The sequence below is a fragment of the Hippopotamus amphibius genome, chromosome 2, assembly GCF_030028045.1.
Source record: "Hippopotamus amphibius kiboko isolate mHipAmp2 chromosome 2, mHipAmp2.hap2, whole genome shotgun sequence".
Classification (NCBI taxonomy): domain Eukaryota; kingdom Metazoa; phylum Chordata; class Mammalia; order Artiodactyla; family Hippopotamidae; genus Hippopotamus; species Hippopotamus amphibius.
In genome coordinates this window covers 42,697,342-42,769,430 of record NC_080187.1, presented here as the reverse complement: position 1 = coordinate 42,769,430, position 72,089 = coordinate 42,697,342, and positions in this window count along the sequence as shown.

Below are 72,089 nucleotides of genomic sequence, written 5' to 3'. Positions count from 1 at the left end.
ATGTGGTGTGTGTGCTGAGTTTCAAGCTTTGTGGTGTCAGAAAAGCATGCATTTCCGTCAAGCATCAGAAGACCCAGCCTCAAAAACTGCCTCTTCTCTCCTTCAGGTTTACACTGAGTCAGGCGAGGAACCTCTTTGAGCTTCAGTTTCTTCGTCTGTAAATGGGGATCATATTACATATGAAAGTGCTTTGTAACCTGCCAAGTGCTGCAGAGATACAAGGAGTTACTGTCTTCTGCTCTGTGCTGGAAATTGAGGTATTGCTTCCTTCTGGGTCTCCATGTCAAAGTGTGTAGGTTCACCTGGCTCTGCTTCTGCTGTCCTCCTGCTTGTCTAACTGCTCTGCTGTGTTTCCTTGACATCTGATTTTGGCATGACCCTGGCTCTGGGTGGACACCTCCCTACTGCTGTGTTTGGCTTCCGTGTGTGCCCTGAGCCCCAGTGTTCCGCCTGCTTTCCCTCTAGTGTTTTTGGCCTCCATCTCATGTTTTCTCATTCCGACCACTGCCCTGACTCTTCCCCTTCTCTCAGGGGTCTGTAGTTCCACCTGACAAAGTGTTTCAAGAGGTCGTTATAAATGGGATTCACAATGCACTTAATCTTTCATCCAAGAGCAGCCTGATTTTGTATGTGTAGAGGTTAGGAAGCCAGATTTTTGTCTTCCAGATGGGATTCTATAAGTTTTAAGTAAGCATTCTTGGATTGGAAAGGACATATAATAATTAAAAGCTCAATAGTAGCCTAAAACTAAAGTAGCTTAGCAAAACCCAGACTTTGGAAATGGGCCAGCAAGGAAAGAGAGTGAAAAAGCAAAAGCCTCTTAAAGGTTTCATGTTACTGTGTGTGCTTATGGTTAATTTTTATTTTGATTTAATCTTAGAGCCACATAAATTTCATTATGACTTGTGGCAATAGAATAATACCATTAGAAAAATTAAGAAGAATATTAGAATTTCAGAATGAACCCGAAAAAGTGTGGTAGGGATAAATAGAAATACGAGTGAGCCAGGAAAAGAAAGCTAAAAAGAGGAGCTAGAAACTATTAATAAATAAATGATAAAAGCAAAATCATATGGCAGGTAGACTTCTGGGCAATTACTAAAGTAGGGATTACGTGTATGATTTCAACTGAGGAGAAAAAAATGACATAAAATTAGACTCATATATAGGTATGCACATGACAGCTCTGGTCACAGATCAGCTCATCCTTTGTGTGGTTTTGCTACAGGTCCACCCAAACCTTCGAAAAATCTAAGCGTCCACGTGGAGGCCCATATACTGTAGGTCTACATAAAGAATTCTAAAGTTTTACATCAGACTCACAAATTGATAAATAAAATATTTTTCTATCCTTGTATCTTTCTTCTACCTTGGCACACATATTTTCATAACACCCTGGAAGACCAGCTTCGAATTGAGAATTCTTGGACTTGTGTGCAGAATATAGCCCTGTGGGGAGAAGCAGCCCTGTACACCCCAGCCCTTCCTTGCTCCCTGCTTGCCTTGTCCTGCTCTGCAAGGGGCTTTGCACACACATGTGTGAACAGTCCATCCTGCATGCAAGCTCTATCTGCATCCAGCCCTCTTCCACAGCTTGGGCCTAAGGATGTGCCTGTTGGCTTTGTCTCAAGACAGATGAGGGAAAGTCCAGAGCAGTTGGAGATTATTCGAGCAGGAGGTACTGGAGTCATAGCCTTGAAGGGGGTGGGGCAAAGGCTCGGGGTGGGTATGTGCCCCCGACCATAGGAGGCATTCAAGAGTGGGCTCTCGAATGTGAGTCCCAGGGCAGGGGCCTTTGTTGTGCTGTAAGTGCTGGACTCCAAGTGCGAGAACTTAAAATGTCTTCTTTTCTTTTTATTACAACTTCCAGAAGATCTACAGGAGATTTTGGCCCCACCCCCCACCCCCCCAGGCCAGGGTGGCTAAAGTCCCAAATGGGGACATAGGAGACAGAATTCCATCACTGGCTCAGAGAATGCATCAACTGGCTTTTCTACCTGTGCTTTCCTCATTGGTGAAATGGGAATAGGTCCCTCTCCCAGGGACATTTAAAAAAGATAAATACTGAGTTTCGAGACTCTGAGGCGTATACCCTGAGGGAATAACACGAACGTCTTTCCTCCACTCGCAGAAAGTCGAGTTCCAGGACTGCCTGCCTTTGGATCTAGGAATTCCACAGGTCTCCCAGCGGGAAACCCAGTTACTCTTTAGAGTCAGGATGCTGGCGCCAACTGTCACGTTCTTCCTCCCATGACTTCAGTACTGAGGGCTTATTTTTCCCCTGTGCACTTTCACTCTGTCTGTTTTTCCGCTCAGGTGCGCCCCAGCCGGCCAGGTGGCTCTGCACTGAGGATGCAGAGAGTGCTGCCAGCTGCCTGGCTTCTCTTAAGTGCAAAGGCGTGGGCAAGTGGGGCTCCAGAAACAGGCTGGGAACATCTGACTCGGGCCCTAGCAATCATCTCTGCTTAATGGCAGAGAAGAGTGCGTCCCTTCCTTGGGAGGAAGGAAGAAAATCACAGGTGTGAAAGTGATGAGAGGAGAAAATGATCGGGTTCATTTGGGAGGCTGAGCCAAGTTTTCCTCCCTTCCTGATTTGATCCTCCTGAGTTTATCCCTTCCCTGCAAATACGTACCTTGAGGCAATTAAAAATGCTGAGCTCTCCAGTGCTATCACACTGATTCGGTCTTTATAGGAGGAAATTAGTTCTGAGACAACAGTCAACAGCCTGTCCTTTGAGGTGGCTCGGGGAATACAAACCTCACAAGCATTTAGAACCTTTCTGCTGACTAACTGCCTTTGAGTGGAAGGCTTTGCCCACGACCATTGTCTTTGCTTTCTGAAAATGCCAAAAATAATTGGGACCATGACAGGATTAACTGTGGAGTCAAAGTCACCCCTTTCACTGGAGGTGGAAATACAAATGAATGCCTTAAAGTGCTAACATTTTCGCCTCTTAAGGGTTACGTTTAAAGAGCATCTTTCAAATAACTGTGTAATTCCCTCAAATCACTAAAACAAAAGGTAAACCGAAACAGGCCCACAGTTACCAAGAGGGGACAATTTTCCCCTCAGCTGAGGCACTATTTGCCGAATTGCAGCCCAGGAGTGACTTTTATAGCCAAGTTATAAATGGCTACAAATCAGGAGGTTTTGATGGAAATGCAGACTGACTTTTAGCTGTATTGATGCTTGTGAATGCTACTGTGAAAAACACATCCTCCTTCCGCCATGCGACTCCCCAAGCTCTTTAATTCTTGTAAATAATGTGCTTGCATGGAATCTCGCACTGAAGTTGGTCAGTGAAGCAGCCAGGGGGATATGACTAAGGAATAAAAATTCCCATTCTGGGTCAGGAAACATGGCTGTGGGTTTGATTTCTGATCAGTCAAGTGGTGCACGCACGCACAAGCACACACACGCACACACACATCCCTTTTAATGACACAATTATCTCTGATCAAAAGTGAAATGATTAACTTCCTCCCCTTCCTCTGATCCCCCAGCTAAGGATAACTGAGAGCAGGAATGAGTCTCTCCCTGGCCTCTGTGCTTGTGCATCTTCTTGGCAAAATGTCTTGATGTGGAAAACAGCAGCGCCCTTCAGCCCCCCGAGTGAGTTTTTTCGTTTCACAGTATCAGCTATGAGATGAGAGACATTCAGTGTTGATAAATGTTCTGGCACCAGGTTGTGGTACAGACTCAGAAATTTTGTCTCTTAGTCAACTATTTGATTGCTGTGAATTAAGCAGGATATTCACCGTTACCTCTGAGGGACATAATTCTAGCCTCCCACATGTGTAACCAAGGTCTCTTCCTTTGGAGAACTCGTAAAAAATTGAGGCTTTTGTCATTGCTTTCAATCGCAGATTGCCCTCAAATCTTAGTCCACACACATTTATCACTCTTCACCCCTCCCCCGATAAAGCATCTGTTCCAATCTATTAAGTTCTTTGCACATCAGAACCACCCAAAAGAGGTCAAATAATATAGTTTGGCACATTTTCTACTTTGTCACTTACCATCGAGATTTTGTAGATAGAAAAAAAGTTGACAACTGCCCTTGAAAACATGAGAATATGGAGATTTTTTGCCTTGACAGGTTTCTTTTTTTCCCCCTTTTTAGTCTCACAAATCAGGCAGTCTCTGTATTCTATGAAATGTAAAGTTTAGTTGGATGACTTTTCATAAACTTCATTTTTAACACATTTTCCTCCTCTTTGTATTTCTATAATATATGCAAAATGCCAGGCTCCTCAGAAGAACTTTACAGGTCATTTTCCTGCCATAATAGTCGAATCAGCAGCAAATGCACTTCATGGTTTAAATGCAGTGGCAGAAGTAGTCTGACAGCAGAAATATGTACTGGATAGTAACTTCCACAAAAGCCTTGAGATTTTCGCATGAGTAGAGATTATGGCTTTGGAAATGACTTTTTTTTTTTTTTTTTTGATCATCAGCTCTGTAACTGGACGAAGAACATTTATTGGTTCTGTACTGTCAAGTGCCCTTGACCTAGTGACATTATTGATTTTCCACCATTGTCTTTATATGTATTGGTCCAAAAGGACAGAACCACAATAGCTGCCTCCCCTGACAATTAATTTTGATCTGCTCGATGTGATGAGCCTTACAGATGCCCTTGAAAGAATGACTTCCAGGTCAGTGCGTGCACGTGGGTGTGCACCTTCACGTCGTATTTTTTCAAACCAAAAGTGAGGTTACCTGGTCTGATGAAAGATTTTTCTTCTTATTGGTGAGTCTCCTGATAGTAAAAGAGTTGCACTAAATAATAGAATTATTTTTAGTTATTAACATAGAGATATCTTTATTGAAAAGGATGAAATTAAATGAAATTGCAATGGTTGTGCAAAATTTGAAACACATATTGTCTTATTGGTAGCGAAATGAACAATTAAACCCCCCCCCCCCGCTCAATATTGAAAACTTCCATGTTGTTTTTAGAAAATAAATTACCAAAATATAAATACAATATAAATTTCCTCACATAGTTATATATATATTTTTTTTTTAAAGATTAGTACATAAAGAGCCTACTAGATGAGTGTCTTAGTTCAGGCTTTATAATAGAATACCATAGACTGGGTAGCTTAAATGACAGGGATTTATTTCTCACAATTCTGGAGGCTAGAAAGTTCGAGATCAGGGTGCCAGCATGGTTGAATTCTGATGAGGGAACCTCTTCCTGATTAACAGATGGTAGTCTTGCTCTATCCTCACATGGCAAAGAGAGAGGTCCCCAGGGGGTGTCCCCTCTGGCTTCTTTCTCTTCTTCTAAGGGTAGAAGAGAGCCCTCTTCCCATTCATGAGGGCTCCAACCTCATGATCTAATTATCTCCCAAAGATTCACCTCCACATACCATCACATTGGCATTATTGGGGATTAGGGCTGCAACATAATTTCTGGGGCAGGGATGGGTGGGCATAGATATTCAATCCATAATAATGAGTAAAAAGATTCCCATTATTGAATCTCCTTGGAAGAATGTGAAAGATTTGGGCTAACAAAACTTAATTTAGTAAGCCCCTACTTCATTGACCTTGCATTGTTATTTGTTGTTTTTAACTGCCATTATTTAACAGGCAGAATAAAAATAGTAATTGTCTATTATTGGATGAAATACCCATTTCATCTCAGGGGATAAATGAAGATTAATTACTGTAAGTTTTTTGTGTTTCTTGGATCAAAGCAACATATCAACAAGCATGCATTTTCTAGTGTGCAATTTCCTTGTTATAATTAATGTGTTTTGGTTGTTTTGCTATGCTTAATGGTAGTATTTGAATCATTCTGAAAGGTCTCCTTCTAAATACAAAGAGCATAATAAGTACCTGTGAAATTTTACTATTCGTGTCAGTCAAAATAAGGAACCAATTGCCATTTTAGGTTTTGAATCTTCCATCAGTGCGACTTTAATTTTTCTTTCTGTTCTTCTTTTCCTTGCTCTCTTTCTGTCTTATCTTGAACAAATGTAAAAATATAGAAAAGCTTAGAGAACAATAACATGCATTTTGTATCAGGTTGTATTGCTGTGTAACACCCCGCTCAAAATTTGGTTGCTTACAACATTTATCGTTATTTCTCAGGAGTGCAGGGGTTGTATGGAAAGCTCATGCATGGGTGGTGTTAAAAGATAAACTGAGGCACATTAAAATTTTTAAGAATTTATTTTAGCAAAAATTGATTCAAATTGGGCAGCATCCAATCTAGCAGATAGAAAGGGGCTCTGAGATGCTGAACAAAATGAAAAACCTTAGTAGCAGAAGAGAGAAGGAAATAGTTCTACTAGACAAAAAAGCAGATTGGTTATATAAAGTTAGTTTTTTTAAAGAGATGGCAGGGGTCAATCAGGCCACTTACCTAGCTAGTGCTGATCAGGCAATTTCTGATTGACTGGTTTACTATTCCATTTCTGGGAGAACTGAAGCTGTAATTAAGTCTTGGTTTGATGACATGGGGCTTAGCATAAGCAACTCTATTTGGGGTCTGTTGTCCTGTTTTTCACAGTGGTCAGCTGGTTTATCCTCTTGGTTGGGGGGCAGGGGTTGACTGGTCTATGATGGCCATGGCCACAGGGCTGGGCTGACTCAACTATGCTCCACGTGGCCTGTCGTCCTTCAATAAGCTAGTTCAGGGTTGTTCTCGTTGTGAACGCAGGTGTCTGAAAGAAAGAAAGCAGAGGTGTGCAAGATCCCCTAAAACGTAGTCTCAAAACTGGCATATCAATAGACCCATTGTTTTCTGACCAAACCAAGTCACAGGGCCAGCCCAGTTCAAGGAGTGCAGAAACAGATTCTGCCTCTTAATGGGAGAGGCTATGAAGTGGTATTTTAAAAGGTGTGGATATAGGGAGGTCTTTAATTAGGGCTATCAATGCAATTAACCAACCATATGCATTATTCCAGACCTCCTAAGACTGATACTTATTAACATATATTAAAATTCTTAATTCTCATTTAAAATATTAATAAGATATTAAAGATAAATGTGAAAAAATTTTGGGTCATTTTGCCATCCCATTCATTTCCCTCACTGGGGCAATCACTGTCATGAATTTGGTGTGTGCCTAGTTCATCTTTAAAAATGTTAACACTTTTGTGTGTGCACATACACAAAACACACACATATACCTCCCCCCCACACATATACTGGTGGTTTAAAAATGTATGCAAATTTTTGACATTTATCAAGATGTAATGTTTCATAGTCCTTACATTTGAATAAAGGCTGTCTGTAGTAGCTCACTGCTTGACAATTAGAATAGAGTGGAAGGGACACTGCATGACTTCCAAGTTAAGGTCATCAAAGAGGATACAGTTTCTATCTGGCTTTCTCCCTAATGAGACATACACCTTGACAGCTCTAAGCTGATGGGTAAGAAGTTTAGCCAAAGAATAATGGCTCCCCAAATATGCCCATATCTTTATCCCCAGAATTTGTGAAGGTTACCATATATGGCAAAAGAGATTTGGCAGATGTGATTAATTAAGGATCATGAGCTAGGGGAGATTAAATCTGGGTGGGCCCCGTGTTATCACAATGGTTCTCATACGGAGAGGCAGCAGAAGTCAAAGGAGGAAGGAGGAGGTGTGATGATGAAAACAAGAGGTTGGAGTAATGTGAGGAGGTGTCATGAGCCAAGAAGTGTCAGTGGCCTTCACAAGCTAGAAAAGGCAAGGAAATAGATTCTCCCCCAGAGGTTCCAGAAGGAATCATCCCTGCCATCACCGTAAGTGAAGCACATTGTGACTTGTGACCTGTGCAGACTCCTGAACTACAGAACTCTAAGATAATAAGTTTGTGTTGTTTAAGCCAAAAAAATAAAAAACAAACAAAAAAGAATATGAGCTGAAGCCACCAGGCTGAGCTGGAGAGCCCACATCAAGAGACCACACAGGGGTAGAGAGAGGTCCCCAAGGAGCCCCAGTTCTTTCAGCCCCCAGGTAGCAGGCAGCTGAGTGATGGAGTCATCAGACGATTAGCGCCTCCAGCCTTTGAGCCACCTCAGCTGATGCTGAGTGGAGCAGAATGGATGTCCCCATCACGGCCTGCCCAGCTTGCACCTGGTGAGCTGTAGCCCTCAGCTCGGGCTGTCATAATGAAATACCACAGGCTGGGTGGCTTAAGCAACAGACATTAATTTTCTCACAGTTCTGGAGGCTGGAAGCCCAAGATCAGGGTGCCAGCGTGGTCAGGTTCTGGTCAGAGATCTCTCTCTGGCTTGCAGGTGGCCTCCTTCTCGCTGTGTGTTCACTTGGTGGAGAGAGCCCGTAAGCTCCCTGGAATCCTCCTATCAGACTAGGATCCTACCCTTATGGCCTCATTTGACCTGATTTGTTAAAAGAGCTCTTTATGTACTCTGAGCGTGAAAATATTTTCAAACTTTTATCGATAGCTAACACAAGTGATTAAATAGAAAACCATACTCGGTAGTTATTAAATGATAGGTTTATTCCCTTCAAAATAGTTATTCATCTGGGATGGCTCCTCATGTAGAGTTTTGTTTAAGACTCTAAGACATGTATTAGAAAGCAGACGTGACTTAATCTTGCTTTAAATGTTTATAAATACAATACACAAAGGAAGGACAGCTAGTCAAAGAGCCAAAAAGTATACTGATGTATTCTGAGCATTAACATTTTCCTGTTATATGTTGTGAAATCATCTCCAGATATTTGCCTTGTCCTCTCGCTTGGTTTAGATGTCATTATCAGGATTTCCAGAATTTGACTTAATCTTATACGTATATGTAGATACATATACGTATATGATGTGTATTTCATACATAAAAACAATTTCATAAAATTTTCTCTTATGTGTTGTGACTTTTGTGTTCTCTTTAAGAAATCCTTTCCTGGTATATAATATTCTTGATATATATTTCTGATAAAATATCTTAAATGGAGGAATGGCAGAGTATCCTTGATATTTTTAGAGCTACATTTTCAATGAACTCATCATTTCCACTTATTAATAGAACAGATCGGATTATCAGTTTCTTATGTTTTCTTGAGGTTGATAGGTCAGTGTAGACATTTATGAAATGTGAGACAAATAACTGGAAAAAGGAACTGAAGCTTTCAAAACTCTCAATTGTATTTGTAGGGAATAATGTCACCCCTGGCAGGTGGCTTCAATCAGTGAAAGAGTTTTATCATAGTAGCGGTCCTTGACGTGGCATGAAGTTAAAAGTTTTTTTGTCCTGAAATGTCTTTTGGGTCTGTGTGTTATATAGGATATACCAGGCCATTGATCTTAATTTTACCATCATTACTGATTGTATACTTTATTAGTTGGTAGCTGTAAGAAACTTGAAGGTGGTGTGTGAAAAAATTTAGGAGAAGATAGTATTTTTATGGGGATGAGAGGAATGAATGTGAAACTGGTAAACAAAGAACATATCGCTCTACCTTGACCCATGAGGTTAACTTCACCATTCATCTAAGATCTTGGTGGTATATATGTTTCATGCAAGGTGCGTTCTAGGTTAATGCAAATATGTGTGTTGTGGAAACCATGTACACAGACTTTCCTGCACAGAAAGCGTGCACCATCCATGTAATTTGGTCATGCAAATGCAGTATAGTTACCATATTACCTATCTTTTCCCTGCCTTTTAGTAGAAACTAATGAATGGGTTCCTTATAGCCAGGGAGAGGAATGATAGGGAAAAAAAGTAATATTGCCCCACTTATTTTTTTCATCTGCTATTGTTGCCATGCCTTATGTGAGGGCACATTGCTTAAGGCCACAGACATGATAACCCTGGGGCAAGATGGGTGAGAGGGAGATACTGTCTTTAGGCTGTGGCTTCATCTTGTCTTAGGAGAGCCTGATGCAGTTGACGGCAGGCATGCTGTTCTCCTGTCAGGGCTTTTCAGAATCTATAGATGCCTCAGGGCCCCAAGCTGTGTGCATGCTTGTCTGTCTATCACAAAACATGAAGCTTCTTCTGGGGTTGCCTTTGTGGGGTTTTGGAAGGCACAGTAGAATGCAAATGCAAAGACCAAACTTTCCATTAATCAGTTTTGTTTTTTTTATACTGTGATCACACTGTGCAAATATCTCTGTCTCAAGGAAACAATTACTGAATCACGTCATCATTACCACATTACTTACTGTCTTCTTCCTTAGAATATGATTTTCTCAGAGAGATTTTTGTCTTACTACTTTTCTGTCCCATGGCACAGGATGGGGGGCAGGGAGCACTTAGAGAAGCATCTGTTGAAGAAAGTAACATACCTTCTCGGGCTCTTTGTGCCCTGAAGAATTGGGGACTTGGAATCCATTAGCTGTAAATCCTTCTGTGATTCCATAACACCTGTGTAACTGCAATCAGGTTTAAAGTGGCTAAGCTGCCAGCTTCTGCTCATTTACAAATGCCAAGGGGATGCCCATCTCATGTGATAAGAGAAGACATAGCAAGAATATGGTATCTGCACACTGAGGGAGATTTTGAGAGGTATTGATGGGATTGTATTAGAAGGTAGCTTCTGTCTGACTGCAGTACACATGTTGTGCCCAGTGGTGGAAAAAGCTGCCCCGCGTAATGAGACAGGAATAGCAAGTATTTTATAGTGTGTGTACTGAAGAACAGGCAATCCATTGAATTTCCATATTATGCACAACTGTGTATTAGCAAGTTACAAACATTAGTGGCTCAACCATAGTACCAAAGCAGATAACAGTCTACACTTAAATCCTAAACTTTTGATAATTGAAGACCAATACTGATAATTTCCCCAGCAATGGGTATAACCCCTAATACAAGGAGGCCATTATTCCAGTGCAGGGTACTGGGCATAGATGATACTGAACCTGGATGATGTTTCTAGGTGTTCTGGATCTCATTAGAACTGCCTAACAAGGTTTTCTAATTTTCTGGTTGAAAGGGATTGATGTGAACATCAGACCTAAACTTACTTATTTGTATTGTGCACACACACACACAAGCACAAACTTCAGTACATATCTGTGCTGTTTTAGACTATTGTGAGCTCACTTCAGATGGGCTCACTTGAAAATTGAAGTCAAGATTCTGGTGTTCAAAGGATAGAGAGCCCAGAAATAAACCCACCTATGGTCAGTTAATCTTTGACAAAGGAGGCAAGAATATACAATGGAGAAAATATAGTCTCTTCAGCAAGTGGTGTTGGGAAAGCTGGACAGAGCATGTAAATCAATGAAGTTAGAACACACCCTCGCACCATACATAGAAATAAACTCAAAGTGGCTTAAGGACAAATATAAGACATGATACCATAAAACTAAAGGAGAACATAGGCAAAACGTTCTTTGATGTAAATCGTATCAATGTTTTCTTAGGTCAGTCTCCCAGGGCAATAGAAAGAAAAGCAAAAATCAACAGATGGGACCTAATCAAACTTATAAGCTTTTGCACAGCAAAGGAAACCATAAACAAAACAAAAAGACAACCTATGGAATGGGAGAAAAAAGATCTGACCAACTAGGGCTCAATTTCCAAAATACACAAATGCTCACACAACTCAATAACAAAAAAACAAACAACCCAATCGAAAAAGGGCAGAAGACCTAAATAGGCATTTCTCTAAAGAAGACATACAGATGACCAATAGGCACATGAAAAGATGCACAACATCACTAATTGTTAGAGAAATGCAAATCAAAACTACAAGAGGTATCACCCCACGCCAGTCAGAATGGCCATCATTAAAAAGTCTACAAATTACCACTGATGGAGAGGGTGTGGAGAAAATGGAACCCTCCGACACTGTTGGGAAAGTAAATTGATGCAGATACTACGGAAAACAGTGTGGAGGTTCTTCAAAAAACTAAAAATAGAGTTTCCATATGATTCACTTCTGGGCATATATCTGGAGAAAAGCATAATTCAAAAAGATACATGTGCCTCTATGTTCATAGCAGCACTATTTGCAATCCCTAAGACATGGAAGCAACTTAAATGTCCATCGACTGAAGAATGGATAAAAAGATGTGGTATATATGTACACACATACCACAGAATATTACTCAGCCATAAAAAGAATGAAATAATGTCATTTGCAGCAACATAGATGGACCTAGAGATTATCATACTAAGTGAAATAAGCCAGAAAGAGAAAGACACATACCCTATGATATCACTTATATGTAGAATATAAAATATGATACAAATGAACTTATTTACAAGACAAAAATAGACTCACAGTCATAGAAAACAAACTTATTCCCCTATACCAAAGGGGAATAGGGGTTGGGGGGAAGTAATTTAGGAGTTTGGGATTAACAGATACAAACTACTATATATAAAATAAACAACAAGGTCCTATTGTGTAGCACAGAGAACTGCATTCAATATCCTGTAATATACCACAATGGAAAAGAACGTGAAAAAAAAGATTCTGGTATTCAAGAGCATTCCTGTCTGTACCGCACGTTTCACTTGGTTACTCAGTTTTCTATAGAGGAAATGTACATGGGGTTTCAGGTATTCCAATAAATGCAATAAAAATGAGAGTTTTAGTAGGAGGCTGAAATGAAAAACACTTAGAAATGAGGGGAAAAATAAGATTACCATTGGAGAAAAGTGCAATATATGATCAGTCGCCAGTGACATTAGAACTGTGAAGAGGTGCAACCTAATTTGAAAGCTGGTGCAAAGAGAATGGATATATTTCATGAATCACAGGTGCAAAATGAAAGTTTGTAATAGTTCTAGTGAGGATATTCATATAGCTGGTTCTGAGTCTTGAGTTTACATTATGATGAATATAACCCAAATGCTGATCTTCAGAAAGAGTGACATCATTTTTGAACAAATTTTTGCTAGTCCTGAGCAATGAAGTATATTTTTAAATGTCTGCTTTCTTTTTCCTTTTATTTGAATGATAGAAAAATTGAAATTGTTACAATGCATTTCCATTTTTGGAGAAATGTGCAAGATTTTACCTTAATTTACTTAACCTAAGAGTCAATCCAAACTGTCTCCGTGAAAAACTCGCCATTGCCTCTTGACCTGGAGCAAACCAGAGTCATAACCAGATTTTTTTTGCAGACCCAGCTGTTGTAATTCCTAGAAATCTCCAGGAGGTGTCTCTTATCAGTAGTTTTGGTTGTGGAGGGGGCTCCAATCACTTCTATTTCATTTCAGTTTAGTAATGGTCATCATGAGAAATTTGCCCGCTGTGTAGTGCAGACAGTCAAAGTCCATTTAATGTATTTCTAAAATGGATCAGTTGATCTTAATTTAAACCCCAACTTTTCAGGTAACAAGTTTCTAATAGTGATTGTTGCATGCATGGGTATGTAGTAAATACAATATTAAATTCAACAATTGAACTGATTTCTTTCAAAGTCTACCAAAATCACAATGAAAAACAAAAATTTCTTAAAGTAGAAGTTGGCAGTCCGGTCATGAAATGAACCTTTCCTCCATTAGGCTGGCAATCGTGAGAGACATTTCCTAGAGATCCAGTCTAGAGGTTTCATCATGTATGAGGTTAGTGTTTGCTATCTGAAGTCTTTAGGGCCTTTATAATAGGATAAAATACAAAAGTTACTTCTGTGTGGAAAAGTTTTAAAAAGAGAGATTTCTTTTGAGAAACTAAAAGGAAGGAACTGAGTGAAAAGTTAGTCCTGAAATATTCAGTTTGTGCCCCTCCACTTCTTAGAGGTGACATTTTACCACTGCAGACTTTCTAGGACTACTGTCTTATTATTCTGACCACCCTTTTAATACTGTCCCACTTAATGTGTAAACATTCATCTGGTGCTGGGCATACATTACCTTGTGAATACCTCCTGTCCTTGACCAGCTGGTGCTCTACATAAGGGCATATTACATTTTTTTTTTTTAATATTTGGCCACACTGCATGGCATGTGGGATCTTAGTTCCCCAACCAGGGATCGAACCTGTGCCCTCTGCAGTGGAAACACAGAGTCTTAACCACTGAGCCACCAGGGAAGTCCCATATTACATCTTATACTCCCTGATCACAGTATCTAACCTGGAGCCAGCCTCATCCTAAATCAACATAGATGGTTTCTTGGTTGTTTCAATATGTCAATGAATGTTTTGGAGAAAAGTTCTATAGCTTGTGACAGCTTTTGTAGTTGTATTTCCATAGTCCCTGACAAGCACAGTGCACATAGTAGGTGTCATGTTATTATTGAATGGATAAATGAAGCACAAGGCTTATAGAATGAGAAACATATATCCTAATTGTGTGTGTTTTGTGTGATATATTTAAAAAGAATTTATTGAGTGCTTCATGCAAACCAGACAGTGAATTTCACAATAGAATTAACTTAAGGTTCACCCTAATCCCAGGTGACTTCAACCACCATGGAAGAATTGGAGTTTGACTCTGAGCTATGCAGACCTAACACTCTCGAGGGAATGCTATAAAGAGCGTCATGGAATGGGGTTCTTGGTCAATGGGCTTTTGAGCCAAGGAGGAAAGAATTTTTAAAGCTTTGTCTTGGAAGATCCTAAGTGAAAATTTACACCACGAGGAATGCATTAATAATTTGATTATTCTGTCATAGGTTGGGTTCCATAGGATATAGACTCTAAGATATTTGTTTGCAGAGGCTTACTGGGGACACCTTCAGATCTGCACTTGTGGGTAAGTGAAGGAAATAGGATTGGGCACAGGGAGAAGTTGAGAGGCAGACTCAACAAAGGCTTTGGCCAGTCCCACAAGGAGCTCTGGAGCCAAGGTGGCTCTTCAGATTTACACCCCCTAGAGGTAAGGGGACTGGCCTTGGCATCCCCACATCCACCTGTAATTGAGTATATGTTGTCCCAGGAAGGGGAGTGACCTTGAATGTGGTGGCTTTCTTCAGTTAGGGACAGTTCTTAGAAGGTGACCCAGCTGGGAGCCATCAGGAGCCAAGAACCTGGGAACAGGGAAAAGGTAAACTGGGTTTGTATCCAAGTATCCACTAAATACCCCTTCCTTTGTTTTCTCCCACCAAAGGAAATAAAATCCTCAGCTCATCCATGGAGAAGTGAAATAAGGTTTGATAATCAGATTAGCTCTTACCTCAAGGCTAAAAAAGGGAACTATTTTCTGAGCTTGAATGCTTTGACTGCAAACCATGCTTGAGCCTCAGTATTCCATGGTAGGGGAGGGAGAAAATAAAAGGACGTGGGTTTTGATAGTTCAAGTTTAGAAGAGCTCACAAAAGTGTAGGATTAGTCTTTAGGGTTGAGAGGCAGTGGTCCAAGTCGCAAAGTCTAAGAGGGACCAGAAAATCCAGACTTGATTTGGAACCAAAACAGGTGGTTGTAGAGGTGATGGGGATGGGAATGGTGTAGATGGATGATTTGGAGGGGAGGCCACGTCTGCATATGTTTCAAATAGTGACAGAACAACAAGAAAGGCGTAAGGAAATGTATGGTTTTAGTGTATCCAGCAAGTTTACAGTAACCAGACAGCTGGGGCACAGGGCACAATTATCAGGCTTTGGGGCAACCTAAGAGTTAGGCAGGCAGATGGGTTTCATTCAAGAGTCTTAAGGAAGATGTTGTAGTCTGTTCGGGCTTCCATAATATAAGACCACAGATTGGGTAGATAAAGAACAGAAATTAATTTTCTTGCAGTTCTGAAGGCTGAAATGTCCAATATCAAGGTTCCAGCTGATTCACTTTATTGTGTGATCTCTCTTTCTAATGTACAGACAGGTTTCTTCTTGCTGTGTCCTCACATAATGGAGGGAGAGAGTGAGTGATCTGGTGTCTCTTCTGATAAGGACACTAATCTTATCAGATCGGGGCCCCACCCATAGGACCTCATTTAACCTCAATTACTTCCTTAAAGGCCCCATCTCCAAATATGGTCATACTGGGGAGTTAGGGCTCCAATACATGAATCTGGGAGTTGGGAGGAGGTGGGGCATAAGCATTCAGTCCAAAACAGAACTAACATTTCTATGGAGATATGATATCAGACATCAGGGCAGAAACAGTTATCCCCACTGAACAACTGGACAGACATTGGGAATTGGTTGAAGCTCTGAGGTCACCCAGGGATGCCAGGATACCCCAGCCCCCAGGCAAAGAGGACATTAATTGCTGAAATCAGCAAGGCTAATTCCAAAGCCTAATAGCCATACACCTTAAACCTCTGTAGAGGTTGACTCAGAGGAGTGGATGAGGCTGAGGTTCTGAAGGAATAACCCTCATAGACAACATTGAATGAATAACCCCTCTAGTTTGGGCTTGGTTCACACCAAAAGTTTTGGCTTAAAAATAGTATTGTTCTTGGAAACTAATTTCCCATAATGATTTGGGTTTTCTATCAGTTACTATTTCCTTTGGAGAATGAGGTCTGCTGTTTTGTGAGAGTAATCCCTTCATGAAATTTCAGTGTTTCTTTGGAGCAAGGTTATAGTGGAACATTTACTTCTAACAGAGTTATGTAGGTTAGTGCTGTTTTTTTTCCTAATGACATTTTTTTTTTCTCCTTATAACAGAAGTAGAATATATGTTTATGTAGAAAATTATCTGTAATCTCACCATCCAGAGATATTAACATTTTTCTTGGTCTCTTTCATTTTGTGTGTATGATTTTTTTAAGAACAAGATGGTATCATGCTATATGTACAAAATGAATATCCTAAGTATTTTTCTGTGTTAAAAATATACTACTGTAGCACTATGTTAAAAGGCTGCACAATATTGTTTTAAATAGATTTACTGTGATTCACTTAATCAGTTCCCTGTTTTTTTGGACATTTGTTTCCAATTTACATTGTTAGGAAAAGTGCTTTGCTGAATGTTCTTGGTCTATATCTTTGCATGCATTCTTGGTTATTTCTTTATGATAAACTCATAGAAATAAAAGTTTTAGGTCACATGGCATGAAAAAATGTTTGTTCAATATTTCCAAACATCCATGCCCAAAGATTCTAGCAGTTTGTACTTCCAATTACAATATCATTCTCTTGAGCATAATATTTTCAATACCAGTATGACAGGTGAAAAATAGCATATCATTGTTTAGTAATCATTTCACTGATTATTAATGAGGTTTAAAATTTTTAAATACATTTATTTCCTTGTTCATTTGTTACAGTGGGGTATTGCTAATTTCTTATTGATTTGTAAAAGCCCCATATATATTTCCATTATTTTGTCACCTCTGCTGTAAATACTGCTATTAGTTCTTTGTCTTCAATCTTGTTCATAATTTAGATGGTTTTTGTTTTACATCTAGAGATTTTTTATTTTTATGCACAAAAGTCACATTTACATATATATATGCCATTAATGCTTTGCTTAGGAAGCCTTCTTTCAGTTCAGATTTCTGACATGAGTTTTAAAATAGAAGCACATTATCGTTTATTGTTTGTATCTCTATGGTCATCTTAGTGGTAATTTGTAAGAGGGTAGGAAAGCATTTCAATAAAGATGTTCAGGTGGCCATCTTGAAATAGATGTCAGTTCAGAGTCTCAACGGAGCACTTTAGATGTTTGGATCTTTCTCTTTTAGATCAGAAAAGCTAATTAAAATTAATTAGACAAGATAGGAAAAGGAATTTAGGTTACCTTCATACTGCCCAGGATTGTCCTCTACTCACATCAATGTTTGTTGGCCTTTGGTGCTGATGAGAGGGCAGAAGAGGGAGGCAGATGGGAGTCAGACAGATACATAGGTACCCTGGCCTGGGAGCCAGCACGGCCTAGCTAGGATAGCTCTAACTATAACTGTCACTCTGCCTCTTGTATTCATTCTTCAAGGTCCAGATTAAGTTTTATATTCCAACTTTTTCATCCCAGGCTGATTGCTTGATTGTCCAAAGAGCTGAGGGTGTTAGTATATTTATTACTATCTATCCAGCTTAGGGCTTTACGTATAGTCTCTAATATATAGTTTTTTACTCTCTAGTTCTTCTGCTATCTAATATAAATCTTAAAATATGAATTTAGCTTTCCTTAGAATGCTTTAAGTTTCCTGATATAATTTAGTCATAACCCAGACTATATCAGTCTTTAGAAATACTTACTAATTTGTTGGTTGAACTTGGAGATTCACAGGATATGAAATAAAACACATAGTGACTACTAACAGATACCTATTAAAGTATAGTTGGACCTCAAGGGATTGTTTGGCTTTAAAAACATATTAAATCTTTCAATTGTTTATCTCTTTTACCAAAGATATGTATTCAGTAGTATATATTAAGATATATACTTTTCCCCATAACACTTAACGTCAGTAAGATTTTGGGCCCAAGTCAAAGGAACTCGATTTGAATCCTGACCCTGCCATTTACCAGCTGTGTGAGCATGAGCCTCAGTTTCTGCATCTGGAAAATGGGGATAATATATTACCTTCCTCAAAAAGCTAAATTAAGGCATGATCCAGTTCAATCTGAATTTCCCTGAAATGCATCAGAAGGAGGTGACTTAATTCTTTAGACACAACCTCAAGATTTAAATTCCCTCCAGCTCGAATCATAGTAGTTAGGGTAGTAGGAATCCAAAACCCAAATCATAACCCAACAGCTAGAACCTCCCCCAATTCAGTCATCACTAGAGCTGTTTTGTTTTAGGAGTTATTTCACAGTTGAGTGGTTGGTTTTTATTCCAACTCAATTTGTACACATTATTAAAAATGGAGTGAATGAGCCTGTGGCACATCTGGCTAGAGGAAAGAGGCCAAATTCCAATTCTTTATGCCTAACCTCCCCATGAAGTTTTCCAGTGGGTGCAGCAATGTTGTTTTTGACTCTTAGAGTTGAGCCATGTGTGCCATGCTCGCGGGGGTCTGTTAAGCAGCTGTCATTTCCAGTCCCCAAGGTGGGCAGAGACACAGCTAGTATAGGTATTTGGGGCAAAACTCCCCTCTTCCTGGCCCCATGGCAGGCTTTGACTCCAATATTCCATTCTCCTGATGTGTGGGTAATCTCTCATTGACATCCAGAGGCCTTGTGCCGGGAAAGCAGAATATTAGCGACGAGATTCTCCACGTGGATCTGAAAGAAGGCTTTTCGCCTGCAATTTGTGAAGTGTTTGTGAAGCTCTTTGGGATCCTTCTGGATAAAGAACCTTCTATAAACCTCACTTATTATGATGATGACTGCAGGCAGAATTGAAGTTACACATGTGCGTCGGGAGGACAGTCTATTCTCTGTGCCCACATAAACTGCCATTTATCTATACAAATATCTTTGAAAAGAGCAAAGCTGAAATGTCTTCTCTCCAGCTGGGGTGCGGTTCTGTTGTTGCCACGCAGTAAATTGGGTCACCGTCCAGCTTTGCATCCGGCACCTGCTCAGCCACATAATGGGGAAACGAGTGCTTCTATAGTGATGATGGCAGCGTGCGGCCAACCTGAGCCAGGGATCGCCATGGACAGCTAATAAGGAGTCCAGGAGAGCCGATCATTCAGATTGCTGCCTTTGTTGTTCTTGTCTGGGAGAAAAGACATTACTAAAAAGAAAATCATTCTTTTAACTCCTACTTTTGAACTCTTCCTGTGCTTCCTGAGGAGAGTGATTTTAAAAGGGTAGATTTTGCTAGTGTGTGCCAGTTTGGAGAAGGAAGTGTCTCTAATGCACAGGAATACTGGGAACTGTAGAATTTTCTGGACACTAAGAGGGGTGGTCTGAGATTGATTAAAAGGGATTTGGTGGTTGAATAAACGGAGTTGTGGGGGTAATGGAGTGAGCGCTAGACATGGAGTCAGAGCTCAGACCTTAAACCCATCATCCACTTGCTGTGGAGCTTTGCCTCAGTTTCCTTATCTATGCAAGAGACGGTTAGTACAGATGAAATGAGCAGAGTGCCTGACATATAGTGGGTAGTCATTAAACAGTCATTAACTCCAAATTGTAACTGTGTGAGGGAGGGCTTACATCAGTCAGACAAGGTGAGGTTTCTCTTGGTAACATGCAAGCCCCAAATCTCAGTGGCTTAAAGAGCAAAGGTTTATATCTCTGTCATACTTCATGTCCACTGAGGTAAGCTGTCCTGTTGACATGGTCATAGTCTACATGATCTTCAGCCAAGAGTCAAAGTCCACTGGGCAACCCCAATCTGGTAATCACGGCAAAAGAAAGGAAAGCTCTGGAAGGATTTGTGGCTGTAGTTAAATGATCTGTTCTGGAAAAGATGCATGTCCTTTCTACTTAGAACTTGCTGGCCAAAACTAATCAGGTGGCTCCTGCCAGTCACTAATGATCCAGTGTGTAAATCCTACTTTTGCTCCAAACAAGGGAACCCAGAATATATAGCAAGTAGCACTAATGACTTCTGTAGTGTACTGCAGTGTCTCTACTTCTGCTATATCAGAAGGCTCTGATAGTATGTATCTATTCTATACATCAAAGTGCTGCTGTACCTTTTCTTGCCTTTTCGTTGTAGTATATAATCATTTTCTCTCTTTTGTGGACATTTTAATATTGCTGACTTGTTTTCTCTTTATTTTTTTTCAAATGGAACACAAGAAGAAAACTTTATATTTTCTTAGGATGGACCAGTAAGGCCTTATTTGGCTTTACTCTGGTCAATGATAAGAAGGCAGTGCTGCATAGTTTCACCTTTCTTTCTGGTCTTGGCAAGTTGTGGAGGAGGACGAAGTATGAGAAGATGTGGGGGAACAACCATTTGAGAATTTCAGGGAGAGACATTTATGTTATCTGGCAAGGTAAAATCCAATTGGGGAGGAATTATTTTGGAATAATTGTAGAACTTAGGCTGGTTATAAAGCTATGCTAAAAGAGGGAAAAGCTGGCTTTAAAATATATATTGTCTGCTTGAGAAAAACCAGAGTTTTATGAATTTTTGTATTGATATATTTTTTCCCTTTTGGGAATCTTTATTTCCCTTGGCTATTGAATGTATGCTAACATAACTGTGTGCCTTTAGCAGTTTGAAGAAGGGACTGAAAGAATCTGAGGCTTTATTGGTATAGCAGGTACTGTTAATTGCCTCCCAGTATCCATTTTCCATTCTAATTTTAGTAATAGAATTCCCACCACCCTGTCCTGGCAGAGCTAGAGACTAAAGCCTCCTCTGGCCTGATGAATGCAGGGCCCTCCCTCACAAAATTATTTTTTGGATATAGTTAACATTTAATGACTACCGATTATTCCAAGTGTATCTTGCAACTATGTATAATGGCTGTGTATTAAGCTGTAGCTGATGGGATGTAGGTAGAAGCAATGGGCTCAACTTTTCGGTCACGTTGCTAATAAGGAAGCTGTTTAACTTCTACTTTCTTTTCTATCTTGCCGGTTTGGAAAAGATTTTCTGGAGTTGTCACTTTGAACCCAAGGATAGAAGCCACATGCTGAGGATGACTCGCTACTTTGGACTGAACCACTATACAAGAAAGAAAGAAGTCTTCTATGCTGACTAAGCCATTGTATTTTGGGCTGTGCTCTTTATTGTAGGAGTTTAGCTTCCACCATACCTAACAACTTTCCCCTTTGCTAGCTTAGTTTTATTTCTAGCATCATATTTATGTTGATTTAATCTCTTCTTTACCATTTCATCCTCTTATATTAGAAGGCATGGGGGGAGATTTGTCCTTTGCTGAATGTGAGATTTAGGACAATACTTACACTTTGTGTGTGTGTGTGTGTGTGTGTGCGTGCATTTTTATCTTCCCAAATTAATCAGGTAACAGTGAACACAGGGTTTTTGAGTTCCAGGTTGCACCTAGGACTTGTTCTTCCAAACCAATATTCTAGCTTGTATCATCAGGTCTATTTTATCCATCCAGGCAAATTATTTTACTTAGTACTAATCCAACCCAGTGTGATCAACATTCAAAAATGCAGTAAAAAGACTCCCAGGGCTTAATGGCCTTGTGTGTTATGAGAAGAATTCTGGAGGCATATTTAGGTATGAAAATAAGCCCCATCGGCCTTTGCACAGCCCTATTTTCTTCATTTGGTTCCACTTCATAGTCGAATATAAGCCTGGAGTGAAGGTCTGCGTTCCTAGGAAATGTGACTCTGGCACATTCTCATGGCAGATGGACTTTTTCTAAGGAGCTGATGCCCTGTGGGGTGCGTAGGTTTGCATAGTAAAGGGAGAAATCAGCTGTAGCTAGGACAAGGTGGAGAGACAGCAGGGATTCTTTGCGGGAGGCTGGAAGTTTTGCCTTTCCACTTGGTCATTTGATGGTTTATTTAGTGTCTTGAAATGGAGTCAAAATTAGTGGGCTGTTTCTCTACCTTCCCTTGCCAACTCACTTCCTAATGGGTAAAACAGACATAATCCATACCTCACTTCCCCTCCCCTCCCCACCACACACAGCATTTGTTTGTTTTCTTGATAAAATGATGGAAAATTCAGCCAGTCACCTTGCTCTTTCCACAGAAGGTCAGGCTGGGCTCTTGTTGACAGCTGTTTAGATGAAACCAACTGAATCAGAGAACTGAATGCATTCTTTGTTTTGGCATCTTGGAGTCTAAAAGCATATTATTGGTAGCACGTTTTGCTCAGCATTTCAGCAGACTTCATGCAGAATTAGTGATAGTAATGTGTTCTGTCTAAATAATCTAGTGAAAACCAGAATGCTGGGTTTTTAATTGTTTCCTGATGAAAAAAAAAAGAAGGCTGTTTAGAGGATAAAACTATTAAAATGCTTTCTTGTAGAATTTTGTCTCATTCGTTTCTAGTTTTTGTATTCTTATACCCAGACAAGTTATTGTATGTTACATCTCAAAATGAAATACCATTACTATAGCATGTATTTATAAAAGGGGTCCACGCTACAGACTAAAATTCCTGTCAGAAAATTCCCATCCAAGATATAGTTCTGTTAAATGACTAAGATATAATTTTAGAGCTGGTGCTAGAAGTCAGTGATTCTAAGAATACACACTTTAATTGATTTATGAATATAATTAATGATCATAGAATAAAATAGTACATTTTCATCTTTTTCTCTATATTACTATTAGAAAGTCACAGCTCCTGTTTGTTCAGATTTTGTAGTCGCTTAAATAATTTATAATGCAGGTAAACTTTAGTCATGACTTGCTACCTTCATGACAAATTTGCTCGAGTTTTGTTCACCTGTGTAAAGTCTGTTTCAAATGCTGAAATAATGATGGAAGTAACTCATTTGAATTACGAGGATCGTGTAAAGGAAGAATGTGTTCACTCGGCAGCTCTGGGCAACTCAGAAAAGCATCACACATCATCTTAACTTACAGAATTGGAAAAAATAGAGTAATGGGCTGGGAAACTCCACAGGAATGAGTTGTATTGAAACAATCAATGTAAATAATAAATCTTGTCAGATTAATATAACTTATTGCTATGATCCAGCAGGAAACCTTGTGACTTAGAATAAAGGGCAGTGAGGTTGGTGTCATTGAATCTAACTTCAACTCATATAATTTGATCATCAAAAATTCTTGGCTAACTTCCACATCTAAAGGTGATGAAGAGTTTCTTGAAACATCGAAGTTTAATTTTGTCTATACTTCACCAAACCTTCAGGATTTGGAGTTTTATACTCAAATGCCTGCTGGGTTCAGTTAGATAACTGGATAACTGAACCAGAAGGTGTAAGACTCTAGGGAATGGTGGTGACTGTGCAGAATTCATGTGGCTGCCCCACTCCAGCTGATGATTGCCATGTGCAGATCTGGGTTGAAAAGATTTTCCAGTTTTCAAGAGAAATTGGAAAACTGGCTTTTATGTAAAATATGCTGATTTTTCAATGTTGGCAAGAGGTTTCAAATACTGTGGGCTAGCTAGCTAGCTGTCTATACTTATTTTAACTCAGGGACCACAAATTTGAAATATCTGAACTAGATATTTATGGTGAAAATTAATTTAATCATACTTTTTTTTGTTGTTTTTTTTTACGTCTTTCATTGGAGTGAAAATATCCTCATGATTGTCTCAGTGCAGGCCTAGTTTGGGGATATATACATGAGGTAGTATCTTAGAATCAGTGAATTTGATCCATTTATTTGTAATTCTCATATGTGGGAATAGGATGCTGTATAAGCTCCTTGATGACCTTGACTTAGGTGGGTGTGGTAAGCAACTCAGACTTTGCCATAATAAATGTGAAAAGTTAGCTGAAAGGAACAAGTTAAAGTTCCAGTGATGAAGAACTGCTCACCTAAAATCAAAAAGGAAACACACACCTATAACATAAACATAAAATAACCGATGGATATAAAAACAATGGCCAGGAATATCCTTGAAGTCATAATGACTTGGAAGTTAAATGTCATCTTTTATAAGTTGTATGACCCAGGGAAGGTTAGGGTATAGGAAGAGGTCAGAAAATGTTTTTATCTTCACCATATATGCTGTTCATACTTGAAAGTTTATGAAGCACTTGTGCCATATAACTAATCCATTTGATGTAGCCCGCTTGTTTTTCTAATAGGCTCACCGAAGGTACAATACCACTTCAAGGAGGCAAATATAAAAAATAAAAAGAGGGTCTTATACGAGTAAGAGAGAGAGAAAAGACACAAGGAAGGACTCACCACAGAACAAGGACTCTGGAGGCAGAATTCTGAGACTTGGATTTTGGCTCCAGCATTTAACCAGCTGTGTGTAACTGGGGCCTCTGTGTGCCTAGAGTTCCTAATCTGCTAAAATGAGATAATGAGCGGGTCCTCAGAAGCACAAACTGATTGGTATATAATTATTTGGTAGCACTACTGATATTATAACTAGAAAAATTTAGTGGAAAACCAGAAAGCAATAAAAAAGTGGTTGTACCGTGTATTATGTTCACGGCCCTCATTTTAAGCACCCTGTAGATTGGTCTGCTTATTCCTCACAATAAGCTTATGTGTTAGATGTCATTACCTTTATTTTATGGATCCAAGACCGAGGCCTAGTGTAGTTAAGTACAGTAGAAACTCTTTGAAACAACTTCCGTGTAACTACCTTTCTAGATTAATCTGAGCTCTAAATTCCACCTGTAGAGCTCACGTGGGTGCCCATGTCTTCTGAAAGTCTGTGACTACAGTAATGCTCTGGTACATGCTCTGGTCACCACTGCTCCCACCAGCAGGGTGTGGACCTCCCAAGAGTCATCTGTGTGTACTTCCTGCACTGTGTATATGTCTTCTTGTAATCAAGCCTGACCCTAATACTGATGAGGTCATGCACAGGAGTACAAAGGGAGGTTCATGTCCCTTGCATCTAAATATTTAAAGGTATAGTTTAAACTAACAAACTCTTAAAGACAGTATGTTCTGTCCTCCTGACTTTGTAAATTAATCTTCATAATGATCTGGAAGCCTGCATTCAAATTTCTAGTTCTCGAAATCTTTGGTGTTCCAAAACATGGTGGTGCAAAGAGGTCCCACACTCACCAGCTTGCCCTGCAGCCTTCTGCCCTCTCTTTCAACTGCAAATCTGTCCCATACCATAAGGGGTCTCAGGTAGTCTATGAACAACTTAAACCATGCTTCCAAACCTTGTTCACACCCAAACTTCTTTCATGCTATTTGGCCACGGAATTTCCAGGTTTTGTACCTGGAACATGGTTTGGGAAGGGGGATGTGGTCTCTGGACAGTCATGGTGCCTTGTCTCCTTTGAGAGGAGCATGGCGAGAACAGGATCAAAATGTGGACTTCTGAAGCATGGGCTCAGAACACAGGTCCCTGTTCCTGTGTCTGGAGGAGGTTTGGATTGTGATTGTCGTTCAATTAAATGTCATGTAAAATGATGAATTGTTAGCATGCAGATAACATGATTATTTTTATGAAAACTACAGTGGAAACTTCAGAGAGAGTTTCCATATGAGTAGCTAAAACATCATTGTTAGTGTAGACAAAGTTTATGGAAATTTTGGAAGAGAAATAAAAAATGTAGAAATTTCCTGCATTCAGCTTGATTACCAGATGTTAAGTTCTTTATCAGATTTAGGAGTTGAGAATTGTACGTGATGCATCAGGGATATGAATTATGTAAGGAAATCAACAAGGAGCTCCAATCTATGGACTCTTATTCCAAGAAGCAGCCATGTTCTGTGACAATGAGTGAAGAGGAATTTACATTTATTTACTTAAAGTAAGATGGAAGAAAACATTTAAGATATAATTTCAAAATATATTTCCTGCTTTGATCACAGTTTTCTTTGATTTAACTGACCAACTCCCAGTCCCAATGTTATTGGCAAAACAATCTTCTCTTATAATTGGCCCTGAATCATGGAGGTAGTAGGTTAGAAGGGTTTGGATGAAAGGTGTAGCTTAGTCTTAGGTCTGTCTCACTGCAGAGATTGTACCCTTAACCATTATGCGTTATTGTTAAAAATGAAATAAGTATTAAGCCATTCATACGTGTAGCACTCAAACATTTTTTTTAAATAAATTGAATGTTGAATATACTAGGATTATGTCTTAACTATGGACTAGTTTTCAAGAGGGGTTATGGAAATCCTGAATTATAAGTTTGTTTAATGTATTTTCTGGCTTGGAGACTTCAAGAGAAACTCTTATACTGTAGCATTCTATGAGTCAATAGACTGACCCTAATACCAACCTCACAGAAGGTACTCATTGTCCTTTCCTCAGTTTTGACTATAAGAAACGTATGACTTTCTTTAATAATAGAGTATTTTTTTTCCTGCACAATGCCTTAGGGAGGGCTTGCTTAGAAGATTGGAATAGCTAAGTGAGAAAGCTAGGAGAGGTGTACTAGCTCAAAATGACTTTTAGAAAGATGGTCAAGTGATAATAAAAATGAAGACCTAGCAGAAATATAAAATATCAAGAGAAATATGTGTTGTGCATGTGGCCCTTTCAAAAGAGAGAGGGAGGAGCATGGTCATAGGGTTTTGTCTTGATGAAGTAGCAGGTACCCTGGAAACCCTTAAAAACCTCAAGAGCAGTTGGTTGTATGGTTGGAGTGCAAGATCATTCTCACTAGAATGGAAGGAGCTTTCAGGGATGCTCGGGTGTGACACACTTGCAGTGATGCAAGGGAGAAAATCAAGGGGTTATCTTGCTTCTTTAAGTTATTATCACCACTGATGTTTTACAAATAACTTGTGAAGTATGCATTGGTATCCTTAGAAGAAATTGTAAAGAATGTAATCCTTCCTTTCTTTCCTTCTACTTCTTCTGTGGAAGACCTCCTGGCATTTCGGTGATAACACTTCTGAAAGAGGCAGCTCTTTCTGTGCTACCTGTAACATTTGGAAATCTGAATATTTCCAGGTCAACAGGCAGCTTTATGACAGGACTGACGCGGTTGCTTGTCTAAAGCACTAGCTTGCTCAGTCTCTTACTAGGGACTTAAAACCTCCTGTCACCTCCACATAAGCTTCTCAAACTCTGTGTGCATGTGACTCACTGGGAGATCTTGTTAAAATGAACATTCTGACTTAATAGGTATAAGATGGGGCCTTAGGTTGTATATTTCTAAAAAATTCCCAGTTGATGACAGTGCTGCTGGTCTGAGGGCGTTTGGAGTAGCAAGGACCTAGGCAATAGCTCTTATCTAAGAATACAATGTTCATTTTTTTAAAAAAGAATTTTTTAAAAAAGTAATTAATTAATTTATAGCCTGCGTTGGGTCTTCGTTGCTGTGTGCGGGCTTTCTGTAGTTGTGGAGAGTGGGGGCTGCTCTTCATTGCAGTGTGCAAGCTTCTTATTGCGGTGGCTTCTCTTGTTGCAGAGCATGGCTCTAAGTGCACAGGTTTCAGTAGTTTTGGCGCGTAGTTGTGGCTCACAGGCTCTAGTATTTGTGGTGCATGGGCTTTGTTGCTCTGCGGCATGTGGGATCTTCCTGGACCAGGGACTGAACCCGTGTCCCCTGCATTGGCAGGCAGATTCTTAACCACTGTGCCACCAGGGAAGCCCACAGTGTTCATTTTGTGATTCTGAAATTAAGGAGAAGTGGTAGGAAAACTAGGTCTCAGAATATAGCCTTTTTTATGAATAAGAAAGAATTGATGAGAAAAAGGAAAACAACAATAGACACAAAATTAGTAACTTCTAACTTGGTCACAGTAGCCAAAGCCAAGAGATAAATTCTGCGTTGGGTGAGAAGTGTTGTCTACGGAAGTCTGAACTGGTGTTAGAGGGAGGCTGTCACAGAGCACAGCAAACACTTTACACCTGTGATAGTTACAAGTAAATCCCAGGCCAGACTTCTTAGCAACTGCTAAGTGGATTCCACTTGCTCCCCTGATCCCATCCTTCCAAAGCTGATAATGAAATCATAGCACTGAACACAAACCAGAGTGAACCACCATAAAATTAATAGATGATCTCACCCGTGAAGGGTAGAGATAAATTTATTCTCTGCCTTGGAGAAAAGTACATTGAGGCCTGTGTCCCTTCTTGTCTAACTAAGAGGGGAAAATTCTGTAGCCAGAATGAATACTGGTTGATCTGTCTTTCCTGGAATGTGGTGACTTAGGTCAAGATGTAGCATGTAAGGGGATGTAGCCACAAACCAGGATTGGGATGTGGGATTTTTCCAATCTCTTCTTTTTCCTCAGCCAAATTGTTCAGTGTGGGACTAGGCCAGTGCCTTTTTAGTATCAAGAATACGAAACTCTTTCACACTACGGGGTCCTGAATCATGGTGCCAAGTGAGCAGTTTTGGGAAGAAGGTCAATTAGGAAAGATGGCAGGGAAAGCAGGAAAGGCAAAAATCCTTTTTCTCGTTAAAGAGTACTTGAGAGAAAGAAAGTACAGAGAGAAAGTCAGATGACAATTTTGCAAGCAGAGATTGTGGAATTAGGGGAATCAAAATTAGGTACAATGATACTTGCTTTGGTAGAGTGAGTGTTAAAATAAACTCTGTATTCTGCTGACATGTAATAAAGTTGACCAAATTTCTTGGCCCCTGCTAGAATGAATACGTCCTCAGAAATCCTGCAAGCTACACCTAGTTATGTTTTCGACACTTTGGTTTTTTTGTTTGTTTGTTTTTTGTAGCTTAGAGGTTAGAAGCACAGAGCCAGGCCCTCTAGGTTCAAATCCTATTTCTGTCACTTACAAACTGGGAAACCTTGGACACATTTCCTAACTTTCTGTGCTCCAATCTCCTCATTTGTAAGATGGGAATGGCAATGGCCTTTTCCCAATAAGATTGTTATGAAGGGCAAATGAGAGAGGATTACAAAAGTGCTTAAAGCAATGCCAGGCATTGGGTAGGTACAATTCAGGTTAGCTATTATTATTATTGTTGTTGTTTTTATTTTTATTTTCATCATCTTGATGATAAAGCATGCAGATCATCATTCTTCCAGAAATAATCTGACAAGCAAGGCCAGATAAAACAAAGAGCAGCTTGCAAATGATTTCCAATAGTACCGTTAATTATAACGTGGAGGAAACTGTTCTTCAGGGGTGCAGTTACTTATTTTGATTGGCTCTTAAGTTAATATACTGTTTGCTTTTTCAGTTCAACAATTGAATAACTATGGTGAGCCAGAATTAATTAATTAATCTAAAATATGATTTTTGTTTCTGAAAAGCTGTTATTCCAGAGGGGATAGAGGATGGTTACTACTCTCTCTGAAGTTCTCTGTAGCATTCATTGTTTCATGGCTTCAGCAACTGCACCTCTTTTTGCTGATTTCTGTTAGCTGGAATTTTCTGTTGGTTTGTTTTAACATTTCATTTAAAAGAGGTGCCTAGACCAAGAATGGCTATCAGTAAATTATCAGGGGGATAGTTTGGAGTGCAGAAGATCCAAACACATGCTATTCTTTTTTGTCCTGCGACTCCCACATTATGATTGCCACCGAGTACATGCCCAGAGCCTGAGAAATGTTGTCCTTGGACGCTGGGCCAGAAAGAAAACTCTGAGGTAAGAGAGATGGCTGCTCTGGTGTTTATTTATTGGGGGCTATATACTTTTAATTCTGGCTTTAAATTCCACAGCTAGAAATGCAGTTTGTGGGCGAGGGACAGGTGAATTTCCAAAAGTGATCTCAGAAGGTTGACTTTTAGAATCCCTGAAGATGGGGATTAAAGGGGGACCTTTTAAATAAACCAAGTGCCCACAATGGCTTTATTACCACACTGCTACTTCACACTGTAGATTACACGAAGGCCTGGAGACTAATTTCAGCAACAGTCACAATTTACTAGCTATAGTGGGCCTCAGATGAATAGTTTCTTGTAAAATCAGTGGCAGCTTTATCCTAGCAGAGCACAAATAAATCAGCTCTTATTATTCCACATTCATTTAATCCTGGGACATTAGTCAGTGAGACCTTTCTGCAGCCTAATAAACAGCAGCAGCAGCAGTTTTTCTTTATGAGAGTAGTTGTTCATCCTAAATTAGAGCCAGCATTAGGCGGAGGCAGAAACTTTTGCTGGATGATTTAAAGATATATAATATGAGACCATAATAGTGTATGAAAACTGTACCCATGTGTATAAATAGAGCAGGGCCATAATTTTGCTGTACGTGGGTTACTTTAGCACATGTGGCTTCTTTTATCTCTCTTTCTTGAGAGGTTCCTTTGTTGCAGGTGATGTTGTTATCTTGTCTCTCTTGACAGGACTTGAGTGTCCTTTTATCTCAATTGGGAGTTGGGGAGGCACTGATGTTGCATCCTTCTGTTTCTGTTTACCCAGAAGGAACTCAACCAATTTCCAAGCTGGTGGAGGAGGATGCAAGTGAGGTGTGTCTGAAAGGCATCCCTGGCTATTTCAGTTTGCTGAACTCTTGTTCAAATCAAAATCATAACCCACACCAAAATAAAACTTTTTTAATACCAGCTTAGCTCAGGTCACGTGTTTTCTGTTGTAATGTCATCACATATGTGGAGAAAACTATTGGACTCACATTGTTACTGATGATGTGGTTTGGTGAGATACTTTCAAATAAGTCTTCAACATATATAAATTGGCCTTACTTCATGCGTGGCTGGGGTTTCTAAATAGAAGCAACTGTGTTTTTTGTTCATCCACAGCATAAATACGACCTCTGTAAACTGTGGGCTAATAACTCCATGCAGGATGTTCTTTTGCACCCTCCATCAGGAAAAATACATCAAGAAGTGATCAGCTTAATAAAAATACATGGGAAATCACTTGCTCATCACAAGCAAATGGAGACTCAAAAATGAATTTGTTCACTCCTATGTGAAGTGTGCAAATCACTTTTCCTATATTGATTGACTTTGTAGACTAATACAGTGCTTTTCATAGATCAGCAAGCATTAATTAAATACCCACTATGTGCACTCCACGCCAGTGGAATTTTATGTTGAGCTGCCTTTTTGAAATGCATTGCTCTGTGGTGGCGAGAAGAGGGAGAAAATAGTCCAGGTCACTGGATTGAGAAATACAAGCAATGGAACTAATATAACATTAATGAGATACATTTTCCATCATGGATGTAAAATGCAGTTATCATAACTAGGTGTCATTGATTTGACCAGCGTATTCTCACCCATTTACTTAATGAAAATGAAGGTATTTTGGTACAAGTTTTGTTATTTGGAAATAATAAAGATAGAAGCCACAAACTGGGAAATATTACATATAAGCATTAAAGAGTTACAGATAGATAGTACTCAAGTTGACTTATTTTTCTGTAGCTAAAATAACTTTAATTGTCCAGTACAATGTTTATATACTCAAAACATTCTGTTTGCCCACAAGGATACATTAATACCCACGATCCGTTCTCTTAGGAGAATTACAATGGTTTGAGGAAAAATACACTAGAGAATTTAAGCAAAATCCACATAGAAATCAGGGTAGACTTTCATGGATTCTGATTTTTCTGTAGTGTGTTTCTTCTGTGTGGGTGAAGGGTTCCTTTCCTATTCAAACCCTGGCTACAGGTGGTAGCTGGAATTCCAGCCAGAATCCTCATCTTTGTTCAGTACGTCCGACTATTTCCTAGGCTGGACCAGATGGTCTACAGAAGATGTCTAAGCACAAAGCCATTGTCACAACTGGAGAAATGACACCAAGTGGTCAGTGCGTTATTTTTATGTGGCAAGACCAGCACATTATTAAACAATGATTTTAGAAATAGATGGTCAGCTTTTTGAGCACAACAAATACCCTCTGCTTTTCTAATAGTGTTTTCAAAGCCTAAAGTGACACTCAGCAAGTAGTAGATGAACACCACACTGTTGATTTATTGACATATGCTGATAAAAATTATTAAATAGGAAGTCATCAATCCTTAAAGACGTGCTTTCTAAGACTAGTTTCTTCTACTTTTTGTTCACTATTCTTGTATACCAACTTATTTATAATATTTATAATGAAAAATTTTCTAGAACTAAAAAATGAGATAGTGAAGTCATTGGTTCATGTTTATTCAGTAAAGTAAGGGAGAATTGACAATTATTTGTATAATTTTGGCAAAAGGCTTAGAATATGCATATAATTAATGACACTATTAGGCTGAACAAGCTGAATTTTGGGGATCTAATCATGAGACAACTTAATTTTTGAATCTCACTGCTCTTTAAAAATGTATTCAGTGTGGAAAGTTCCTTTCCTGCCCTGGGTGAAAACTCAGCAGTCTCATGACTTTTCTCATTACTCTTAAGTTATTAAATCTAGTCCATATAATAATTAAAATTCCAAGCTTGCTCTGAAGTTACTTTTGCCTCAACCCTAGCTAGGGCTTTATCATTTCCCTACTCTTCTTTTCCCAGCTTACTTCTGATCCCTTTGGGCTTAAGTGGCTGAAAGGAGGAGACTTAAGAAAGTTCATAACTTGACTGATACTCTCAGGCAGTCAGGTGTGATTTGCCTTCTCAGGCAGTTATGAAAAACTTTTTCTCATAGGTGTATTGGGAACCGTGCTCCTTCCAGTTGCTGGGGTATGTCATTACTGTTTTATTCATCTATCTTTCTTGTGTCTGGTTCCTTCCAAAGACCTTAGAAATCCTTTGGCTTCCATCTTCTGAAATTCCTTTTATGCAGCCTTCTCTGTACTTAATCAAAAACTACCCAACACAACTTCATTCCATTCATGGCCCCCAAATGATCCATGAGAACATCTCATGGTTTTGTCCCCTCCCCTACTAGTAAAACTAAAAATTAGGCTGTTCCCTAATTCAGTATTCACTCACTGAGTTCACTTCTTACAGCACCAGTCAAGCTCTATACATAATCCTGACAATTTTTATACCCTCGTTATGGGTGAGGGTTTAAAGAATCATCCAATAGTTTCTTAGTTGCTATACTATGCAAGCCCCGGCTCACCCCAGCCTCACAACTCCTATTGGCATCTGCTATTATTTGTACACCTTCGATTAAAATGAGGCAGGAAGAAACTTCAACATTCTGTTATGTTGATTTGCACATTTTCAAAGAATGACATTTATTCGAATGGTTTTGCTATTTCTTCAGTATTCTTAGTCTCCACCTGACCTCAGTCGACACTGGAGATTTTATAGTTAATTTTGAATCTGTGTGTCTGCTGTGCTTTAAGTGCAAAGAATGAGAGATAGTAATGAGTGCTTTTTCTTGCTTGTACCAAATTTCTTTCAAGCAGATATTACCCAGGATTGCCACATTTAAACTGTGCTGACATATAACTAGAAACTAGAAACAAATATTGTATGAGCTCTATTTTGTGGGTTGTCTGTTTGCATTTTCATTTTGGAATGTGTTTAACTTCAGCTATGAATCTGCATGAGTCTTTTAATGAAAATTATAGCTTTCATACTTATCTGTAGTTGGGGGGTAGGGGAGAGAGAATGTAGAGGAGTAAGAGAGAGAGTAATTGGTAGAAGGGGAAAAAAGCCCTTTTTGTTTAAGTTCCTAACCATAATTCTCAACGCTTTATGTCTATGGACTAGAACCTATATTCTTTGTAAAGGCAAATGTTTTCCTACTGAATTTTAAAATCTGGAGAGCTTTAGAAATGATCTTGTATAACCTCTTGATTTTATGGTTTACATTGTATAATGGGTTTGGAAAAGTTCATCTCTTTCAGTTGTAAAATTCACAATTCTATAAAGCTGAATTTACATTTTAAGTGATTTTCCCCCCAGGTCACATAGCTGAATAGTGGCAGAGATGGAGCTAGAACTCAGTTGTATTGTGTCAAGCTTTCTCCTTTGTTGGAGCTAAAACTGGAAAGAGATTTTCCAATATTTATTTCAGGATCTTCTATTTCCATAGGCTCTAAACAAAAATGCATTGGCCATTGGGGATGTTCACACTACTTACGTCATCCATGCTTGTTACAGCTTTCTGTGGTGAGAGAGTGTGTGCAGCTGTGTGATGGTGACAGATATGCAGGTAGTACAGGTAATTACGCTGACACTTGCCCTAAAATATTGCAGTGATTTCTCCCATGACTATTCTCAAGGGTACCTTCAAAACCAAAACAAAAACTTAAGTAGCAAGTGCAATTTATGAAGAATTGGTGAGAAATATTTGCTTCTGCAACTTAATTGCACATAGGTCCCCATATTTTTAGAGATTACCTATCAGACTTCGATATAAATTAGTTCTTTTACTATTTCTCAGACAGTGCTAGGACATTAGATGACTCGAATTATGTATCATTGTTATCTTTGCAGTGTAAAAAACTATCCTAAAATTTAGTAACATTAAGAAATAACCAATTTGTTATGCTTCTGGATTCTCTGAGTCAGAAATTTTCAAAGGGTTCAGTGGGGATGGCTTGTCTCTACTCCATGATGTCTAGAGTGTCCTCTGGGGTGACTTGACTGGCTGGCTGATCTGAACAGATGGCTTCTGAGTTGAGATAATTGAAGGATGGGATCAGATATGATTATTGATTAGAGGCCCAATTCAGTCTCTCCAGCATGGTGGTCTGAGAGTAATCAGACTCTTTATATAGTGACTCAAGGAAAAAGACAGCAAGATGGAAGTTGCATGGTTTTTATGGCGTAGACTTGAAAGTCATATAGTATCATGTCTTCCACACTTTATTGATTTAAGCACTCATAAGTCCACCCGGACTCCAGAGGATGGGATATAGTCCATAGCTCTTGGAGGAGGAGCATGCAAGGATTTGTGACCATGTTTTAAAGACAACACATCCCAGTTTCCTCTTTTCCTGACTTTATTTTTTTAATTGTTGTCATACTTTTACATTTTACTTACATTTTAAATTTTTCAAGAGATTATTATTGATTAAAAGAATAAGTATTTGTCCAGTGCAGCACTATTTACAATAGCCAGGAAGTGGAAACAACCTAAATGTCCATCAACAGAGGACTGGGTAAAGAAGATGTGGTACATATATACAATGGGATATTACTCAGCCACAAAAAGGAACAAAATTGGGTCGTTTGTAGAGATGTGGATGGACCTAGTCTGTCATACGGAGTGAAGTCAGTCAGAAAGAGAAAAATAAATATTGTATATTAATTCATATATGTGGAATCTAGAGAAATAGTACAGATAAATCTCTTTGTAGGGCACGGATAGAGATGCAGACGTAGAGAACAGACATGTGGACACAGTAGGGGAAGGGGAGGGTGGGACGAATTGGGAGATTTGGATTGACATATATACACTACCATGTGTAAAATAGATAGCTAGTGGGAACCTGCTGTATAGCACGGGGAGCTCAGCTCGGTGCTCTGTGATGACCTAGATGGGTGGGATGAGGGGTGTGGGAGGGAGGTCCAAGAGGAAGGGGATATGTGTATATATATATAGCTGATTCACGTCATTGTACAACAGAAGCTAACACAACATTGTAAAGCAACTATACTCCAATAAAAAAGTAAGTATTTGAAATTCATCTACATATATACCCCATTGCACTTTATTTCTTCCTGCATCTCTATTTCTGTCTGAGGTAATTTCCCTTCCACTAGAACAACTCCTTCTATATTTCCTTTGATGTGGAATCTTCTAGTTTCCATTTGTCTGGAAATGACTTTATTCCTCTTTACCCTTGAGAATATTTTTACTGAGTTTAGAACCCTAGGTTGGCATTGTAAAGATATTTTTATTTTTGCATCCATTGAAAAAATAAATCAATTATCAGGCTTCTTATTCTTTTAATGATAATGTATTCTTTCAGTGTTTTTTGTTTGTTTTTGTTTTTGTCTTTAGTTTCTAGTTTTTTATGATGAGCCTAGACATAGTGTTCACATATTTATCCAGCTATTATTTCTTAAATATGTGATTTGATGTCTTTCATCAGCTTTAGAAAATACTCAATTTTTATCTCTTCAAATTTTGTTTCTGTCCTATACTCTCTCTCCTTTGCTTTTGGGACTCATTATACATGTTAGACTTTTAACACAGTGTCACATACATGCTCTTTTATGTACTTTCCATTTTTGACTCTGCATGCTTTAGTCTGGATATTTCCTACTTGAAAGTTTCAGTTAACTAATTCTCTCTTCTGCTGAGTCCAATCTGCTTTTCAAGCTATCTTTTGTGTTCTCCTTAATTTCAATTATTGTATTTTTAAATTGTGGAATCTGTTTAATTCTTTTTTATGGATCCTGATTTTCTGGTGATAATTTCCATTTTACTCTTTTTCCCTTTGTCAATTACAATTATTTTGACATCTATATCAGATGATTCCAATACATGGGTTACTTACAAGTCCATTTCTGTGTCTCTCTCTGTTTATTCTATGCCAGTAAGTTTTTTAAATTGAATGCCTGGCATTGGTTATGAAAAATAGGAATCGTCTGGATAATGTTTTTTCCCCCAAGCAGAATTTATTCTATCTTCTTTTAAGCAGTAGAAGGGCAGATCATCTCGGTCCAAGCAGGGCCTGAGCTGATTGAGGCTGATTTTCAGTCTTTGTAAGGCTCAGTCTGTTTCTAGTTTGCCATCACCTCTGTGGTATAGCTCTCCAGGCTTCCCAGCTGAGACTGTGTCCTATTCTCTTTAGCAGGTCTTGGACTTCCATTTTTGTACTGCTGATACCATAAGACTGCTTCAAACTCTCCAGTGTTTTTCAGCTGATTTCTACTTAGGGTCTTAGTCTTTTGCTCTGTGCAGCTTATTAGGCAAATATCTAAAAAGGGAAAACTGAGTGTCCAGCTCACATTTCTGCAGCTACCTTCTTTTCAAGACCTTAGCCATCCAGTCCTTCCCACATTGGTAGTTCTGAACTCCACTTTTTGCCTCTTTGCTCCATGAGATGGCATAAGGCTTAGCTGGCATCTCAGCATCTTTTCTGTCCCAGGAATAAACAGATACTACCTGCCACCGCTCACCCCCCCACCACAAAGAAAAAGAAAAGTGGCATACAGGAAGTTTGACTTTCCTCAGTGAATTTCTTCTTTCCCTAGAATCTGATTCTGTAAGTTCTAGCACTATGCAGCTCTATGATGCCTTCAAACAGATGTTTAAAAAATTAAAAATTTCCACATTTCAGTAGGATCATTGGAATGCTGCAAGCTGTTTCATTGTAGCTAGGATTAGAGATCTGGCTTATTCAACAAAAGAGAAATTATATAGAAACAACTTATAAAGTAAATTTAATGCTGTAACCATTTCTTCTGAGTGATTTGAAACTATTTTAAAAATCTCATTGTAGATTAAATGATACTCTTTGTGTTTATTTGCCTGGCTGATAAACATTTTTTAAATTTAATATTTTGAAGTCTTGAGATAAATGTAGACTCGCATGCAGTTGAAAGAAATTATACAGGGTGATCCCAGTAAACTTTACTTGGTTTCCCCCAATGGTAACATCTTGCAAAACCATAGTACCATGTCACAGTCCAAATGTTGACATAATATGGGTTAAGTCACAGAACGTTTCCATCACCCCAAGGATCCCGTGTGTTGCCATTTTTTTTTTTTATTTTTATTTTTATTTTTATTTTTGGGGGTACACCAGGTTCAATCAACTGTTTTTATACACATATCCCCATATTCCCTCCCTTCCTTGACGCCCCCCCTCGAGTCCCCCCCACCCTCCCTGCCCCAGTCCTCTAAGGCATCTTCCATCCTTGAGTTGGGCTCCCTTTGTTATACAACAACTTCCCACTGACTATTTTACAGTTGGTAGTATATATATGTCTGTGCTACTCTCTCGCTTCTTCTCAGTTTCCCCTTCACCCCCCGCCCCCTTCCATACCTCGAGTTCTCCAGTCCATTCTCTGTATCTGCTTCCTTGTTCTTGTCACTGAGTTCATCAGTACCATTTTTAGATTCCGTATATGTGAGTTAGCATACAATATTTGTCCTTCTCTTTCTGACTTACTTCACTATGTATGACAGATTGTAGTTCTATCCACCTCATTACATATAGCTCCATCTCATCCCTTTTTATAGCTGAGTAATATTCCATCGTATATATATGCCACATCTTCTGTATCCATTCATTTGTTGATGGGCATTTAGGTTGCTTCCATGTCCTGGCTATTGTAAAGAGTGCTGCAATAAACATTATGGTACAAGTTTCTTTTGGGATTATGGTTTTCTTTGGGTATATGCCCAGGAGTGGGATTACTGGATCATATGGTAGTTCTATTTGTAGTTTTTTAAGGAACCTCCAAATTGTTTTCCATAGTGGCTGTACCAACTTACAGTCCCACCAACAGTGCAGGAGAGTTCCCTTTTCTCCACACCCTCTCCAACATTTGTTGTTTCCAGACTTTGTGATGATGGCCATTCTGATTGGTGTGAGGTGATACCTCATTGTGGCTTTGACTTGCATTTCTCTGATGAGTAGTGATGTTGAGCATCTTTTCATGTGTTTGTTGGCCATCTGTATGTCTTCTTTGGAGAAATGTCTATTTAGGTCTTCTGCCCATTTGTGGATTGGGTTATTTGCTTTTTTGGTATGAAGCTGCATGAGCTGCTTGTATATTTTGGAGGTTAATCCTTTGTCCGTTGTTTCATAGGCAATTATTTTTTCCCATTCTGAGGGTTGCCTTTTAGTCTTGTTTATGGTTTCTTTTGCTGTGCAAAAGCTTTTAAGTTTCATGAGGTCCCATTTGTTTATTCTTGATTTTATTTCCATGATTCTAGGAGGTGGGTCAAAAAGGATGTTGCTTTGATGTATGTCAAAGAGTGTTCTGCCTATGTTTTCCTCTAGGAGTTTGATGGTGTCTGGCCTTACATGTAGGTCTTTAATCCATTTGGAGTTTATTTTTGTGTATGGTGTTAGGAAGTGTTCTAATTTCATTCTTTTACATGTTGCTGTCCAATTTTCCCAGCACCACTTATTGAAGAGGCTGTCTTTTTTCCATTGTATACTCATGCCTCCTTTGTCAAAGATAAGGTGCCCATATGTGTTTGGGCTTACTTCTGAGTTCTCTATTCTATTCCATTGATCTTCCTTTCTATTTTTGTGCCAGTACCATACTGTCTTGATCACTATGGCCTTGTAGTACAGTTTGAAGTCAGGAAGCCTGATTCCACCAACTCCATTTTTCCTTCTCAAGATTGCTTTGGCTATTCGGGGTCTTTTGTGTTTCCATACAAATCGTAAGATTTCTTGCTCTAGTTCTGTGAAAAATGCCATTGGTAATTTGATCGGGATTGCATTGAATCTGTAAATTGCTTTGGGTAGTACAGTCATTTTCACGATGTTGATTCTTCCAATCCAGGAACATGGTATGTCCCTCCATCTGTTTGCGTTGTCTTTGATTTCTTTCATCAATGTCTTAAAGTTTTCTGCATACAGATCTTTTGCCTCCTTAGGCAGGTTTATTCCTAGGTATTTGATTCTTTTTGTTGCAATGGTGAATGGGAGAGTTTCCTTAATTTCTCTTTCTGCTCTTCCGTTGTTAGTGTATAGGAATGCAAGAGATTTCTGTGCGTTAATTTTGTATCCTGCTACTTTACTAAACTCATCAATTAGTGCTAGCAGTTTTCTGGTAGAGTCTTTAGGGTTTTCTATATATAATATCATGTCATCTGCAAAGAGTGACAATTTGACTTCTTTTCCAATTTGGATTCCTTTAATTTCTTTTTCTTCTCTGATTGCTGTGGCTAAAACTTCCAAAACTATGTTGAATAACAGTGGTGAGAGTGGACACCCTTGTCTTGTTCCTGTTCTTAGAGGGAATTCTTCCAGTTTTTCTCCATTGAGAACAATGTTGGCTTTTGGTTTGTCATAAATGGCTTTTATGATGTTGAGGTAATTTCCTTCTATGCCCATTTTCTGGAGAGCTTTTATCATAAATGGATGTTGAACTTTGTCAAAAGCTTTTTCTGCATCTATTGAAATGATCATATGGTTTTTATCCTTCAATTTGTTGATATGATGTATCACGTTGATTGATTTGCGTATATTGAAGAATCCTTGCATCCCAGGGATAAACCCCACTTGATCGTGGTGTATGATTTTTTTAATGTGCTGTTGGAGTCTGTTAGCTAGTATTTTGTTGAGGATTTTTGCATCTATATTCATCAGTGATATTGGTCTGTAGTTTTCTTTCTTTGTGACATCTTTGCCTGGTTTTGGTATCAGGGTGATGGTAGCCTCGTAGAATGAGTTTGGGAGTGCTCCGCCTTCTGCAATATTTTGGAAGAGTTTGAGAAGGATAGGTGTTAACTCTTCTCGAAATGTTTGATAGAATTCGCCTGTAAATCCATCTGGTCCTGGGCTTTTGTGTGTTGGGAGATTTTTAATCACTGCCTCAATTTCTGTACTTGTGATTGGTCTGTTCATGGTTTCTATTTCTTCCTGGTTCAGTCTTGGAAGATTGTATTTTTCTAAGAATGTATCCATTTCTTCCAGGTTATCCAATTGATTGGCATATAGTTGCTTGTAGTAGTCTCTCATGATGTTTTGTATTTCTGAGGTGTCCGTTGTGACTTCTCCTTTTTCATTTCTAATTCTGTTGATTTGCATCTTCTCCCTTTTTTTCTTGATGAGTCTGGCTAATGGTTTATCAATTTTGTTAATCTTCTCAAAGAACCAGCTTTTAGTTTTATTTATTTTTCTTATGGTTTCTTTCCTTTCTTTTTCATTTATTTCTGCTCTGATCTTTATGATTTCTTTCCTTCTGCTCACTTTGGGGTTTCTTTGTTCTTCTTTCTCTAGTTGTTTTAGGTGCAAGGTTAGGTTGTTTATTCGATCATTTTCTTGTTTCTTAAGGTAGGACTGTATTGCTATAAACTTCCCTCTTAGAACTGCTTTTGCTGCGTCCCATAGGTTTTGGGTTGTTGTGTTTTCGTTGTCATTTGTTTCTAGATATTTTTTGATTTCCTCTTTGATTTCTGTAGTGATTCCTTGGTTGTTTAAGAGTGAATTGTTTAGCCTCCATGTGTTTGTCTTTTTTGCAGTTTTTTTCCTGTAATTGATATCTAGTCTCATGGCGCTGTGGTCTGAGAAGATGCTTGATATGATTTCAATTTTCTTGAATTTGCTGAGGTTTGATTTGTGACCCAAGATGTGATCTATCCTGGAAAATGTTCCGTGTGCACTTGAGAAGAAAGTGTATTCTGTCGTTTTTGGATGGAATGTCCTATAAATATCAATGAAGTCGAGATGGTCTAATGTGTCATTTAAAGCTTGTGTGTCTTTATTTATTTTCTGTTTGGATGATCTGTCCATTGATGTAAGTGGGGTGTTCAAGTCTCCCACTATTATTGTGTTCCTGTCGATGTCCCCTTTTATAGCTGTTAGCATTTGCCTTATGTATTGAGGTGCTCCTATATTGGGGGCATAGATATTTACCATTGTGATATGTTCTTCTTGGATGGATCCCTTGATCATTATGTAGTGTCCTTCCTTGTCTCTTTTAATAGTCTTTACTTTCAAGTCTAATTTGTCTGATATGAGTATTGCTACTCCAGCTTTCTTTTGACTTCCATTTGCATGGAATATCTTTTTCCATCCCTTCACTTTCAGTCTATATGTATCCCTTGGTCTGAAGTGGGTTTCTTGTAGGCAGCATATAGAAGGGTCTTGTTTTTGTATCCATTCAGCCAGTCTGTGTCTTTTGGTTGGACATTTAATCCATTTACATTTAAAGTGATTATTGACATGTGTGTTCCAATGACCATTTTCTGAATTGTTTTGGGTTTGTATTTGTAGGTGTTTTCCTTTCCTTGTGTTTCCTACTTAGAGAAGTTCCTTTAGCACTTGTTGTAAGGCTGGTTTGGTGGTGCTGAATTCTCTTAACTTTTGCTTGTCTGGAAAGCTTTTGATTTCTCCCTCAAATCTGAATGAGATTCTTGCTGGGTAGAGTATTCTTGGCTGTAGGTTTCTCTCTTTCAGGACTTTCAGTATATCCTGCCATTCCCTTCTTGCCTGCAGAGTTTCTGTAGAAAGGTCAGCTGTTATCCTGATGGGTTTTCCCTTATATGTTGTTTGTTGCTTTTCTCTTGCTGCTTTTAATATTTTTTCTTTGTGTTGAATTGTCGTTAGTTTGATTAATATGTGTCTTGGTGTATTTCTCCTTGGGTTTATTCTGTATGGGACTCTCTGTGCTTCTTGGACTTGGTTCATTATTTCCTTTCCCATGTTGGGGAAGTTTTCCACTATAACCTCTTCAAATATTTTCTCAGACCCTTTCTTTTTTTCTTCTTCTTCTGGGATGCCTATAATTCGAATGTTGGTACGTTTAAGGTTATCACTGAGGTCTCTGAAGCTGTCTTCTAGTCTTTTTATTTTTTTTTCTTTTTCCTGCTCTGTGGCGTTTATTTCTCCCATTCTATCTTCCAACTCACTTATTGGTTCTTCTGCCTCAGTCATTCTGCTGGTTATAGCATCTAGAGTATTTTTAATTTCAGTTATTTTGTTATCCATTGCTGTTTGTTTTTCTGAGTTCTTATGAACTGTTTCTTGTACTTTCTCTATTTTGTTATCGAGATTTTGTATCATTTTAACTATCATTACTCTAAATTCTTTTTCAGGCATTTTTCCTATTTCCTCCTCATTTATTTGGTCTTGTGGGTTTTTTTCCTGCTCCTTTGCCTGCATGGGGTTTCTTTGTTTCCTCATGGTTGTCCAAGCTTTTGGGGTTGCTTGTCCTGGTGATAGAGGTGTTTATAGAAGACTGTCCAAGCCTCAGACTAATGTCCAAGTATTGGATTAAACGAATATTCAGTCTAGGAAACACATACATGTATAAGACACACAATTACTGAATCCGTTAGTACATAAGGCTCTAGAGAGACCTGACAGAACCCCAGTGTGCTATCAGATATTCAAAGAGAAACCCAGCAGAAATTGACAACTGGAACAGAACAAATCAGAGACAAAAGCAAAAGCAAACAAACAACAAATAACACCCTACACATACAAACATCAATCCAGGGAGATTTTGTAAGCTAGGATCAAATATAGAAATGAGCTGGAGTACCACCAGAGAGAATGGAGATTCTCAGAATGTAATTAGACAACTGTACTAAGAACTAAGATAAAGACAAAAACCTAATATTAATACCAAGGCAGTGCATCATCTGGAGAATAGAGCAAGGAGTCTGAGCAGACCAATAGTGTTGCTTATAAGTATCTTAATATAAAATACACTTAAAATGGCTGGAAGAAAGGGGAACAGAAGAGCATAATGTAGTTGGAAATATGCAAAGAAAAAGAAAGGAATAGAAGTTTATAAAAGAAAGGGATGAAAGGAAAGTATGAAAGATATTTTGTCCGTACTACCAAAAACTTAGCTAGATATAGAAGTATATAAAAAGGCAAAAAAAAAAAAAAAAAAAAGAATAAAAAAATATCCTTAAAAAATTATGTTGTAAAACTTGTAGATCCCTTAGGGCTAAGATCGTATTTAGTAAATCAAAAAAAAAAAAAAAAAAAAAAAAAAAAGAGGGAGAGAGAAAGAAAAAAAAAAAAAAAATCCAGAACTGATCCCGGAATGGACCAGTTCAATAGGTATTGATACTACTATTTCTGTTTCCTTAGCGTCTCAGCTGTAAGTGTCCTTCTCCTTGCCTTGGGTTTCCTTTATTGTTCGTCTGTAAGCCTCGGTGTGTGGAGAGGGAGAGGGTACAATAGTGGCTCCTTCTCCTGGGAGTGAGTGAGCAGTGGCGCACTGTTGTTTCAGTCAGGCTTGGAGGTGCCTGTTGCAGAGGGAGGCTGGTGGCTCAGGCGTACACCGAAAGTCTTAGAGTTGGGCCTCTCTTGGGGTTTTTTCTTTTTGATGCTGGTTTTTTTTTTTTTTCTCTCGGCAGCCTCCCTGCTGCTGTCGTTGCAAGGAGTTTTAATCTAGCCCCGCCCGAGTGCCTGAGGGTGCTTGTTATCCCTGAGCTCCTTAGGTGGCCTGCAGGGCGTCTCTCCACTGCCTGTTGCAGAGGCGCCGAAAGAGAGGGAGAGGCTATGCGCGCGGCTCCTCCCCCGCGCCCAGGAGCCTGCAGCCTCCAGCCGCCATCATGGCCGGGCAGCTCTCAGGGACCGACACTCCTCTCCGCGGACCTCCTCCCTCCTGTCCTCTCGGTCCGTCACCCTACCGGCAACAATGTTTCTCCCCCTGAACCAGCTCTCCGGTTCCCACGCTCCCGCTCCTGGACCCTCCGTTCAGCCGCGGATCGATGTCTGGGTCCGGGAACGCTGAGCTGCGCTGCGGACCCTCCGTATGTTTCTCACTCCCTCCCATCTGTCACAGCTCCGCCGCTTCACCCTCTTTGAGCCCTCATAGATGCCTCCCTACCGGCTATGTCGGGCTCCCCGCTGTCCTTTCCGGGGTCCGAGGCCGTCTGCTGGTGTTCAGCTGGTTCTCTGTGGGAATGACTGCGTCCTTCCGTGCATTCCCAATGCATCTGTGGAGAGGGATGCACTCCACGTCTCTCTACTTCGCCGCCATCTTTTTCCTCTTCGTGTGTTGCCATTTTATAGCCACACCCATCTCCCTCCTGCCTTCACCCCTTCCATAAATTCTGGCAACTACTAGTCTTTTCTCCATTTCTATTGTTTTGTCACTTTAAGAAAACATGTAACCATTTGGAATGTTTTTTCACTTAGCATAATTCTCTGGGGATTCATTAAGGGTATGTCTCATATCAATGTTCCGTTCCTTTTGAATGCTGAGTGAAATTATGTACTATGGATATACCACATTTGTTTAATAATTTACCCATGGAAAAACATAATAATTTTGAGCTATTATGAATAAAGCTGCTATGAGCATTTGTAGGAAGTTTTTGTGTCAATCTTAGTCTTCATTTCTCTGGGATAAATGCCCAAGAGTGCAATTAGTGATTTGTATGGTAGCTGCATACTTTTATAAGAAACTGTAGACTGTTTTACAGGGTGGCTGTACCATTTTACATTTCCACCAGCTATTTATTGTGATCCAGTTTCTTCTCATCCATTGCTGGCATTTGGTGTTGTCACAGTATTTTAGGTTAGCCATTCTGATAGATGTGTAGTGGTATCTCATTTTAGTTCTAATTTGCACTTTCTTAATGGGTAATCACATGACCATCTTTTCATGTACTTATTTTCCATCTGTATATCATCTTTGTTCATGTATTTGCTCATTTTATAATTGTAATTCTTTTTACTGTTGAATTTTGAGAGCGTTTATTCTAGATACTAGCCCTTTGTGAGGGATGCGGTTGGCAAAAATATTTTCTCCCATTCTTTAATTTGTCTTTTTATACTCTTCTCAGGGCATTTAAGAGAACAAAAGTTTTTAATTTTGATAAAGTATGTTTATTAAATTTTCCTTTTATGCTTTTGGGTAAAGTTTTAGAACTCTTTGCCTAGCCTTATATCCTGAACATTTTCTCCTATTTTTTTTTTAAGTTTTACAGTTTTACATTTAATCCCATGATTCGTTTTGAATTAACCTCTTATAAGGTGTGAGACTTCTGTTTAGGTTCATTTTTTGGCTGTGGACGTCCAGTTGCTCCAGTACCATTTGCTGAAAAGGTGATCTTTCCTCTGTTGCATTTTTTTTGCATCTTTGTCAGAATCAGTTGAGCATATTTATATGGGTCTATTTCTGGGTTTTCTGTTCTCTTCCATAGATCCATATGCGGACTCTGCCAGTACTGCACAGTCTTGATCACTGTGGTAATATAATAATTCTTCAAATCAGGTAGACTCATTCCTCCTACTTTATTCTTCTTTTTCAAAATTGTTTCAGCTATTTCAGTTTCTTTGCCTTTCCACATACATTTTAGAATAATTTTGTTCTAAATTAATAAACACACACACACACACACACACACACACACACACACACACACACACACACACACACACACACAGAGTCTTGCTGGGGTTTTAATAGGCATTGTTTAAACCAGTGAAGTCATCCCTTGGTATCCATAGAGGATTGGTTCCAGGACTCCCATGGATACCAAAATCCAAGGATGTTCAAATCCCTTGTATAAAATTATGTATTATTTGCCTATAATTTATGCCCATCTTCCTATATACTTTAAGTAATCTGTAGATTACTTATAATACCTAATACAATATACATGCTATGTAAATAGTTGTAAATGGCATTTTGAAGCGAATCGACCATCTTTACTATGTTGATTCTTTGAAATCATGAGCATGCTGTCTCCATTTGTTTAAATCTTTGATTTATTTCACCTGCATTGTGTAGTTTTTAGCATATAAGTTCTGTTCATGTTTTGCTAGATTTACATCTAAACATTTTATTCTTGTGAGTGATTGTAAATGGTATTAAATTTTTAATTTCAGTCTTCACGTTTTCATTTTTAGTAGATATAAATGCATTGATATATTTATGTTTATCTTGTATTTTGTAACTTTGCTGAACTTACCTATTAATAATAGGAGTTTCATTACTTGTTTGTTTTTTATTTTTAAGATTTCTTGGGATGTTATCTACAAATAAGCACAGTTTTACTACTTCCTTTACAATCTTCATGTCATTTATTTTCTTTTTTACCTTATCGCACTGGCTAAAACTTCCAATGGTATGTTAAATAAACCTTGTTCTTGACTTCAGGGGCAAATCATTCGGCCCTTTGCCATTAATTATAATGTTAGCTGTAGGTTTTCGTAGATGGCCTTTTATCAAATTGAGAAAATCTTCTTTTATTCCTATTTTTCTGAGCATTTTTATCTTACTGAATTTTTGTCAAGTGCTTCTTGTGCACTGATGATTATGATCATGTAAATTTTTTTTGTTAATTGTTTATTGTGGTGGATTATATTGATTGACTTTTGAATATTGAACCAACTTTGCATTCCTGGAATGAATCTCACTTAGTCATGGTCTATAATTCTTTTTATGTATTGTTGAATTCTATATGCTAACACTTTGTTAAGAATTCTTGCATCTGTATTAATGAGGGATGTTGGCCTATAGTTTCCTTTTTTGGACTGTTATTATCTGTTTTTGATATCAGGATATTGTTACTTTCATAAAATGAATTGGGAAGTGTTCTCTCCTCTTGTAATTTGAAGAAGATATATTGTATAATTGGTGTTAATTCTTCTTTAAATGTTTGGTAGGATTCACTAGTGAAATCATCTGGGCTTGGAGATTTCTTTTTTTCAGAGTTTAAAAATTCTGAATTATTAAGTTGTTAACAGTTACAGGACCGTTCATGTTATTTATTTCATATTAGGTGAGTTGTAACAGATTATATTTTGTGAAGGAAGAGTTCATTTTATCTAAATTATCAAATTCATGTATGTGGAGTTGTTTGTAGCATTTTTTATTATGCCTGCAAGATCTGTAGTGATATCCCTGCCTCATTCTTGATACTGTTAATGTATGTCTTCTCTTTTTTGTTAGTATTCCTAGTGGTTAGTCAGTTTTATTGATAGTTTCCCAAGAGCTGGCTATTTGTTTCATTAATTTTTTCTATTGTTTTTCTGTCTTAAATCTCTTTGATTTCTCCTGTTAAAGCTATCTCCTTTCCTGTTTGTTTTGGGTTTATTTTATTCTTCTTTGCCTAGATTCTCAAAGAGAGAGGTTAGATTATTGATTCAAGACTTCCCTTCTTTTCTAATGCATGCATTTATCGTTATACATCTTTCTCTCGGCACTGCTTTAGCTGTGACACACGAAGTTTAATATGTTGTATTTTTATTTTAATTCAATTCAATGTATTTTTAAATTTCTCTTGAGATTTCACCTTTGACCTATGAATTATTTGGAAGAATGTTGTTTACTTTCTGAATGTTGGGAGATTTTCCTCTTATGTGTTTGTTCTTGATTTCAACTTTGATTCCATAGTGATCAAAGAACATACTATACATGATTTCAGTTTTTAAAAATTTGTTGATGATTGTTTTATGGCCCAGGTTATGTTCTGTCTTGGTGTACATTCCATGTGCACTTGAAAAAAATATGTATTCTGTTGTTTTGGGGTGCAGGGTTCTATAAATGTCAATTAGATCCTATTGGTTGATGGTGTTATTGAGTTCCTTTATATCTTTGCTAATTTTCTGTCTAGCTGCTCTACCAATTTTTGAGAGGCTTGTTGAAATCTCCAAGTATATTTATCCTATTTTCCTTTTTTCCTTTTTTCTTTTTTCTTTTTTTTTCTGCACTGTGTGGCTTCTGTGATCTTAGTTCCCTGACCAGGAATTGAACCCATGCCCCCTGCATTGGAAGTGCAGAGTCTTAACCACTGGACCACCAGGAAACTCCCTATTTATTGTATTTTTCTACTTCTTTCAGTTCATTACATTTTACTTCACATATATTGTACCTTTGTTGTTTGGTGCATATACATACAGCATTGCTATGTTTTCTTGGTAGATTGATGCTTCTTTCATTATATAATATTCCTTTTTATGTCTGTTAATTTTTGTTACTGAGAAGACTATTTTATCTGATATTACTATAGCCACTCATGTTTTCCTTTGGTTAATGTATAAATAATACATCTTTTTCTGACCTTCTACTTTCATCTTGAATATATCATTATATTTAAAGTGAGTTTCTTCTAGGCATGTTTTTTAATCCACTGTGCCAATCTTTGTCTTTTAATTGCTCTATATAAACCTTTTATATTTAATGTAACTATATACCTATATTGAGTGGCTTTTATTTACTTCTTGTTTTCTTTCATTCTCTCCTTTTTTTTCTTTTTACTTTTTCCTGCATCTTGTGGTTTGCATAATCATGTTTTTAGAATTTCATTTTGATTTTTCCATAGTGTGTTTGAGTGTATCTTTTGTACAGTTTTCAGTGGCTGCTCTATGCAGTACATTATAAATTCATAACTTATCCCAATCTTCTGGTGTCATCATTTTACCAGTTAGAGTGAAATATAAAAATCTTACCTTCCTTTATATCTCTTTACCCTTTAACTCATTTTATTCCATTTATAATATCTCTTTACCCCTTTCATCCCATTTACTGTATTTTCTTCAATATGTCCTCTATACATATTTTTGTTTCAACTATCAAAACTACTTCTGAAAATTCAAGAGGAGAAGAAAAACCTATTTTATTTACTCATATTTTTGCTTATTGTATTTTTTCTTCTTTCCTGATATTTCAGGATTCCTTTGTTTATCATTTCCTTTTTGTTTGGTGACTTTCTTTTGCCATTCTTTTAGAATGGGTCTGTTGATGACATATTCTCTTACTTTTCCTTCATCTGACAATGTCTTGATTGTCTCTTTATTTCTAAAGAATATTTTTTGCTAGGTATGAGGTTCTGGATTGAGAGTTCTTTTAGTACTTAAAAAATGCTTTACCACTTCCTTCTGGCCTCTATGATTTTGGATGTTATTCAAAAATTGTTTCCATTGTATGTAAGGTATTGGTTTTCTCTGGCTGCTTTCAAGACTTTTTTTCTCTGTCTTTAATTTTCAGAAGTTTAATTACTATGTCTTGGCAGGGCTTTCTTTGCATTTATCAGGTTTGGGTTTGGTCAGCTTCTTGAGGCCATAGGTTTATGTCTCTTGCCAACTAAGGGAAGTTTTCAGCCATTATTTCTTTGAGTAGTTTTTCAGCCTTGCCCTCTTTATTCCTATCCTGTGACTCTCTGACATGAATGTTAGATATTTTACTGTCCCTGAGGTTCTGTTCACTTTTTCCCTGTGTATTCTCTCTGTTGTTCAAGTTGGGTAATTTATCTTTTTCTACCTTCCAGTTTAGCAATTCTTCTCTCCCTCCATTCTGCTCCTCAGCCCATTTGCTGAGATTTTTATCTTGCTTATTGTATTTTTTAGTTCCAAAATTTCCATTTGGTTAGTTTATACCTTTTATTTCCTTGCTAATACTTTGTTTCTTTGCTTCCTATTTTTTCCTTTCTTTATTTCCTTTTAATTACTTGTTAAAGAATTTTTATCATGGCTACTTTAAAATCTTTGATAATTCTGCCATCTCTGTATTCTCAGTCTTGGGATAAGTTGATTGTTTTTTCATTCAGTTTGCAATCTTCTTGGTGCTTGATATGGCCAGTGATTTTTCATTGAAATGGAGACATTTCATTTTATTTATTTTTTTATTTTTATTTTTTTTAAATTTTTTACAATAAACTGCATATATTTAGAGTGTACAATTTGGTATCCCAATCTCCCTATTCATTCCCCCTGCAACCCTCCCTGCTTTCCCCACTTGGTGTTCATATGTTTGTTCTCTACATCTGTGTCTCTATTTCTGCCTTGCAAACTGGTTGATTTGGACCATTTTTCTATAGTCCACATATATGTGTTAATATACAATATGTGTTTTTCTCTTTCTGACTTACTTCACTCTGTATGACAGTCTCTAGGTCCATCCATGTCTCTACAAATGTCCCAGTTTCATTGCTTTTTACAGCTGAGTAATATTCCATTGTATATATGTACCACATCTTCTTTATCCATTCACCTATTGATGGACATTTAGGTTGCTTCCACATCCTGGCTATTGTAAATAGTGCTGCAATGAACATTGGAGTGCATGTGTCTTTTTGAATTATGGTGTTCTCTGGGTATATGCCGAGTAGTGGGATTCCTGGATCATGTGGTAGTTCTATTTTTAGTTTTGCAAGGAACCACCATACTCTTCTCCATAGTGGCTGTATCAATTTACATTCCCACCAACAGTGCAAGAGCATTCCCTTTTCTCCACACCCTCTCCAGCATTTACTGTTTGTTGATTTTCTGATGATGCCCATTCTAACCAGTGTGAGGTGATACCTCATTGTAGTTTTAATTTGTATTTCTCTAAATAATTAGTGATGTTGAGCAGCTTTTCATGTGCCTCTTGGCCATCCGTATGTCTTCTTTGGAGAAATGCCTATTTAAGTCTTCTGCCCATTTTTGGATTGGATTGTTTATTTTCTTGATATTGAGCTGGATGAACTGTTTATATACTTTGGAGATTAATCCTTGTTGATTCGTTTGCAAATATTTTCTCCCATTCTGAGGGTTTTCTTTTCGTCTTGCTTATCGTTTCCTTTGCTGTGAAGAAGCTTTGAAGTTTCATTAGGTCCCACTTATTTATTTTTGTTTTTATTTCCATTATTCTAGGGGGTGGATCAAAAAAGATCTTGCCGTGATTTATGTCGAAGAGTGTTCTTTCTATGTTTTCCTCTTGGAGTTTTATACTGTCTGGCCTTACATGTAGGTCTTTAATCCATTTTGAGTTTATTTTTGTGTGTGGTGTTAAGGAGTGTTCTAATTTCATTCTTTTACATGTAGCTGTCCAGTTTTCCCAGCACCACTTATTGAAGAGGCTGCCTTTTCTCCATTGTATATCCTTGCCTCCTTTGTCATAGATTAGTTGACCATAGTTTATCTCTGGGCATTCCATCCTGTTCCATTGAGCTATATTTCTGTTTTTGTGCCAGTACCATGCTGTCTTGATCACTGTAGCCTTGTAGTATCGCCTGAAGTAGGGAAGCCTGATTCCACCAACTCCGTCTTTCCTTCTCAAGATTGCTTTGGCTATTCGGGGTCTTTTGCATTTCCATACAAATCATAAAATTTCTTGTTCTAGTTCTGTGAAAAATGCCATTGGTAATTTGATCGGGATTGCATTGAATCTGTAAATTGCTTTTGGTAGTATAGTCATTTTCACAATGTTTATTCTTCCAATCCAAGAACATGGTATGTCCCTCCATCTGTTTGTGTCATCTTTCATTTCTTTCCTTAGTGTCTTATAGTTTTCTGAGTACAGGTCTTTTACCTCCTTGGTTAGGTTTATTCCTAGGTATTTTATTCTTTTTGTTGCAATGGTGAATGGGATTGTTTCCTTAATTTCTCTTTCTGATCTTTCATTGTTGCTGTATAGAAATGTAAGAGATTTCTGTGTGTTAATTTTGTATCCTGCAACTTTATCAAATTCATTGATTAGCTCAAGTAGTTTTCTGGGGGCATCCTTAGGATTTTCTATGTATAGTATCATGTCATCTGTGAACAGTGACAGTTTTACTTCTTCTTTTCGAATTTGGATTCCTTTTATTTCTTTTTCTTCTCTGATTGCTGTGGCAAGGACTTCCAAAACTATGTTGAATAGTAGTGGGGAGAGTAGACATCCTTGTCTTGTTCCTGATCTTAGAGGGAAGGCTTTCAGTTTTTCACCATTGAGAATGATGTTGGCTGTGGGTTTGTCATATATGGCCTTTATTATGTTGAGGTAGGTTCCCTCTATGCCCACCTTCTGGACAGTTTTTTATCATAAATAGGTGTTGAATATTGTGAAAAGCTTTTTCTGCATCTATTGAGATGATCATGTGGTTTTTATCCTTCAGTTTGTTAATATGGTGTGTCACATTGATTGACTTGCATATATTGAAGAATCCTTGCATTCCAGGGATAAACCCCACTTCATCATGGTGTATGATCCTTTGAATGTGTTGTTGGATTCTGTTGGCTAGTATTTTGTTGAGGATTTTTGCATCTAAATTCATCAGTGATATTGGTCTGTAATTTTCTTTTTTTTTTAGTATCTTTGTCTGGTTTTGGTATCAGGGTGATGATGGCTTCATAAAATGAGTTTGGGAGTGTTCCTTCCTCTGCAATTTTTGGAAGAGCTTGAGAAGGATGGGTGTTAGCTCTTCTGTAAATGTTTGATAAAATTCACCTGTGAATCCATCTGGTCCTGGACTTTTGTTTGTTGGGAGATTTTTAATCACAGTTTCAATTTCATTACTTGTGATTTGTCTGTTCATATTTTCTATGTCTTCCTGATTCAGTCTTGGAAGGTTATACCTTTCTAAAAATCTGTCCATTTCATCCAGGTTGTCCATTTTATTGGCATATAGTTGCTTGTAGTAATCTCTTATGGTGCTTTTTATTTCTGTTGTGTCCGTTGTAACTTCTCCTGTTTCATTTCTAATTTTATTGATTTGAGTCTTCTCCCTCTTTTTCTTGATGAGTCTTGCTAGAGGTTTATCAATTTTATTTATCTTCTCAAAGAACCAGCTTTTAGTTTAATTGATTTTTGCTATTGTTTTCTTTGTTTCTATTTCATTTATTTCTGCTCTGATCTTTATGATGTCTCTCCATCTACTAATTTTGGGGTTTGTTTGCTCATCTTTCTCTAGTTTCTTTAGGTGTAAGGTTAGATTGCTTATTTGGGATTTTTCTTGTTTCTTGAGGTAGGATTGTATTGCTATAAACTTCCCTCTTAGAACTGCTTTTGTTGCATCCCATAGGTTTTGGATCATTGTGTTTTCATTGTCATTTGTCTCTAGGTATTCTTTGACTTCCTCTTTGATTTCTTCAGTGATCTCTTGGTTATTTAGTAGCGTATTGTTTAGTCTCCATGTGTTTGTGTTTTTTACAGTTTTTTTCCTGTAATTGATTTCTAATCTCATCATTGTGGTCAGAAAAGATGCTTGATACAATTTCAATTTTCTTGAATTTACCTAGGCTTGATTTGTGACCCCAAATCTGATCTATCCTGGAAAATGTTCCATGTGCACTTGAGAAGAGCATGTAATCTGCTGTTTTTGGATGTAATGTCCTGTAGATATCTATTAAATCCTGCTGATTTGTGTCATGTAAAGCTTGTGTTTCCTTATTAATTTTCTTTGTGGATGATCTGTCCATTGGTGTAAGTGGGGTGTTAAAGTCCCCCATTATGATTGTGTTACTGTTGATTTCCTCTTTCATAGTTGTTAGCATTTGCGTTATGTATTGAGGTGCTCCTATATTGGGTGCACATACATTTATAATTGTTATCTCTTCTTCTTGGATTGATTCCTTGATCTTTATGTAGTGTCCTTTCTTGTCTCTTGTAACATTTTTTACTTTAAAGTCTATTTTATCTGATATGAGTATTGCCACTCCAGCTTTCTTTTTATTTCCATTTGCATGGAATATGTTTTTCCATCACCTCACTTTCAGTCTGTATGTGTCCCTACGTCTGAAGTGGGTCTTTTGTAGACAACATATATATGGGTCTTGTTTTTGTATCCATTCAGCCAGTCTGTGTCTTTTGGTTGGTGCATTTAGTCCATTTACATTCAAGGTGATTATCGATATGTATGTTCCTATTCCCATTTCCTTAATTGTTTTGTTTTTGTTTCTGTAGGTCCTTTTCTTCTCCTGTGTTTCCAGCTTAGAGAAGTTCCTTTAGCATTTGTTGTAGGGCTAGTTTGGTGGTTCTGAATTCTCTTAGCTGTTGCTTGTCTGTAAAGCTTTTGATTTCTCCCTCGAATCTGAATGAGATCCTTGCTGAGTAGAGTATTCTTGGTTGTAGGTTCTTCCCTTTCATCACTTTCATTTTCATTTTATATTATAAAATTTTGGATCTTACTTTAGCCTTCTGTTTTAGCTAGTTTTATATGATATTGATATGACAGGGGAAATAAGGGCAACACTTTTTTAATTCTAGGTGAAGACAGAAATTCAAATTCTCCACTCAGTCATCCCTCAAAGATAGGAGGGGCCCCTTAGTTTCGGCTAAGCACAAGTGGGAGTTCTATCTTGCATATGGTTTCTATTGATCTCTATTAGGAGCTGGTTTCATTTCTGTTGGAAGATGCATAGAGTCCTAGCTCTCTAGTAGGCTTTCTCTGATAGTATCCCAGTAGAGAAGTGGACAGGTGTCTTATTACTGACAGTTGGAGATGGAAGTCTGTGGTCCCCATGTTGTCTCTACTGATGCTGTGGTTATGGGGAGAAGAACTTGTTACCAGCTGGCAGGGATGAAAGTCCTGACTCTGTACTTACCTTCTTTGAAAGTACCCTGTTGGGGGTGTTGGTACACCTTGTTACAATCTCATGAGGATGGAACTTTAGCTTCTCATTTGGATTCTGCTGCTATGGGTAGAGATTTTTTTCTGTGATATTTGGCTGATATAAAATGATTATTGTCTACATATTTTCTGTCTTGTTAAGATGTTCCTTTTTTGGTCTTTTGTCTGGAGATTGCAGGTTTTCATTGAGGTTTTTTTGCCTCATCTTTTTGGCATTTCTAGGTTGCTGGCTTCTTTGGCTCCAAGTCTAGAATGCATGAGAGAAAAAGAAAACCCAGAGAACTCACCACCATGTTGTTACATGGGCACTGAGGTTCCTAGTGAGTTTGTCTTCTTCTCTCCAATTCTGAGTCTTCTTATGTTTGTTTTATGTATAATGTTCAGTGTTTTTCTTTGTACTTAGTGGGAGACACAGAGAAAAGTATACCTACTGCATCTCCCTGGATGTGGACAGTCCTAAAACTCTGGCAAATATTTTTCTTTCACCTTCCTGTTTAATATAGAATTTTGAACTTAATTTTTGGACACAGTTTTTTCAATGACTATCTCTCTTTTGCTTTGAAGTTGCAGTGTTTTCAGATGGTAGAATAAGGCTTGATTCGAATGGTAAGAGGAGTCTTCTGAAGTATCCCCTTCAACCTAACATTCCTTATGAGAGATACCTCTTGATTAAAACCATTGATGAATGGAGGCTTTGATGTAGTTGAAACAATGTCATGGCTAATCTATCAGTCTAGAATTAGATCTTGAAATGTGTTCTAAGTTATTTTCATCAGCATATTTGTTGCATTGGATTAAAAATCATGAATCTTTAAGTTTCAAGGGACCTTAGCACTTGTCTAGCTGGATTTACCATTTACTTCATATCCTTGGCAGGTGAAGATTCATGTATTTCTTAAGTGCATCCAGTGATTCCTTAGGCAGTCATATGGAGTAACCAAGGGCATGTAGCGAAGCATGTAGGCCAGAGTGGTAAGGGGGGAATGGATATAAACTGGACAGGGATAAAGAATATGCAGCGATAATCTCTTTACTATTTTACTATTAAGTTATTTGTATGTTATAAGATGATTTCTTGGCTGAAGGGCTGAGTATATTGTAATTCTGTTCCTTAATGTTGCCCACCTTCTTCTTCGCATTTTTTTAATGCCCCTGGTTGAGAGTAATGGAACATCAATTTTATTACATTCAAACAGCTTCATGCTATATGATTAATTATATGACTTATTGGGGGATAATTCTTGCCAACAGTGAGGTGATAGAAGAGCTAAGGATTTTAATATAAAAGTAATGCAGTATTCAGTAGTCTTATTTGTTTACGTGCATGATGGTGATAACAATGGCATTCTAGAATTATGAATTCTTGATGGCAAGTCTTAAAAAATATTCTGTGTACCTTACTCTGAAAGTAAGGGTACCATTGGATTTGTTCAGCTAGCCTAAAAATTTAGCTACTGATTCCTAAGACAGATACTGCTCTGTCTTCTTGACTTCACATACTTCAGGTGTGGAAGTCTGCAATTAAGGCTTACTCACATGAGAGCTCTGTTGGGCTAATCAGTGGAATTTTCTCACTTCTCATAATATATTTTAGGATGGGTTGGCTTATGTAAATGACTCAAAGATGGAAATAGGCACAAATGTTATTAATATTATATGAAATTAAATCATTGTTAATATGACCATACTGCATAGTTCACTGGGGGACAATTCCAGTCGACAACTATTGTCCTGGCTTAATTATTAATAGTCTATCACTCTCAATGTGTCCTGATTTAGATAATAAATTATGTGGTCACCTAGTTATTATGCTTTGTGTTTGTTTTCTGTTTTTGTTTTTGCTAGCCATAGATTTCATAAAAAACTCCTAACATTTAGATAATGAGACTTAAGAGCTTCTGATCATTCTAGAGCTGATATACATCATGAGATTTAAAAAAAAAAAACACTTTGATTGCTTGACTGGTATGTGAAACGGGGAAGTAGAATTTTGTAAAACATTTATATCAGAGGAGTCTCTAGAATCTTACTCTCCCACTGCCTAAATGATGAAAAGGGAGACTGGATAATATCAGAATTTATTTACAACAGAGATGTTTAACTTCCTTTCTTTTCTTTTCTTTTCTGTTCTTTTTGGTGTCATGGACACTTTAACAGTCTAGGGAGACCACAGAGCCCTTTCCAGAGTAGTATTGTAAATACATGCAATAGAATACACAGAATTTCAAAGGAAATCAATTACTATATTGAAATACCAGTGTGTGATACAGTAATATATATCCTTCTTTATGAATGCATTAAATGATAAGATCTAGCAGCAGGTTTAATAGCAGCTATAATTTCAAAGAAGCAACAAACAAAAATGATGATTTGAGATATCTGTGACAACTGTAATGTGGTGTGATTATACCTGTGATTTCTACTGGTGACACAGTCAGATTCTGTCAATGCTCTATGGTCTATATTCATAATTGAATGAAATGTTAAATTATAGCTAGTTGGAGGACAGTGAAAATGAAGTAGTATTTTTCTACCCAAATTCTCAGACCTCCTGAATCATATCAAAAGACCTCTTGGCTAAGGGAGGGGGTGTCTGTGGACTCTAGGTTAAGTACTCCTGTTCTAAAGTAATATTCACTAAATTGGAGGATGGTAGATTATTTTTCATACCTCTTATAAGCTGAGGCAGTAAAACCATGCAAAGTAAAAATGTGCTTCTGATAGAGTAAATAAAATCAGGTACTATTACTAAAGAACTTCCGTTTATATGCATCCACATTTACAAATTTATGCTTTTTTGTTGCATACACTGCAAATTATGTAAAACATCCTCCATTTTTATGCAAGACTATGACGGCAACATCTTTCCATTTTACTCCATGATACTGTTCTCTCCATTCAAATATCACTGGATTCACAAGCTTGAGAAACTCTCTACATCCAGATAGTAACAGATGCAGCCGATAATTCTGCTTGCTTATTGGAGCAGAGGATCATAGGTGTTTGTTTGTAATCTTATATGTATTTTTCCCTTTCTCAGGATTAGCGTTATGCCCAGAGTAAATACTAGCCACAATGCTCAGCATTGAGGCATGTTCTCAAGGTATAGGACAACCAGAAGTAGCGAGGATGGATGCCCCGTGTTGCTAAAGAAAGCATGGTCCATGTTGAATGGGCATTAAGAAGGTAAGGCAAGGAGTCTGGAGGGATGCGGTTGTAGGGTGGAAAGTAAAGTCTAAGTCAGGAATCATGGGACAGGCTCCAAGCTGGGTAACAAATGCAGCGGGAGGTGTGTAGGGCTCATCGTGATGGGGTCCTGAAGACAATGATGCCAGGATCCACTGTTGATAACAGTCCCATTTCTAGGTAGATGTGTGCGATCGCTTCTTATCACTTTTCGGTGTTCCCAGCCATTGTCATCAGCCCCATGTTCTTGCCATTGTATCTGGAATGTATTCCTTAACAGGACAGCTGATGTCAGGTGAGGAATCAACCAACTAAGGGAAACAACACCTGGCTTACTTCCCATGTGTCTTCTGCTTTCCTGGTCTGGCCTGCTTCTGGGTTTGATCATAAACCTGATCCTCTTCTAGATGGAGAACGGCACGGGGAGAAATCTGGTGGAGGCATGAGCTCTACAATCACATATCATTTCAGATGAACCACCTTCCCTAACACTCCAACGTGAAAGTCATCCTGTTGTTTCTTTTGGCTTAACACTGAGGCCACTTATCTGAATTACAATATACGCGTATTGTATACAATAATCACACCTCCAAATATTCTGTATGTGGCAGTCCCCTCCCTGTTCCTGGACTAAGCTGAGTTCTCAGAGAAGAAAGAAAACCAGTCATTTGGGGCATCAGAAGGTGGAAGCACGAGCATATGAGCATCAGCACGTGAGAGTGGGTACGGAAGTCTCCCCAGTAAGTCATACTGGTGGCTCATCTCTAGCATGCTATCCAGGTCCTCTCTGAGCTTTTCTTGCAGGCTTTTTATTTGATTGGCATTTCCTCTCCCACATGTATCAAGGACAGGAGCAAGGATCAAAAAAGTGTTAATGTAAGGTGTTTCTGCCATAAATAAAAAAGGCAGAAAAGTTATCTTGCATGTTGCTTGGTGACGGCGAACTGTGCTTCCAGCAGCAGGGGTGGGAAAAGCCTGGAGAGGGGCTGTGGGTATCATGAGGTCAAAACGTGTCAGTGGGGCAGCTAGACGGAGGAGGTCAGTGTCCGCCTTTCTCTTCCCTTAGACTTGGGGACAGTGTGGAAAGAAGAAAGAAGCAGCAGAATGGTGAAGTGAGCAGCTCAGAAGCAAAATGGAGGGAGGTGGAAAACAGTTTCCAGTTGCCAATAGGTTTCAGTTCATCATTGTTGATTTCGGACTGAAAGCTTCTTTCCAGCCAAGCAGGCAGGCAGTGGTGAATTCATCAGATGTGATTTTTATCAGAACCCACTGCATGCGGCGGCCAGCAGTCACCGCGGGACCCCAGTGCCTGTGATTGGCTCTGACACATCCGGCCGAAAGGGCTCTTATTCCAAGAATGATCTTCTTTCTTCGACGGTATTGAGCTGGGACTGATTTTGATAGCCAGTTTCAGTCAAGAATCATAAAGTTATTGCACATTTAAAACCGTCGGTATGAGAATCATTCTCTCCCTCTTTTCTCTCTCTCATCATTTCACAGGACTGCAAGGTTACAGAAAGGTCTAATCAATTGTCAAACTCTCTTTTATCACCGAGAAGGTGGTAAAAAAAAAAATCTAACTGCCCTACTGTAGGGGGTTCTTTGACTACACGGCACCCTCTTCCACACACAATGCTGCCGTGATTAATGTCCTCCCACCTCAGACCTTGTTAAAACCTGTTCTCTCAAGCAGCCTGGTGGAGCGCAGTGAGAGTGCGGCCGAGGTTGCATAAATCAACGTGTTCTCACAGCCCCCAGGATATCCATTATAGATGCCAGCTGGATGGCTGGAAGATAGAGAAAAATGAATATTGTATCCTGTGGCCTTTTGCCTCTAATGACCACTTTTCAACATTTTTGAAGGCATGATTAAATTTTGATAACTGGGGAAGTCACTCTGAGCAGGCTGAAATAGAGATAAATTGACGGAGGGTCTGACATCTCAGTGGAGAGCAGGCAACTAATTAGTGTGTGAAGCGCACTCTGAAAGAGATGTAAAAGGGAGGCAGGTTTAATCAGAGGAGCTGCTGAGGTGCACGAATAGTTGGGGATAATTGCGGCCTGGGTAGAAATCACAGGCTCTATGAGCGGCTTTTTCTGTCCGCTTGATTGGCAGCCGTTGACCTAGTGGCCGGCACCCTTGAACCCTGACAACAGGAACAGCCTTGTCATAGCAATTTGCGTGCAGCTCTCCATGCCTAGTTATTTCAGCCGCCGGAGCTGGAACTCCTGATTTGAAAGGGCACCCTGGTCCCCTGGCTGGCTGGGAGCTGTGTGGGACGGCCTGTGATTTGGGGTGACTTGACTTTTGAACCCCGCTGCTCTTTCTCGCCTCCAGCCCTCCCCGTGGCCCACTCTCACTGAGGTGTGCTCCTGGGACAGGTTCTGCCAGGACACAGTGTCAGGGGAATTTGGCCATTTATTCCGGGCGCTGGGGAGGCGGGGCAAGAGGGGATGCTTGAGAATGAGGGAAAAAGGGAGTGTCCATGCTGGCAGAGGGGAAACCGCCAGAGGATTTGTCCCTGGAAGAATGGCTTTCTCTGGTTGTCTGCTTTTTCATGCCTCAAGGCAAGTTAGGCAGAGCTGAGGTGGGGGCTCTCCACTTTCTCACTTGGGCGTGTCAGGGGGAGCTTAGAGGCCTCCCAGTTGAGCCCCTCTGCCTCCCTTTCATGACAGGCTGGAAGGTGCAGCCCAGGCAGACAGGCCTTCACTGCGTTTTGTTCCAGTGACCCCATAGGACTTTGTTTATTGCTAGCAGGAAGTTTGCTGGTTTAAACTTGTGTTGAGGAGGATACTCTTTTTTTCTTTTTCTCACTCAAACCTGCATTAGCACCTAAGACGTTATTTTTTCCCTTTGTTACGTTGTTTTGGGGAAAGGAGGCTGGATGGGAGGGACCAAGACTGCAGAGAGGTGGACAGCAGGCAGCCAGGGAACTGGTGTATAGGCTCTGTTCTTTAGAGTCCTGAATTAGTGTTTCTCCCTCCCTCCCTTCCCCCTCCCCCTCCTGTCTCTCCCCTCTCCCTTCCTCCTCCTCCTCCTCTTCCTCCTCCTCCTTCCCTACCTTCTCTTCCTCCCTCTCTCTCTCTTTCCCTCTCCTTCTTGGCCTAGAGCTTACTGTTTTCTCTTTTTTAAATGCATTAGTCATCTGGACCTGGAAAAATGCCCCAAACCAGGATAGTTAATGGGATTTCTGTTTGTAGTGACAGCTTATGGTTTCAGAGAAGCCTACAGTTAGAGTTGTCTTTTTTCTTTTCTTAATATGGCATTTTTTTCCCCACATAAAAATGAGGCTTGGTTATTACTCAGAGGACCTAATTACATTCCTTGAATGTACTGATCCTTCTGTATTTGCCATCCAGCTTGGCCAGTGGAAACCTCTATGGCGGGTACCACGTGTGGCCGCCTGCTTGGTGAAAATGGACATGGCCTCAAATTGTTGCCCATTTCCCTGAGCTTTTTATAGCATGGAATGTTAGATGGAGAGGCTGCTCCATTCTGACGTAGGGGATCCTCTCTCCCAGCCTCATTCTCCTCAGAGACCAGCTGCTCTAAGTGAAGACTAGGGAATATTCTCCAGGTACCTGACCTACAGGTTCCTCAGGAAGCTGGAAAGTTAGGGGCCATATGTTCCTGTACCCAAAAATGACACCTGGCTTCAAAAGTCCCAATCCCTAGGGAGATGGGTACCTGTCATTTGCGACATAGTACTCCCATTGTTTACAATAACAATGTGGTAATTTACTGTTCCTTTTTCATATCTTAATTGAGAAGTGCCACACAGAATGACAAGGACAAACCAAAAGATGACAGTATCTGGACTGTAGGTTCTCCCAACTCCCAGACAGATAATTACAATGCATCATAATAAATAAAGCAGTAACAACAACCAGAAATGCTGGGGCAGGCAGAAGGAGGAGTCTGAATTCTGCTTCAGGAGCTGAGGAATGCTTCATGGAACTTGGTGTCCCTGAAGGTTGAGTAGGAGTTTATCAGGTGAAGGTGGAATGGAAGGGAATTCTCGGCAGCAGAGAGTATGTGCAAAGTCTTGGAAAGGCATCATGTGTTCAGAGAGCACCGGGCTGAGGCCCGGGCGTCCTGAGGAATATCACCAGGGAGGCAGATGACAGCCGGCTTGCCAGAGGTCTCAGATGAGCTCAAGGCCATGACTGTATCCATCTTACCACCAAAGCTCTCCTAATATGTGGCACACAGTAGATGCTCAGTAAATGTTTACTTAATGAATGAGCAGAAGAACTAATGAATGAGGAACCCGAATGTTAAGAGGGAAGCTTGGGATGAGAATTTTTAAAACAAGGAATGTAACTGGTGGATAATGTGGAGGATGGTCCACCTTAGGGTGGGTGCTAATGGCAGGTAGTCCAGGTGAAACAGACCAAGAAAAAGGGAGACAGGAAGGACTGAAGCAAAAACACACCAGAATGCAATGGAGGGCAAAGATTCAAGATTCAGACATTTCTGGGATGAACCCATGGTGCTCAATGGATGTGGGCGATAAGTGGAGTGAGAGACCCCGAGAGTGCCTCTAGGATGTGTGGCTTGGGTGAAGTGGAAATAGTGTGGCACAGCTAGAAGGAGGTTGTGAGGAAGAGCTAGAACTACATAGGAATGAGTAGTTAGACATTCCAGGCAACCATGCAGAGGAAAGGGAGGTGGGGAGAGTGCCAATAAGGCTTAATACCAGCATCTCCCCTAAATACTCCACTATGGGCCTGTGGGTCTGTGTTCATCTCAGTGGGGCATCTCTGCCTTCACTCGTATATGTGCTGAAATTTTGATAAGTATATAACATTGTTTTCCCTGAAGTTTAATGCTATTACTATGGTTTTTATTCTGTCATATGAAAATGTTGCATTGAGTGGATTGTCATTGGATTATGTAGATTATGTGGAGTGGGGTATAATTTTTTGAAAGTAATAGAAACATGAATAGCATCAAATCAAAGCTGATACCAAAGAAAATGGTACATGTAACATTTATTTATGAAAAAAAAATATTGCTTAGCAAGTACCATGTATTTGTCTAAATGTTTTCAAGTATCAATTAATGAAATAATTCTTTCTAATATCTCCCATGAGGGAGGTATCATAATTGTGTGTGTTGTGCAGATGTGGAAACTGAGTAACAGAGAGGTTAAATTATTTCCATGGTTGCCACTGTAACATTAGCTAACACCTGTATCACATAACATAATTATCATTTCTTTTTTGTGGTGAGAATAATTAAGACCTGTTCTCTTAGCAAGCTTGATGTCTATAGGATAGTATTGGTTTCTGTAATCACTATAGTGTGCATTAGATCTCCAGGATTTATTTATCTACTAGATGCAAACTGTACCCTTAAATAGCACTCCCCAGTTCCCCCACGCCCAGCCTGTATAGCTAGGAAGTAGAAGAGCCCAATTTCGAACCCAGGATTCTCTCCAAAGTCTCTGTACCTACCCACTCCTGCAGGCTGGTTTCTCTTGTTAAACTGTGTCTTGTGTGGTAATGGCCAATGCAGGAAGTGATGAGTGGCTGGGCCTGAAGATTAACCACAAGCAAATGATGTCACGATTATAAATACTTTTATAAACATGGAGATGATGTGAAACATTAGAAAGGACTCATTGGTTGTAATTATTGAGGATATGTTTAGTGTTATTTTCAGTCTCTCAATCCATTCACCTCTGCCAATGAAATGTTTAATGATTGGCAAATACAAAATGGTTGAGAACCCTTTATCAAAACTTTCCATTGGTTTCATCCAGAGATAAAGTCCCCAGGGTGCAGGATTTAAATCTGGGGGGCATAGAGTTGGTGGATCTGTGAGGTCAAGGGAGAACTCCAAAAATAGTTCAAGAACTCTTCTGGTCTGTACGAGCGTTTGTTGCATCTGTCTGGAGCCCTTGGAGCTACTGAGTAGTGAAGCAGAAGAGATTCAGGAGTCAGACCACCTGACTGCAAACTCTGCCTTCACTACTCAGCCATCGTGAGACTTTGGGAAAGATACGTATTACTTTACCTCTCTGTGTCTCAGTTTCCTCAAATGAAGGTAACAGTGGTCCCTACCTCAGAGGGTTACTGCAAGATTTGAGTTAATGCCTGCTTAGATAAGCTCTCAATACGTGTCTGCTTTTATTATTAGTGTGCCAATAGGATCCATCCATCTACCTCCTCTCCCCACAAATTTACCTCCTTTTTCTTCTGTGTGCCCATAGCATCAGTTTGAATTGTTAATCTAGCAAAGACAAGGTATTCAGGGATGAGGGTCTGTGATTTATTTCTCAAATAAGACTGCAGGTATAAAGGAAGCAAGGCATTCAGATGGAGGCTTTCTCCTGATACGCTCCTTCCCAGCTATGCTCCTTGTGTCCATAATTAAAACAAAAAACAAAATAGAAAATGGCTAGTATATGAAGCGTTTATAAAGTGTCAGTGCAGCTTTAATCCTCTGGTTTTTAGAATATCTGTAAGCCCTTTACTGTTTAAAAAACATGTATCTGATTGACCTTGAAGACATTATGCTTAGTGAGATAAGTCAGAGAAAGACAAATATTTTAGGATATCACTTACATGTGGAATCTAAAAAAGCTGAACTTGGAAAAACAGAGAGTAGAATGGTGGTTACCAGAGGCTAGGGGGTGGAGAATTGGGGAGATGCTGTTTAAGTGTGCAATTTGCAACTGTGGATAAATAAATCCTGGAGATCTCATGCATAGCATAGTGATTACAGACAACAAAACTATATTATAAACATCAAACTTGCTAAGAGAAAGATCTTATTCCCGCCATAAAAAAGAAACAATAATTATGTGATGGGATAAAGGTGTTAGCTAATGCTAAATTTCAATCATCTTGCAATATGTAAATGTATCAAATCAACATGTACACCTGAAATTTACACAGTTACATTTTAATTGTATTTCAATTAAAAAAATAAAAACATAGTCTTTTCTGATGATCATAATTCTATAGGTCAAGGTTATTTTATTTATTCTATTTCTTATTGTACTTCACATGCAAAAATTAGTATGGGTGATAATACACTCCCATCATCAGTTTATACATGGTGGCTTCTTTTGTCATTCTCTGTGGTTAAATTGCCTGCGTATGGTAAAGTGCCCCAGCGACATGCCTAAAAGCAGGGCAGTGGGAACTGTTTGGCCCCAGTAGGAAGAAGTATGTTATCACTGGCATTGTTTATAATTACAATGACATGAGGGTTAATAAAAAGAAGACCTGGCTTTTGGTTGGTGTTGCTGTTGTTGTAAATTCTTTATGGATAACCCACCCTATTTTGCCTGAGCCTGGGCCCTGCCCTTGGTGCATCACTGTCATGTACAAATCATGCATATTCACTTGATTAACTTTTTATAAGTACACACCTTGATAGCCACAGTGTAAGTTAAGATGCAGAACATCTTAGTAGTTTCCTTCATAGCCTTCTCCATCAGTACTCATCCTCACACACAACTTAGAGGGAACCACTGTTCTGACTTTTAGCAACATAGATTAGCCTTACGTGTTCTTAAACTTTGCATGAATGGAATCACATAGTACATACTCCTTTGAGCAAGACTTCTTTTTTTTTTTTTTTTCCATTTTGTGTATGAAATTCATTCAAGTTGTTGGATGTAGTAGTAGTGTGTTCCATTTTACTGCTGGGTAGCATTTATGTAACTATGTGGCAATTTATCCATTCCAATACTGGTGGGCATTGGGTTGTTTCCATTGTTTTGGCTACTATGAGTAAAGCATCTATGAATGTTCTTGTGGATGACATGCTCTCATTTTCTTCGAGAATCTACGTAGAGGTAAGGTTGTAGGGGCATCCCTCTGGCCTGGGGCATGGGTTTAGCTTTAGTAGATATGTCAAACTGTTTTCCAAAGTGGTTGTGCCAGCATGGTCCACTTTTATTTATTTAATTAATTATTCTTAAATATTTAAAAAGTATCCATAAACCCACCATTGGGTGAAATAAGTGTTATCATCCCTACTTTACAAATGAAGAAACTGATGGGAGAGAGGTTTAATGCTCTTACATATCACACAGCTAGGAAATAACAGAAATAAGAGTGACACCTGGGCCTTTTGAATTCACTCTCTCCCTGTTAGAGCTTCTTTCTTTAACAACTCTTTTAAAGACATTGCGTTATCTGTAAGCAGAAAAGGCACTTGTAAAGCATTCACTGGGACAAAATAGGGAAAAAAAAAATCTCAAATTTTGGCTAGAAAAAAATGTGCATTTCTCACTACTGCCAAAGAACTTGCTGGCAGAGAGCAAAATGCCTGTCGGACATGGATTCTGGCGTGATTCCCGGCACAACCTGCCCATACCTTGTTTGGCATCATAGATTCAAGATTTTATGTGCCCACAGGGCCAATGCATGGCATCCTTGCACAGATCTTCTTGTATTCACCAGTAAAGTTTTCCCTTCATTATAAAAAAGATAACCTACTCCCTTGCTAAGCAAAGTGTGGCCCAGGGACCAGCAGCTAGGCATCAACAGGAACTTGTTAGAAATTCAGAATCTTGGGCCTCATCCCAGACCTTCGAATGCTGCTTTTCAACAAAATCCCCAGGTGATACCTATGCTCATCCAATTTTGAGAAGCACTGATTTGTATAGTGGTGAATTAGAAGTCACTTCCTCCTGCTTTGGGGTTTGGGGGAATGGGATTTTTCGTCTCTGAGTCTCAGTTTCCCAATCTGAAAAATGGGGCTGACAATATGGTTGTAATAAGGACTAAAAGATAGAATAGAAGAAAAACAGTGACCACAATTCCAGATAAATATCGGTGTGCAGCCAAGTGATAGCTGCTCTTCTTGGAGGTATCCTCAAGTAAAGTGGGCCTGTCTAACTTTCTCAGGGGTAAAATGCAAGCCTTTGTCATTAAACACTCTGCACCCAGTGTCCAGCCCTCCTCTTACCTGCACCAGTGCTGCAAGAGAATTATGTGTTTGTAAAGGTCAGGGCAGAGTTGGAACTATCCCTGCAAGTTACCCAAGCATGAGGGCCAGGCTCCAAGCCTCAGCTGATGTTCTTTGCTGACTGTTCTCCTAGCCACAGAAGGTAACTTAAAAAATGGAGAGCTGCAGCCATGAAATAAAAAGAGCCCAACACCTGTCAGGATAATAAGAAGGTTTTCCAGGGGAAGTTTGTTATACAATAGGACAGAGACATTCATGGGAGAGGAGAAAGGGTAGCAGGGTGAGAGATGGGAGATTTGACATGTCAGAGAGGCTGGTGTGTATAAATATTGCTCATAAGCAAATTAAGAATTTTTAAAAATAGGCAAGAAAAGGTCTTCCCAGCTGAGCTGTCCTGGAAAATGAGATGTCCCTGAAATACAAGTTAGTGTATTTTTTCTGGTTGAATAGGAAAAAATATGTTTGATTGGACCAATGTCTTTAGCAATGATAATTACATGGGTACCTGAAACTTTACCTGCCTGGTCATTTTCTGCAGTGTTAATATCAGTGGAACATATTAAAAAATACAAGTTTTATTTAATGACCTTTTCTTTCTTTTCCTGGTACTAGTTTTCACTGCGTGATTTCTGACTTTGGTGTCAGATTGTACAGGAAAGCAGTTTAGAAGGTATGGGTGATAAAAACAGGCCCAATCAATTTTTATAGGGCCAGTAGCAGTGATGACTTAATTGCTACCTTGGTGAAAAAGGCTGTGATCCTTATGCTAAATTATTTAAAAAATAGCTTTCAATGTACGTTTTCAGAATTCTGTTCAGTCTCTTGGCATTTGAAATAGTACCAACAATTTGAGTGCAGAAAGGCTTACAAATGGAAAGCTCACAGCTAATTTGAAATACAGGATTTCAGCAGCTCAGTGGAGCTGGGCTGCTGGCAAGGGTGGAGCAGGCGAAGGGAAATGCAGACTACGTACGTAATGAGGGCAATCAATCCAAGTCGGTAGCCGGCAAGCTCCGTTGTGTTTTAAATGGAGTATTGTACCTCCTGTCACGATGACATATTCAATTAAGTGATATCCTATTATTATTTCTCACCCTATGTGATTTAACAAAAACATTATTGAAACTCGGAGAAATCATTCTAAATACAAGCAAAAGAAAATTCTTTGATTGGGATCATAATGATGTCTTTCACAATCTCTGACAGATAAATTATGAACATTTGCAGCAAAACTTTGGAGCATAATGTTAATTTGAAATAAATTCAGACTATCTATGGGGCTTTTATTTTTATAAATGAGGGTCGAACTATTAGGAGGGAGGGAAGTTACTGCTTCTTCCTTTGAAAGGCAATGACTTCAGCATTTATCTTATAGGTAGTGCTAATAAATACAAAGTGGTGAAGATTGGTTTAGGACACGGTGCTTCCTGGGAGGAGCCCCTTATGGACAGCCATTTCTCAGGGCTGTGTCTCCCCAGTATTGTCAAGGTGGGGTGGATGGTTTTCGCTTACTGTGTACGTCGCTTTCCAAGTATGATGTTTCCAACTGATAATACTTTCCAAGCTACTAATTTTTTAATATTTCAGCCTAACCATAAAAAAGAGTCACATCAAATTATTGTTAGAAAGTCATATCAAATTATTGCTGTGCCAAACTTAGATTTTTTTTTAATTAATTTATTTATTGGCTGCATTGGGTCTTTGTTGCTGCACACGGGCTTTCTCTAGTTGCTGCAAGCGGGGGCTACTCTTCGTTGTGGTGCACGGGCTCCTCATTGTAGTGGCTTCTCTTGTTGTGGAGCACGGGCCCTAGGCACATGAGCGTCAATAGTTGAGGCACTTGGGCTCAATAGTTGTGGCGCACGGGCTCTAGAGCACAGGTTCAATAGTTGTGGCGCACAGGCTTAGTTGCTCCGTGGCATGTAGGATCTTGCTGGAGCAGGGCTCAAACCCATGTCCCCTGCATTGGCAGGCGGATTCTTAACCACTGCGCCACCAGGGAAGTCCCAAACTTGGGAGATTTTGAATTTTATTTTCTGGAACAAAAAAAAAGCCCCCAGATGTAAACAACAATATCAAAACTTGAAAACAGATATTGAAAATATTTTGTAAGGAAAGAGGTGGGCCAAAGGCATGGTCTTACTATGTACCATTTCTTGTGCATTACAAAATCAAAAAGCTCAGACTCCTCCCAGGGGTTTTTTAATCTACAGACAATGCAAGCAAAGTGTAACTGTAGGGTCACTACAGCTACTGCTACCTCCCTGAAATGAGTCACTAAGAAAACTTAAAAAGCAGTTCATTGGAATCTTAACAATGATTTAATAACTTTGAACACTGAGCAGTATAGGAGATGAATGAATGAATGAATGCTACAGCCAATAGAATAATGAACACGTGCACTTTTGTAAAACATACAGGGTGCTAGGAACTTCAAATGGAGTCACAGAATCATAAAGACGTAAGGGCATTTGGTGTCATATAACCCAGCCCCTAATCTATAGTCCTCCAACAATTTTATTGTTTGATCTCTGCTTGGATATATGAAATAAAGGGAAAATTACAAACCTCATTAGATCTTAAATACATTCAATTTTTAAGAAAATTTTAATATTCAACCTATCTCTCCCTCTCTTGATTTACTTTATGGTCGTCGTTTTCTCTCTATGGCCACATGGAAACATACTGATCCCTTTGCTCTAGGACATAATTGCAAATATCTAAAAACTTGCGTATTTGGTTGCCAGAGGTAGGGGGTAGGGGGTGGGAGAAAGGGGTGAGGGGGGTCAAAAGATACAAACTTCCAGTTACAATATAAACAAGCTGTGATGATGCAATATACAGCATGGTGACTATAATTAATAATACTGTATTGCATATTAGAAAGTTGCTAAGAGAGTAGATCTTAAAAATTCTCATCAGAAGAAAATTAAATTTTATAATTATGTATGGTGATAGATGTCAGCTAGACTTATTGTGATCATTTTGCAGTATATACAAATATCAAATCATTATGTTGTATACCTGAGACTAGTAAAATGACTCATGTCAATTATACCTAAGAAAATCAGCTTATAATCCCTGTTGAGATTTTACTTGGAAAGGCATTGAACTTATTGACGCATTTGAGGAAAATTTGCAGTAGGAATATGGTATTACCATTCAGTCTGTAAATTAGTTTGCAAATGTAATAGAAAGAAGGTTGTGCCATACCAATGATGTTTTAGAATTCATTCCCTTTTTGGGGAAAAAAATCTCATTCACAGTAACAATAAAAACTATAGGTTGCATAATCAATTAAAGCCATGAAGAAAGAGAGGAAGAACTTTAGATCATCATACAAAAACAAAAAACAAGAAACACAAACTTCTAGATTACTTCTAAGTGTTTCTCTCTCTGCTTCAAGCATTCATGCTGGTATTTTTTCATGTAGTCACCCACGCAACATTTCCTGGGTTCATACACATACAATGTGTCACAGCTGTGCTGGGCACAGGAAATACAATATTAAGTGTGCACAATAACATTAAAATGAATTCACAATGATTTATCATTTACCATTGTTATTGACACTTCATATGCATTGTGCCATTTAATTCCCTCCATTTTTCAGATGCAAAAACTGAGGACAGAAGGAGTTAAATATTTTCCCTCTAAACTTAGATAGTGGTGAAACAGAAATCTGAACCAGTATTTCCTGGACTGTATGATATGTGGTTTTAACTATTCACATCTTACTCCATAGTCTAAGTTGGGAGATACATATACAAGCAATTATAGTACAGCAGTTTCGTATGTACCATATAGTGGAAATAATATAGGAAACATGGAAAGAGATGGTTTTAAGTCTGACTACATGTTTTAAGAGCAGGTGATTCTTTAAAAGGTGCACCCTTGAAGAATGAGTAGGATAGCCAGGGAGATGAGCAGATAATGCACAAAGTGGACAGACATGAAAACTTAAGGTAATGACATATAGTAAATGTTAAATATTAATGGACAATAAGGTACAGGAAGTGGTGGCTGGAGAGATCAGGAAATCAATAAGAAACCAGGGATTAGAATTTGGAGAACTGCTAACATCAAAGATGCTAGAAAGTGATCCTTAGAAAGTGGTGGGAAACCATTAACGGGAAGTTAATAATTAGATTTGCATTTTATAAAGTTATTTCTAGCAGAATTTTCAAAGTTAAATGAGGGAGGGCTAGACTGAAGATTTGGAAAACAGTATGAAGGGATATAGTACAAAGGAATATTCTCAAGGCCACCTGTAAACACTATACCCATAGAAGAAAATATTGCCCTCCCGGTGAGTTCAAAGAAGCACAGAGGAAAGTAGGGGGGACAGGATATTAGGTGTGTCTGCTTTGCTTCAGGACCTGTTGACTTTGGGCCCTATATGTCTTACCTTCCAAACTATGCTTCTTAATTTCATGGGGCAAGGACATTTGTATCAAAATGAATGGTCTGCCTTTGTTGCAGGTTGTTGTGACTGGCCAATTCTGGCTGTTGTTCAGCAGCTATTAATGGATATTTTCTGTTTCATCAGAGGCTTGCTGTGCTGGCTACCCCTTGTGTATTATCAACTGCCCTTTTTCTACCAATTAAGCCCCAAAGATAACAGAAGCAAACTAATATGTGATTCAATGGAATCTTTGCAATATTTAAAAGTCCCAATATTAAGGACTATATTGGGTTATTGAGCATTCAATTAAAGAGCCTCAAGTGTTTAATTTAGGATTTTCCATAGGACAGGTATTGTTTGTTAATTAGTTAATTAAGTAACAAATGATTATTGAAAACATACATTAGGATTAAGCAAGCTGCAAGAGAGAGAAAGATATCTCCAAGGCAATTAGCTCACTGTAATTTTAATGATAAATGTGTAATTAGACTCTTATTCTAAAGAGATTGTTTGAAATGGTTTTTGCAAGCATTAAACAGGCATGTAACAAGATATTTACTTACATAACAAGCAAAATATGATTCTAATTCTTATTAGGCATCGGCCAGTATATTCAAATGATATCTAATTTGCTAAAAGCAAAAGTT